The sequence below is a fragment of the Triticum aestivum genome, chromosome 5A, assembly GCF_018294505.1.
Source record: "Triticum aestivum cultivar Chinese Spring chromosome 5A, IWGSC CS RefSeq v2.1, whole genome shotgun sequence".
Taxonomy (NCBI): Eukaryota; Viridiplantae; Streptophyta; class Magnoliopsida; order Poales; family Poaceae; genus Triticum; species Triticum aestivum.
In genome coordinates, this window is record NC_057806.1 from 471530323 (window position 1) to 471602411 (window position 72089).

The following is a 72089-nucleotide window of genomic DNA, read 5'->3' on the forward strand; positions in this document are numbered from 1 at the left end:
GTATTTTTGTGGTATAGATTGGAAAATAAAGATTGCAAAATAAACAACGATAAAAATAGCAAGCAGATATGAAAATAATATGATGGAAGATAGACCCGGGGCCCATAGGTTTCACTAGTGGCTTCTCTCAAGATAGCAAATTCTACGGTGGGTGAACAAATTACTGTCGAGCAATTGATAGAAAAGCGCATAGTTATGAAAATATCTAGGCATGATCATGTATATAGGCATCACGTCCACGACAAGTAGACCGAAACGATTCTGCATCTACTACTATTACTCCACACATCGACCGCTATCCAGCATGCATCTAGAGTATTAAGTTCATAAGAACAGAGTAACGCATTAGGCAAGATGACATGATGTAGAGGGATAAACTCAAGCAATATGATATAAACCCCATCTTTTTATCCTTGATGGCAACAATACAATACGTGCCTTGCTGCCCTTGCTATCACTTGGAAATGACAACGCAATATTGAACCCACAGCTAAGCACTTATCCCATTGCAAGAAAGATCAATCTAGTAGGCCAAACCAAACTGATAATTCAAAGAGACTTGCAAAGATATTAAATCATGCATAAAAGATTTCAGAGAAGAATCAAATATTGTTCATAGATAATCTTGATCATAAACCCACAATTCAATGGATCTCGACAAACACACCGCAAAAGAATTACATCGAATAGATCTCCAAGAGAATTGAGGAGATCTTTGTATTGAGATCCAAAGACAGAGAAGAAGCCATCTAGTTAATAACTATGGACCCGAAGGTCTGTGGTAAACTACTCACACATCATCAGAGAGGCTATGGTGTTGATGTAGATGCCCTTCGTGATTGATTCCCCCTCTGGCGGAGCGCCAGGAAAGGCCCCAAGATGGGATCTCACGGGTACAGAAGGTTGCGGCGGTGGAAATAGGGTTTCGTGGTGCTCTTGGATGTTTTCGAGGTATATGGATATATATAGGAGGAAGAAGTAGGTCGGTGGAGATGCGAGGGGCCCACGAGGGTGGGGGGTGCGCCCTCCTGCCTCTTGGCCTCCTTGCTTCTTTCTTGACGTCCACTCCAAGTCTCCTGGATCATGTTTGTTCCAAAAATAACTCTCCCGAAGGTTTCATTCCGTTTGGATTCCCTTTGGCATTCTGATAACCCACAAGTATAGGGGATCACAACAGTTTTTGAGGGTAGAGTATTCAACCCAAATGTATTGATTCGACACAAGGGGAGCCAAAGAATATTCTCAAGTATTAGCAGCTGAGTTGTCAATTCAACCACACTTGGATAACTTAATATCTACAGCAAAGTATTTAGTAGCAAAGTAATATGATAGTAGTGGTAATGGTAGAAAAAGGTAATGATAACAAAAGTAATGTTTTTGGTATTTTGTAGTGATTGTAACAATAGCAACGGAAAAGAAAAAAAGCGAATAACAATATATGGAAAGCTCGTAGGCAATGGATCGGTGATAGAGAATTACGCCGGATGCGGTTCATCATGTAACAGTCATAACCTAGGGTGACACAGAACTAGCTCCAATTCATCAATGTAATGTAGGCATGTATTCTGAATATAGTCATACGTGCTTATGGAAAAGAACTTGCATGACATCTTTTGTCCTACCCTGCCGTGGTAGCGGGGTCCTAGCGGAAACTAAGGGATATTAAGGCCTCCTTTTAACAGAGTACCGGACCAAAGCATTAACACATAGTGAATACATGAACTCCTCAAACTACGGTCATCACCGGGAGTGGTCCCGATTATTGTCACTTCGGGTTGCCAGATCATAACACATAGTAGATGACTATAGACTTGCAAGATAGGATCAAGAACTCTCACATATTGATGAAAACATAATAGGTTCATATATGAAATCATGGCACTCGGGCCCTACTGACAAGCATTAAGCATAGCAAAGTCATAGCAACATCAATCTCAGAACATAGTGGATACTAGGGATCAAACCCTAACAAAACTAACTCGATTACATGATAAATCTCATCCAACCCATCACTGTCCAGGAAGCCTACGATGGAATTACTCACGCACGGCGGTGAGCATCATGAAATTGGTGATGGAGGATGGTTGATGATGACGACGGCGATGGGTTCCCCTCTCCGGAGCCCCGAACGGACTCCAGATCAGCCCTCCTGAGAGGTTTTAGGGCTTGTCGGCGGCTCCGTATCGTAAAACGCGATGAATCCTTCTCCTTGATTTTTTTCTCCCCGAAAGTGAATATATAGAGTTGGGGTTGAGGTCGGAGGAGCTCCAGGGGGCCCATGAGGTAGGGGGCGCGCCCAGGGGGGCAGGCGCGCCCCCACCCTCGTGCCTAGGGTGTGGGCCCCCTAGTCTTGATCTTTTGCTAGTATTTTTTTATTATTTCCAAAAAGACGCTCCATGGAGTTTCAGGTCATTCCGAGAACTTTTGTTTCTGCACATAAATAACACCATGGCAATTCTGCTGAAAACAACGTCAGTCCGGGTTAGTTCCATTCAAATCATGCAAGTTAGAGTCCAAAACAAGGGCAAAAGTGTTTGGAAAAGTAGATACGACGGAGACGTATCAACTCCCCCAAGCTTAAACCTTTGCTTGTCCTCAAGCAATTCAGTTGACAAACTGAAAGTGATAAAGAAAAACTTTTACAAACTCTGTTTTCTCTTGTTGTTGTAAATATGTAAAGCCAGCATTCAAGTTTTCAGCAAAAAGATTATGAACTAACCATATTCACAATAACACTTAGGTCTCATGTTTACTTATATCAATGGCATAATCAACTAGCGAGCAATAATAATAAATCGCGGATGACAACACTTTCTCAAAACAATCATAATATGACATAACTAGATGGTATCTCGCTAGCCCTTTCTGAGACCGCAAAACATAAATGCAGAGCACCTTTAAAGATCAAGGACAGACTAGACATTCTAATTCATGGTAAAAGAGATCCAGTCAAGTCATACTCAATGTAAACTAACAGTAATGAATGCAAATGACAACGGTGCTCTCCAACTGGTGCTTTTTAATAAGAGGATGATGACTCGACATAAAAGTAAATAGATAGGCCCTTCGCAGAGGGAAGCAGGGATTTGTAGAGGTGCCAGAGCTCGGTTTTGAAATAGAGGTGAATAATATTTTGAGAGGTATACTTTCATTGTCAACATAACAACCAAGAGATGGCGATATCTTCCATGCTACACACATTATAGGCGGTTCCCAAATAGAATGGTAAAGTTTATACTCCCCCTCCACCAACAAGCATCAATCCATGGCTTGCTTGAAACAACGAGTGCCTCCAACTAACAAGAGTCCCAGGGGGAGTTTTGTTTGCAACTATTTTGATTTGATTTGCATAAAGCATGGGACTGGGCATCCCAGTGACCAGCCATTTTCTCGTGAGTGAGGAGCAGAGTCCACTCCTCTTGAGAGTAACCTGCCTAACATGAAAGATACAAACATCCCTAGTTGATACATGAGCTATTCGAGCATACAAAACAGGATATTTATTTGAAGGTTTAGAGTTTGGCACATACAAATTTACTTGGAACGGCAGGTAGATACGTATATAGGTAGGTATGGTGGAATCATATGGAATAACTTTTGGGGTTTATGGGATTGGATGCACAAGCAGTATTCCCACTTAGTATAGGTGAAGGCTAGAAAGAGACTGGGAAGCGACCAGCTAGAGAGCGACAACAGTCATGAACATGCATTAAAATTAATCGACACCGAATGCAAGCATGTGTAGGATATAATGCACCATGAACATAAATATCGTAGAGGCTATGTTGATTTTGTTTCAACTACATGCGTGAACATGTGCCAAGTCAAGCCACTCGAATCGTTCAAAAGAGGATACCACCCTATCATACCACATCACAACCATTTTAATAGCATGTTGGCATGCAAGGTAAACCGTTATAAGCTTCTAGCTAATTAAGCATGGCATAAGAAACTATGATCTCTAGTTGTCATTGCAAACATGTTTATTCATAATAGGCTGAATCAGGAACGATGAATTAATCATATTTACAAAAACAAGAGAGGTCGAGTTCATACCAGGTTTTCTCATCTCAGTCAGTCCATCATATATCGTCAAAAATGCCTTTCACTTGCAAGACCGAACGATGTGGATAATAATAATAGTGCACGTGCATTGGACTAAGCTGGAATCTGCAAGCATTCAATAAACAGGAGAAGACAAGGCAATATGGGCTCTTTTGTCAGATCAACAATAATGCATATAAGAGCTACTTCAACAATTTAATTATGGTCTTCTCCTATCGACCCCCAAAGAAAAGAAAAGAAATAAAAACTATATACACGGGAAAGCTCCCAACAAGCAAAAAAGAAGAACAAGAAATCTTTTTGGGTTTTCTTTTTAATTACTACTACAAGCATGGAAAGTAAACTAATTAATAACTACAACTAATTTTTTTTGGTTTTTCTTAAGGTTTATTAAACACACAAGAAAAAGGAAATAAACTAGCATGGATATTACAATGAAAAAGTATGAGCACCGACATCTAGCAATGAATGTGTGAACATGAATGTAACATCGGTGGGAAATACGTACTCCCCCAAGCTTAGGCTTTTGGCCTAAGTTGATCTATGGCCACAGCTGGCCTGACGGATATCCATAGTAATAGTTGGGGTCGTACTGCGAAGAAGAAGACTCTGATTGCCATTGGTTGGCAATCATCTCTAGATCCCATTGGTAATTATACTGTCGTGGAGAATCAACTTGTGGTTCCAAGTCTGGCTCTGTGGCTGATGTAGGATTCCGGTAGGCGTGAATGTCCTCCGGCGAGACGAGGTACTGGCCTATAGATAAATCAAACGAGGAAGGAGCAGGCAAGGTGATAGTCTCAGAATGATGTTTATCAAAGAAAAATTTGTATTTAAGCTCCCCTTCCCTATTCTTTATAATAAAATCATGCGCCACCATACTCTTATAATCTAAATAAACAGTAGGCAGCAATTTTTCTTCTTTTTCATAGTGCCTAATGGGTATGTTATAATATGCAGCAAGGCGTGAAGCATAGATACCACCAAAGATGGGGCCCTTTGTACGGTTCAGACTTAACCATTTAGTAATAATACCGCCCATACTAATAGAGTCGTCATGGAATAAACCATGGAACAAAATAAAAATATCAGGAACACTGAGGTTTCCATAGTTTCCGCGCCCAATTAAGCAACGACTGGCAAATATTACAAAGTAGCGTAAAACAGGAAAATGTATGCTAGTGATTCTTGCATCGGAGACCTTCCTAGTTTCCCCTATAGTGATAGTGTCAATAAACCCATCCATGTCTTTATGATGTGGTTCCTCTAAGCTACCCTCGAAAGGTATTTTGCAAACCCTGCAAAATTCATATAGTGACATCTTCTTAACCACATCATATAAATAAAACTCTACTGAAGGAGGTGATTCCCTAGGATAATAGTAGAAGTTTTGCACAAAAGTATTGGTGAGTAAGAGATACTGTTCGCGTTGGTCGCGGAGGAAGTCGGTGAGGCCTGCATTCTTAGCCAATTCATAAAAATCCTCATAAATTCCGGTTGCTCTCAAGAAATCATCGGAGGGCCATTCACACGGCCTAACCTCCACGGTGCGAGGCAAATTATATTTGGGCTTCTTTGCTTCTTCATTTTGCTTTTCCTTTGAGCTTCGGCTCGATGAGCCCCTCAGAAATCTCTTCATTGTTCTCTGAAAAATTCTGAAATTTTTAGTAACTTCAAAATAAAAGTGAACCAAACTCAACAAAATTGATAGTAACTACTCCTACAAATACCTGGAACCATATAAATTGACATGCAAGCTCAAGAATAGGGTCACCTAAGCAGCAAAAATATGCAATGAATAAAGCACTAGAACAAAAACTAATTGGACCAATGGAGGAGTCACATACCAAGGAACAATCCCCCAAGCAGTTTTGTGAGAGGTGCTTTGAGCAAGGAGATCAAAAATGGTAGCAAAATGAGCTTGGACTCGGGTTTGAGCTGGATAATGGTGTTTGTGGGAGGAAGAAGGAGTGTGTGGGTGCAGGAATAAGTGGAGGAGGTCCACCGTGGGCCCACGAGGCAGGGGGGCGCGCCCAGGGGGGTAGGGCGCGCCCTCCACCCTCGTGGCCAGGTGGATGCCCCCCTGCTGTGTTCTCAGTGCCAAATATCCTCAAATATTCCAGGAAAAATCATATTTAAATTTCAGGGCATTTGGAGAACTCTTATTTTCGGGGTATTTTTATATTGCACAGATAATTCAGATAACAGACAGAAAATACTAATTTTATTTTATTTAATATAAATAACAGAAAGTAAAAGGAGGGTACAGAGAGTTGTGTTTTCTGAATTCATCCATCTCATGATCATCAAAAGGAATCCATTAACAAGGTTGATCAAGTCTTGTTAACAAACTCATTCCGAATAACATGGAACCGGAGAATTTTTGAATAACACTAGGTTACCTCAACGGGGATATGCACATCCCCAACAATAAGAATATCATATTTCTTCTTGACAGTAGGAAGAGGAAATTCAAAACCTCCAAAAATAATCGATGGAATTTTTTTCAATATAATTGATACTGTGGACTTGAGGTTGTTTCCTCAGAAAGCGTATCGTATGCTCATTACCATTAACATGAAAAGTGACATTTTCTTTGTTGCAATCAATAACAGCCCCTGCAGTATTCAAAAAGGGTCTTCGAAGAATAATGGACATACTATCATCCTCGGGAATATCAAGAATAACAAAGTTTGTTAAAATAGTAAGGTTTGCAACCACAACAGGCACATCCTCACAAATACCGACAGGTATAGTAGTTGATTTATCAGCCATTTGCAAAGATATTTCAGTAGGTGTCAACTTATTCAAATCAAGTCTACGATATAAGGCATAACACTAACACCGGCTCCAAGATCACATAAAGCAGTTTTAACATAGTTTCTTTTAATAGAGCATGGCATAGTGGGTAGTCCTTGATCTCCAAGTTTCTTTGGTATTCCACCCTTAAAAGTATAATTAGCAAGCATGGTGGAAATTTCAGCTTCCGGTATCTTTCTTTTATTAGTAACAATTTATTTCATGTACTTAGCATAAGGATTCATTTTAAGCATATCAGTTAATCGCATACGCAAAAAGATAGGTCTAATCATTTCAGCAAAGCGCTTAAAATCCTCATTATCCTTTTTCTTGGATGGTTTAGGAGGAAAAGGCATGGGTTTCTGAACCCATGGTTCTCTTTCTTTACCATGTTTCCTAGCAACAAAGTCTCTCTTATCATAGCGTTGCTTCTTTGATTGTGGGTTATCAAGATCAACAACAGGTTCAATTTCTATATCATTATCATTGCTAGGTTGAGCATCAACATGAACATTATCATTAACATTATCACTAGATTCCGGTTCATTACCAGATTGTGTTTCAGCATCAGAAATAAAAATATCATTTGGATTCTTAGGTGTTTCAGTAATAGGTTCACTAGAAGCATGCAAAGTCCTATCATTCTTCTTTTTCTTCCTTTTAGAAGGACTACGTGCATCTATATTATTTCTCTGAGAATCTTGCTCAATTCTCTTAGGGTGGCCTTCAGGATACAAAGGTTCCTGAGTCATTTTACCAGTTCTAGTAGCCACTCTAACAGCAAAATCATTATTCTTACTATTCAATTTGTTGAGCAAATCATTTTGAGCTTTAATTACTTGTTCTACTTGAGTGGTAAGAAGCATGTTTACTAATAAGTTTAAGTTCACCTTTAACATTAGCCATATAATCACCCAAGTGTTCAAGCATATCAGCACTATGTTTTAATTCTCTACCAAAATAAGCATTGAAGTATTCTTGCTTAACCATAAATTTATCAAACTCATCTAAGCATGGGCTAGCAAACTTAGTAAATGGGATTTCACCTTTATCATATCTATAGAGAGAATTTACCTTTACTACCTATGTCGGGTTATCAAGACCATGTATTTCTTCAATAGGAGATGGATTAAAATTATGCGTTTGTTCGACAGGCGGTAAATTAAGATCATGAATTTCTTCAATAGGAGGTAAATTCTCAACATCTTCAGCTTTAATACCCTTTTCTTTCATGGATTTCTTTGCCTCTTGCATATCTTCAGGACTGAGAAATAGAACACCTCTCTTCTTCGGAGTTGGTTTAGGAATAGGCTCAGGAGTTGGCTCAGGAACTGTCCAATTATTTTCATTAGTCAACATATTATTCAATAGAATTCCAGCTTCATCCGGTGTTCTTTCCCTGAAAACAGAACCAGCACAACTATCCAGGTAATCTCTGGAAGCATCGATTAGTCCATTATAAAAGATATCAAGTATTTCATTTTTCATAAGAGGATGATCAGGCAAAGCATTAAGTAATTGGAGAAGCCTCCCCCAAGCTTGTGGGAGACTCTCTTCTTCAATTTGCACAAAATTATATATATCCCTTAAAGCAGCTTGTTTCTTATGAGCAGGGAAATATTTACCAGAGAAGTAGTAAATCACATCCTGGGGATTACGCACACAACCAGGATCAAGAGAATTAAACCATATCTTAGCTTCACCCTTTAATGAGAATGGAAATATTTTTAGGATATAAAAGTAGCGAGTTCTCTCATCGTTAGTGAACAGGATAGCTATATCATTTAATTTAGTAAGATGTGCCACAATAGTTCTCAGATTCATAGCCATAAAAAGGATCAGATTCAACCAAAGTAATTACATCAGGATCAACAGAGAATTCATAATCCTTATCAGTAACACAGATAGGTGAAGTAGCAAAACTAGGGTCAGGTTTCATTCTAGCATTAAGGGATTGGTGCTTCCATTTAGCTAACAACCTCTTTAGATCATATCTATCACTGCAAGCAAGAATAGCTCTAGTAGATTCTTCATCCAGAACATAACCCTCAGGAACAACAGGCAATTCATATTTATTAGGGGGATAGTCTTCATCATCACTTTCATCAATATTATCAGTTTCAATAATTTCATTCTCTCTAGCCCTAGCAAGTTTTTCATCAAGAAATTCACCAAGTGGCATAGTAGTATCAAGCATAGAAGTAGTTTCATCATAAGTATCATGCACAGCAGAAGTGGCATCATCAATAACATGCGACATATCAGAATGAATAGCAGAAGCAGGTTTAGGTGTCGCAAGCTTACTCGAAACAGAAGGTGAATCAAGTGCAGAGCTAGATGGCAGTTCCTTACCTCCCCTCGTAGTTGAGGGATAAATCTTGGTTTTTGGATCTCTCAAGTTCTTCATAATGATAAGCAGATATAAATCCCAAGTGACTCAAAGAATAGAGCTATGCTCCCCGGCAACGGCGCTAGAAAATAGTCTTGATAACCCACAAGTATAGGGGATCGCAACAGTTTTCGAGGGTAGAGTATTCAACCCAAAATTATTGATTTGACACAAGGGGAGCCAAAGAATATTCTCAAGTATTAGCAGCTGAGTTGTCAATTCAACCACACCTGGATAACTTAATATCTGCAGCAAAGTATTTAGTAGCAAAGTAATATGATAGTAGTGGTAACGGTAGCAAAAGGTAATGGTAACAAAAGTAATGTTTTTGGTATTTTGTAGTGATTGTAACAATAGCAACGGAAAAGTAAATAAGCGAAGAACAATATATGGAAAGCTCGCAGGCAATGGATCGATGATAGAGAATTATGCCGGATGCGGTTCATCATGTAACAGTCATAACATAGGGTGACACAGAACTAGCTCCAATTCATCAATGTAATGTAGGTATGTATTCCGAATGTAGTCATACATGCTTATGGAAAAGAACTTGCATGACATCTTTTGTCCTACCCTCCCGTGGCAGCGGGGTCCTAGCAGAAACTAAGGGATATTAAGGCTTCCTTTTAATAGAGTACCAGACCAAAGCATTAGCACATAGTAAATACATGAACTCCTCAAACTACGGTCATCACCGGGAGTGGTCCCGATTATTGTCACTTCAGGGTTGCCGGATCATAACACATAGTAGGTGACTATAGACTTGCATGATAGGATCAACAACTCTCATATATTGATGAAAACATAATAGGTTCATATCTGAAATCATGGCACTCGGGCCCTAGTGACAAGCATTAAGCATAGCAAAGTCATAGCATCATCAATCTCAGAACATAGTGGATACTAGGGATCAAACCCTAACAAAACTAACTCAATTACATGATAAATCTCATCCAACCCATCACCGTCCAGCAAGCCTACGATGGAATTACTCACGCACGACGTTGAGCATCATGAAATTGGTGATGGAGGATGGTTGATGATGATGACGGCGACAGATTCCCCTCTCCGGAGCCCCGAACGGACTCCAGATCAGCCCTCCCGAGAGGTTTTAGGGCTTGGTGGTGGATCCGTATCGTAACACACGATGAATCCTTCTCCTTGATTTTTTTTCTCCTCGAAAGTGAATATATAGAGTTGGGGTTGAGGTTGGAGGAGCTCCAGGGGGCCCACGAGATAGGGGGGCGTGCCTGATGACCCACAAGTATAGGGGATCTATCGTAGTCCTTTCGATAAGTAAGAGTGTCGAACCCAACGAGGAGCTGAAGGAAATGATAAGCGGTTTTCAGCAAGGTATTCTCTGCAAGCACTGAAATTATAGGTAACAGATAGTTTTGTGATAAGATAATTGGTTACGAGCAACAAGTAATAAAAGTAAATAAAGTGTAGTAAGGTGGCCCAATCCTTTTTGTAGCAAAGGACAAGCCTGGACAAATTCTTATATAGAGAAAAGCGCTCCTGAGGACACATGGGAATATCGTCAAGCTAGTTTTCATCACGTTCATATGATTTGCGTTCGGTACTTTGATAATTTGGTATGTGGGTGGACCGGTGCTTGTGTGCTGTCCTTACTTGGACAAGCATCCCACTTATGATTAACCTCTATTGCAAGCATCCGCAACTACAACAAAAGTATTAAGGTAAACCTAACCATAGCATGAAACATGTGGATCCAAATCAGCCCCTTACGAAGCAACGCATAAACTAGGGTTTAAGCTTCTGTCACTCTAGCAACCCATCATCTACTTATTACTTCCCAATGCCTTCCTCTAGGCCCAAATAATGGTGAAGTGTCATGTAGTCGATATTCACATAACACCACTAGAGGAGAGACAACATACATCTCATCAAAATATCGAACGAATACCAAATTCACATGACTAATAATAGGAAGACTTCTCCCATGTGCTTAGCAACAAACGTAACTACTCACAAAGCATATTCATGTTCATAATCAGAGGGGTATTAATATGCATAAAGGATCTGAACATATGATCTTCCACCAAATAAACCAACTAGCATCAACTACAAGGAGTAATTAACACTACTAGCAACCCACAGGTACCAATCCCAGACTTAGAGACAAGAATTGGATACAAGAGATGAACTAGGATTTTGAGAGGAGATGGTGCTGGTGAAGATGTTGATGGAGATTACCCTCTCTCGATGAGAGGAGCGTTGGTGATGACGATGGAGATGATTTCCCCCTCCTGGAGGGAAGTTTCCTCGGTAGAACAGCTCCGCCAGAGCCCTGGATTGGTTCTGCCTCGTGGCGGCGAAGTCTCGTCCGGAAAGATGGCTTATGATTTTTTACTCATCGGCAGACTCCATATAGCAGAAGATGGACATCGGAGGGCCACCAGGGGGCCCACGAGGTTGGGGGACGCGCCCAGGGGGGTAGGGCGCGGCCCCACCCTCGTGGGCAGGGTGTGCCCCCCTGGTGAACTTCTTGCACTCAGTATTTTATATTTATTCTGAAAATGACTTCCGTGAAGTTTCAGGACTTTTAGAGCTGTGCAAAATAGGTCTCTAATATTTGCTCCTTTTCCAGCCCAGAATCCCAGCTGCAGGCATTCTCCCTCTTTATGTAAACCTTGTAAAATAAGAGAGAATAGGCATAAGTATTGTGACATAATGTGTAATAACAGCCCATAATGCAATAAATATCGATATAAAAGCATGATGCAAAATGGACGTATCAACTCCCCCAAGCTTAGACCTTGCTTGTCCTCAAGCGAAAGCCGAAATCGAAAAATATGTCCACATGTTTAGAGATAGAGGTGTCGATAAAAATAAAATATGGACATGAGGGCACCATGATCATTCTTAGAACAATAACTTATATAATTCTTGTCATATGATCTCTTATGCTAGAGTAACAATTCAATCACAATTTCAAGTATGAATCATAAACTTCATTGGAAACTAACAAACTATAATCTCAGTCATTGGAGCAATTGCTATCATAACATAGGAAAGAGTCAATATAAGAGCTTTTCAGCAAGTCCACATACTCAACTATCATATAGTCTTTCACAATTGCTAACACTCACGCAATACTTATGGGTATGGAGTTTTAATTGGACACAGAGAAAGATAGGGGCTTATAGTTTTGCCTCCCAATGTTTTCCTCAAGGGTAATGTCAACAATAATAGTTCATGAAAAATCACATCCAATTAGCCATATATACCAGGATCTTTCCAACATATTGTGCTTGCCAAAAGATAAAATGTAAAAAGGAAAGGTGAAGATCACCATGACTCTTATGTAAGGTAGGAGATAAAAGTAAAAGATAGGCCCTTCGCAGAGGGAAGCAGAGGTTGTCATGCGCTTTTATGGGTGGATGCACAAAATCTTAATACGAAAGAACGTCACTTTATATTGCCACTTGTGATATGGACCTTTATTATGCAGTCCGTCACTTTTATTTCTTCCATATCACATGATCGTATAAAGCTTATTTTCTCCCACACTAAAAGTCATACATATTTAGAGAGCAATTTTTATTGCTTGCACCGATGACAACTTGGAGGATCTTACTCAATCCATAGATAGGTATGGTGGAATCTCATGGCAAAACTGGGTTTAGGGATATTTGGAAGCACAAGTAGTATCTCTACTTGGTGCAAAGAATTGGCTAGCATGAGAGGGAAAGGCAATCTCAATCATGTTGGGTGATCCATGACAATATAATTTATCTCAGATGTAAGAAAACATAACCCATTACGTTGTCTTCCTTGTCCAACATCAACTCTTTAGCATGTCATATTTTAATGAGTGCTCACAATCATAAAAGATGTCCAAGATAGTGTATTTATATGTGAAGACCTATCTTTATTTATTACTTCCTATTAATTGCAACGATGACCAAAACTATGTTTGTCAACTCTCAACAACTTTTAATCATGATACTCTTTATATGTGAGATCATTACTCTCCATAAGATCCATATGATCTCTTTTATTTCTTTTTATTCTTTCTCTTTTATTTTATTCACTCAATATTATGGCAAAAAAATCAAGCCCTTGACTCAACACTAATCTTTATTATATATAGCTCACGGACTCGATTACATAGAAGGATCATAAAGAAAAACTCACAACTAGATCATACTAAAACTTTATTCTACTAGATCAAGATATTACCAAAAGGATCAAGCTAAGAAAAACGGTAAAGATAGCAGCGATGGTGATACGATACCGGGGCACCTCCCCCAAGCTTGGCAGTTGCCAGGGGGAGTGCCCATACCAGACACTCAATTCTTATTTGTTGGTGGACAGGGTGGAGTTGTTGATGATGTAGGCTTGTCGTCCTTCTTCCAAGGCATAGGCTCGCCATCATAGAAGGATGACCGAGTCTCCTGGATCCTCAAATCTGCAGCCAAACTCATCCTTTTGAATCTATATTCATACTCACAGTTTTGGTTTTGCAGTTCATAGGTTTGGGCTTGGAGGTGCTCGATCTTTTCGTGAAGCTTGAAGATGGTCTCCCCAATGTTCTTGGCATCCAGCTTGTGGTTGTTGGTGAACTCCGCGATCATCATATGGTTGGTGTCGAGTACGCGTTCCACCATCTCCTGGCACATGAAAACTTGTTGCTCCATTGCCTCGAGCCTTGTCTCCACGCTTCCGTTCCTCCTTGGTCCCTCAGCATCATGGATGTGCATCACCCCCTCACGCATCTCAATGGTTTGAGGGTGTTGGAGCACTTCTGCGAGGTAGGGGTTTATGACCTTCTCGAAAAACTTGTCCTTGGGGGCACTTGAAGACGACATGACGACTTAGATCTGTCAGAAAAACAGCTCGAAACAAAGACAAGAGATATTTGCGTGATATGGGAGTCAAAACCTCTGGGAGATTATATAATGAATTTTTACCGACCAAGACACGTAACGTGTAAGAAAACGGAGTCCGGAGAGCACACGAGGTGCCTACGAGGTAGGGGGCGCGCCTAGGGGGTAGGGCGCGCCCTCCACCCTCGTGGAGCCCTCGTGTCCTTCTCGGACTGCTTCTTATTTTTCTATTTTTTCTAATTATTCCAAAACGGAAGAAAATTGCCATTAGAACTATTTTGGAGTAGGTTTACTTACCGTACCACATACCTATTCCTTTTCGGAGTCTAAAACGTTTCGGAAAGTGTCCCTTATGTATTCCTCTGGGGTTACGGTTTCAATAACATTGGTTTCAACATTTATAGGATTACCTGAGATATAATGTTTAATTCTTTGACCGTTCACCACCTTCGGATTTTTGCCTTTGAAGTTGTTGATTTTTATGGCACCGGAACGATAGACCTCCTCGATAATGTAAGGACCTTCCCATTTAGAGAGAAGTTTTCCTGCAAAAAATCTTAAACGAGAGTTGTATAATAATACATAATCACCTAAATTAAACTCACACTTTTGTATTCTTTTGTCATGCCATCTTTTGACTTTTTCTTTAAACAACTTGGCATTTTCGTAGGCTTGGGTTCTCCATTCATCAAGTGAGGTAATGTCAAATAACCTCTTCTCACTGGCAAGTTTGAAATCATAGTTGAGCTCTTTAATAGCCCAATAAGCCTTATGTTCTAGTTCGAGAGGTAAGTGACATGCTTTTCTATAAACCATTTTATACGGAGACATACCCATAGGGTTTTTATATGCAGTTATATAGGCCCATAATGCACCATCAAGTTTCTTGGATCAATTCTTTCTTTTGCTCAATTCTACTTGACCACTAGACTGTGGGTGATAAGGAGATGCAATTATATGATTAACACCATATTTAGCAAGCATTTTACGGAAAGCACCGTGAATAAAATGTGAACCACCATCAGTCATTAAATATCTAAGGACTCCAAACCTCGGAAAATAACTTCTTTAAGCATCTTAATAGAAGTGTTATGATCAGCACTACTAGTTGGAATAGCTTCTACCCAATTAGTAACGTAATCAACAGCGACTAAAATATGTGTGTAACCATTAGAGGCAGGAAAAGGTCCCATATAATCGAAGCCCCAAACATCAAATGGTTTAATAACAAGTGAATAATTCATAGGCATTTCTTGACGTCTACTAATATTACTAATTCTTTGACATTCATCACAAGATAAAACAAACTTATGGGCATCCTTGAAGAGAGTAGGCCACTAAAAACCGGATTGCAATACCTTATGTGCAGTTCTATCTCCAGCGTGGTGTCCTCCATAAGCCTCGGAATGACACTTGCGCAGGATTTGTTCTTGTTCATGCTCATGTACACAATGTCTAATAACACCATCTACTCCTTTATAAAGATGTGGGTCATCCCAAAAGTAATGCCTAAAATCATAGAAGAACTTTTTCTTTTGTTGGCATTTGAAACTAGGTGGTATAAATTTAGCAACAATGAGCAGTATGATAAGCATTTATGACATTTAATTGTTCATCAGGAAAGCTATCATCAATAGGTTGTGGGTCATCAAGCACATTTTCTAACCTAGACAAGTTGTCTGCAACGGGGTTCTCAGCTCCCTTTCTATCAATAATATGCAAATCAAATTCTTGTATCAAGAGAACCCATCTAATAAGTCTAGGTTTAGCATCTTTATTTTCCATAAGATATTTAATAGCAGCATGATCAGTGTGAATAGTTACTTTAGAATCAACAATATAAGGTCTGAACTTATCACAAGCAAATACAACTACTATGAATTCTTTTTCAGTAGTAGCATAATTTCTCTAAGCATTGTCTAGAGTTTTACGAGCATATTTAATAACATTTAATTTCTTATCAACTCTTTGCCCTAGAACAACACCTACAGCATAATCACTAGCATCACACATAATTTGAAAAAGTAAATTCCAATCAGGTGGCTGAACAATAGGTGCAGAGATTAATACTTTCTTAAGTATTTCAAATGCTTCTATGCGATCATCATCAAAAAAAAATGGTATATCTTTTTGTAATAAATTAGTTAGAGGCCGAGAAATTTTTGAGAAGTCCTTAATGAACCTCCTATAAAAACCGGCATGACCAAGGAAACTTCTTATACCTTTGATGTCCTTGGGACATGGCATCTTTTCAATAGCATCAACTTTAGCTTTATCAACTTCAATACCTCTTTCAGAAACTTTATGCCCCAAGACAATACTTTCATTAACCATAAAGTGGCACTTCTCCCAATTCAAGACAAGGTTAGTTTCTTCACATCTCTGCAAAACTCGATCAAGGTTGCTTAAGAAATCATCAAAAGAGGATCCATAGACGGAGAAATCGTCCATGAAAACCTCACAAATCTTTTCACAAAAGTCAGAGAATATAGCCATCATGCATCTTTGGAAGGTGGCAGGTGCATTACATAGACCAAAAGGCATACGTCTATAAGCAAAAGTACTGAACGAGCAAGTAAAAGTGGTCTTAGATTGATCATCAGCTGACACAGGTATTTGAGAGAAACCAGAATAACCATCTAGAGAGCAAAAATGTGTATGTTTGGATAATATTTCTAGCATTTGATCAATAAAAGGTAAGGGGTAATGATCTTTTTTAGTAGCCTTATTTAATTTGCGGAAATCAATTACCATCCTATAACCTGTTATAATTCTTTGCGGAATCAATTCATCTTTATCATTAGGAACGATAGTAATACCTCCCTTTTTAGGGACACAATGGACATGACTTACCCACGGACTATCAGCAACGGGATAAATTATACCTGCCTCAAGGAGCTTTAGTATTTCCTTTCTTACCACCTCTTTCATCTTAGGATTCAGCCGTCGTTGGTGATCACGAACTGGTTTGGCATATTTCTCCAAATTTATTTTTTGTTGACATAGTGTGGGACTAATGCCCTTAAGATCATCGAGAGTATATCCAATAGCAGGGCGGTGCTTCTTCAGAGTTTTCAATAATCTCTCTTCTTCATGCTCTGAAAGGTTAGCACTAATAATAACAGGATATATCTTTTTCTCATCAAAATAAGCATATTTAAGAGTATCAGGTAACGGTTTGAGTTCAAACACAGGATCACCCTTGGGTGGAGGAGGATCCCCTAGGATTTCAACAGGAAAATTGTGTTTTAGGATGGGTTCCTGTTTAAATAATACTTCATCTATTTCCCTTCTTTCATTCATAAACATATCATTTTCATGGTCTAGCAAATATTGTTCTAAAGGATCACTAGGAGGTACGGCAATAGAAGCAAGACCAATAATTTCATGTTTACTAGGCAATTCCTCTTCACGGTGTTGTCTACGAAATTTAGAGAAATTAAATTCATGAGACATATCACCTAAACCAATAGTAACAACATCCTTTTTGCAATCTATCTTAGCATTAACTGTGTTCAAGAAGGGTCTACCAAAAATAATGGGACAAAAGCTATCTTGTGGGGAGCCAAGAACAAGAAAATCAGTAGGATATTTAGTTTTCCCACACAAGACTTCAACATCGCTAACAATTCCCATTGGTGAAATAGTATCTCTATTGGCAAGTTTAATTGTGACATCAATATCTTCTAACTCAGTGGGTGCAATGTCATGCATAATTTCTTTGTATAAGTCAAAAGGTATTGCTCTAGCACTAGCACCCATATCACATAAGCCATGATAGCAATGATCTCTTGTTTTAACAGAAATAACATGCATGCCTACCACAGGTCTATGTTTATCTTTAGCACAAGGTTTGGCAATTCTAGCGGTTTCATTACAGAAATGAGTAACATGCCCATCAATATTACCAGCCAAGAGATCTTTAACAATAGCAATATTAGGTTCAAGTTTAATTTGCTCAGGAGGTGTATAAGTTCTAATATTTCTTTTACGAACCACAGTTGAAGCTTTAGCATGATCCTTTATCCTAACAGGGAAAGGTGGTCTCTCAACATAAGAAATAGGCACAATAGAATCATTATAAGTGATAGTCTTTTCTTCAACTTTAATAGGTGCAGCTACTTTTACTTCTATGGGAGGATGATATTTAAACCACTTCTCCTTAGGGAGATCGATATGAGCAGCAAAAGATTCACAGGAAGAGGCTACTATCTCAGAGTGAAGTCCATATTTAGTGCTAAATTTACGGAAAACATCGGTATCCATAAAAGATTTAACACAATCATACTTAGGTGTCATACCTGACTCCTTACCTTCGTCGAGGTACCAATCTTCAGAGTTGCGCTTAATTCTTTCCAATAAATCCCATTTGAATTCAATAGTCTTCATCATAAAAGAGCCAGCACAAGAAGTATCGAGCATGGTGCGATTATTATCAGAAAGTCGAGCATAAAAATTTTGAATAATCATTTCTCTTGAGAGCTCGTGATTGGGGCATGAATATAACATTGATTTAAGCCTCCCCCAAACTTGAGCGATGCTTTATCCTTTGCGAGGCCAGAAATTATATATATAATTGCGATCACGATGAACAAGATGCATAGGATAAACTTCTGATGAAATTCCAATTTCAATCGCTTGTTGTTCCATGACCCCGTCTCATCACATAGCCTATACCATGTCAATGCATATCCCTTCAAAGATAAATGGAAGACCTTCTCCTTAATAACATCTCCGGACACACCTGCGAGCTTAAATAATCCCCATACTTCATCCACATATATTAGGTGCTCATCAGGATGCTTTGTTCCATCTCCTGCAAAAGGATTAGCTAGCAGTTTTTCTAACATACCCAAAGGAATTTCAAAGCAGACATTTTCATTTTCAGTAGGTTCACTAGGTTGAGGAGCAACTCTTTGCTCTACTGCTCGGGGTGAAGATACCCCGAACAAGCCCCTCAGAGAATTACTTTCCATAGTAACAAGTGACAGTAAATTTCAGCACACTATATAAATTTTTCTTTACCAAATTCCACCTACCAAAGGCGCTTCACTCCCCGGCAACAGCGCCAGAAAAGAGTTTTGATGACCCACAAGTATAGGGGATCTATCGTAGTCCTTTCAATAAGTAAGAGTGTCGAACCCAACTGTAACACCCCAAAAATTTAACCAGGTTTCAGTTATTAAAATTTTGCCAGGAATTAAAACTTTGAATTTCTGAGCTCCATTTTTTTAAAATCATTTCCTTCCCTGTGATGATGAGTTATTCCCAGAGAGAAAACTTTCCGAATATGTCATTGGACTTATTTAATCTGTCAAGAGAAACTTTCCCTTATTTAATATAACAAATTAAATAATTAAGTTGCTTGATCTTTACTTTCTTGGAAATGTTTTTTTTCAAGGTTATATGGCCATATTTGAACTATAACCATTGGATAAATTCACCTAAAATTCTAACCAAAAATTGGAGATGTCATGTGATGTTTTTATATCACTTTTATACAAAAATATCTTTTATTTATGTAATAAATTTGAGCTCTGCATCAATTTTTCCTTCTCTGGTCCAGAGTGCATTTTGCACTACAACCCTTTTAAATAATTCTTTCTAGCCTCCACCAAAATTATGGGATATTGGTAATAGCCTATGATTCAACTTTATGCAGAAACCTAGTGCTGTTCTTTGAAAAATTTGAGTGAATCAACCTCATCTTCATTCTGGACCAACTGGATGGTTTGTACAACAACCATATTTTTGCTTGCTCTTTAGCCCTTAATTCTTTCTCCTACTTATAGTCCTCCATGTTAAACCCTTAAGTCCAGGAGCATGCACCCTTTGGATCATTTTTGGTTCATGAAATAATGTCATTTATTTCCTGTCCAGAAATGTAGTTTTGCAAAACTTGCACTAGCAAGTTTCCCCTTTTGGCAAACTAACCTCACCACTCTCTCTTGCATCTAAAGAGACCCCAACCTGGAAGTTTTGGCTACCCCAGGAGATGCCTAGGTGCATGTGGCATTCTATCGAGCACCCTGTAGGCATGACCAGTTTTGACATGAGTTTTGGCATTGCACTGTGAGCTTGCACCTCTGATCAAACTAGCATGTCCACTAGACTCCCAGTTGCTCCTAACCTCGATCTGGTAAACCCCAACCTCACCTGCGACCTGTAGCATGCCGCGGCATTGTGTCGAGCATCTCCCGTGCGTGCACTGGACGCGCCCAGAGCGCGCGTATTGCACGATGCCGCGCCCGAGCCGACACGCTGGCCCCCCTGGCTTTGGCCCACACGGCAGCACCTCGCCACGCACTCCCCGCCTCGCAGCATCGCGCCAAGCCACCCTGGCACGCTACAGTGCCGCCGCCAGGGCATTCTTGGCGGCACACCGGCGTCCGCAGTGGCTCCAGCCACGGGCAACGCCGCCCAAGCCCCTCCCGCTCGCCACCTGGCCCGTGGAGCAGCGAGAGCTCATCCGCAGCCATGTCCACTAGCGCTTGTCGCCGCCACGATGCCCTGCAGCTACAGAAAGACGGTCGCCGACGAGCTCATCCGCGGCCACCGCTGAACCGCCTTGACTCGCCTATATAAGGAGCCCCGAGCTCATCTCCGCACACAGGCAGTCCCAAGCCACCTCCCGAGGACCCCCTTTGGCAGCCAATCGACCTGGGGAGGCCTCCTTCCTCATCTCCGGCGACTGCAGCCGCCGCCACTGCCCAGGCCCTGCCGGTGCCTCCAGAGCCTCCCCTTCTCCGTTCTCTTCGCCAGAAACCTCCTCATCCTCCCGTGAACCCTTCCCCCTACTTGATTTTGATCGGGAACCACCGCCGCCTCAAAACCACTTTACCACCGAAGCTTCCCTCCGCCGCGGAGCTCGCCGCCGGCGATTTCCTCCACCTCCGACGACCCTACGACTACCGGAGTGACCACCTCAGCCCCCTGAATCCGCTGGTGGCCTCAGATTTCCGAACGGAGCCACCGTTCGCCGGCGATGATCGCCGGAGCCCCGCTCCACTCGGGCAGAGGAGGGAGACGACGCGGGCGACTGGTCAAACCTGACCAGTGGGCCCGGCGGGCCCACCGTCAGAGACCCAGCGCCGGTCCACGTGGTTAAGTGGAGGCGTAAACGGCGCAAATACGTTTTTTCTGCACCGAAAGCATAAGCTCATTTGAAACGTTTTCCTTTTCCTGATTTTATTAAAAACAGATTTTGACCACAGCTTTGACTGTCTATAACTTTTTAAATATAACTCCAAATGAATTGATTCTTTTTCCTACCTCTCTCAAATTTCACCTAGTTTATTTTAAGATTTATTTGAAAGAACAACTTTTGGTGCTGTTTTTATCTTGTGTGTTAATTCTTTTATATTGCTAAAATAGGATTTTTGAAGAGAGGAGAAATGTTTCAAGTTTTGGAGTGCACCCTGCCTTTCCACACATTGAAGGCAAGCATTCTGAACCCCGGCTTAATAGTTTTGTGTGTTCGATGACACGTTCATAACATCACCTCACTTTGGAGAAACTTGTTATTTCATGTGATATGATCATATGCATGGGTGCATGTTATTGATTTCCATGCTGTTGGAAATGGACACACTTGTGATGATAATCACCCTCATGTGCCTTGCATGCATACCGGCATGAACCCGGGAAAACCTCTGCCTTGGGTAGGCATGAGTTTGTCGCCGGTCTCCGTCGGGACGGTCATGTCTGGTATGGCATGGCAAGGTGATATGAGCGGTGACTCTGTTGGTTGAAATATATTCGTCATGCTAATCATGCAGGGAATACTTAAACCTCCTGAGTCGACCGTAGATCGAGTCTTGTGCTAGTAACCCCCATACTTGTTTCGTACTACCACTCGTCTCTACAACAAGTAGAGTACGGTTCAGTAAGTTGTCAACCTCTTTCTAGCACACACCATACAAAGAGGCCATGGTGGAAGATACCGGTTGCAGCTGGTAGGCAGGCCACCTGGTCCGGGGGCATGGGTGTTTCCGGTTGGGACCGAGAGGGGAGGCCACCCCTTAGAGCGCGCGATATAAATTTGATCCCATGCTACGCGAGGTTGTAGCCTCCCCACTTAGAGTTTGCTTAACAGGTGTCGTGGGTGATTCCAGACACGTGTGAGTTAAGCTGGTGTGTGCAAGTTAGGTGTGTTTTCAACAAAAAGACCGTAGACGGAATTAGTCCCGATGGACTAAAGAAATCCGTTACTCGTGGGTAAAGAGTACACCCTCTGCAGAGATTAAACCTATTCGAATAGCCGTGTCCATGGTTAAGGATTACAGTCTGGGATGGGTCAAGTGTCGGTCTTAGTGTCGGTCTTCGGAGGTGAAACTGTTAACCAGAACTGGAACTACTACCTGTGACTTGTGATAATTATGATTATTATTATTGTTGACTAACCCGTGATATTATTGTTATTATCGAGTATCTCTGGGATGGTTCTACCTCCGGGATATTCACTATGATTGTTTATTTTAAAGCCCTTTGTGTGGTGTCGCTCAGACGCCCGACTGTGGCATTTCTTTTAAAGCCCTTTATGTGGTGTCGCTCAGACGCCCGACTGTGGCATTTCTTTTAAAGCCCTTTATGTGGTGTCGCTCAGACGCCCGACTGTGGCATTTCTTTTAAAGCCCTTTATGTGGTGTCGCTCAGACGCCCGACTGTGGCATTTCTTTTAAAGCCCTTTATGTGGTGTCGCTAAGACGCCCGACTGTGGCTTTGCTTGTTATTTATTTCATAAATTTTAATACTACTATGTTATTGCAATTTTATAGATAACTTGCTTGCACGCATCAGAGATTTATTTATCTTTTGTGACTGACTTCATGAGCATAAAATATTTTCAGCACATCATTGTTATATTATACCTGTGTTCATAATGTTTGCGAGTACATTCAAAGTACTCACTAGCTTGTCCCTGGCTATTGTCTTGGCCAGATTTTCTTGCACGAAGAGGAGCGACGCGATGACAGCCCTGGAACCTAAGTAATGGAGATAGTAGCCTCGTGAAGATAGGAGTTAACCTGGTCAGCTGTTCAAGTGGGAAATGGAGTCCCATAGACACTGATGTTTCACAACCCGCTTCCGCCATCAACCACTAGAAACCATTTGTTGTACTCACAGGCCAGAATGGCCTTGTACTACATATTTTGTTTTCTGCTTGGAATTTCTGTATCAAGTTGGAGCCTCATCAGCTAACAGTAATCCTGGGGCTGATGAGCACGACGGTCTTTTCTGGAAATTTATTACCGGAAAACCGGTCGTGACAGACTTGGTATCAGAGCCAGGCTGACCATTGGCTAATCCTATCTTAGCCAGGTCGAAAAACTTAGGCAAACCAACCCACTAGACCTTAGCCAAACCCCAGCCAAGCTTCTCGTGCAAGATAGCCACACAGTGACCCAACACCTTTTGGCAGTCAGTGCCCAACCTATCAACCTAACCTGTCGCTCATGCGCCAGTGACCGGCCCCTAAATAGTCCTTTCTCGCAAGCGTGCGAAGGAAGACTCCGTCCCCTTTTTCCTATAAAAAAGGGCACGCTAGCCCCAACCTAGCACAGCACAGCCTCGAACCCAGCCACAATGCCTGGACCCATAGTGCACAATGAGACCACAGCAACCAACCTTGGAGGCTTTGTGACCATACTCGCAAACCTCACCCGTCGTGCCTATGCGTTAGAAGAGCCCCCAGAATATGTTGTGTACCAAGGACCCATGAGCGGTGAGAGCCGTCAATTCTGGGCCACTGTGCACATTTACGGTAGGGGTCTAGCACCCGAGCGCCCCTACAGGTTCACCGGAAGAACAACTTCTTTTGAGCCACAAGCCATACAACTAGCTGCTCGAGAGGCTATAGTTCATCTCAGGCACTTGTCGCCCAGAGTTAACTGTCGCTCGTTCCACTACTACCCTAGACGTGAAGGGTATGGTAGACCACCCCAAGTTGCCAACGGAGATCACGAGACAGATCCTGCATTGTTGCACCTGGTGCGCTATGTAAGTGCACTAGAGGGACTGTGCGATCAAATCACTATTGATTTAATTGCAGCTCGTGGAGAGCTGGTTCGTCGAGCCCCGGCGAGAGTAGAAAACGAGCCCAACGTCGACAACCCAGTCGTGTTGTTTGGACAACCGATCGAGACCCCGAGATCAGCTCCAGCCATCAGCCGAGATGCTTTGATGACCCCAGAAGTGCTTCGTCGCCTTTTGGGAGCACACTCCAACGGGGTTGTGGCCAACAATCCCCGCGATGGTCATCATCACTACCCCGACCCTGCAGTTCCTCCACCATCTCTGACTAATCCCGGCAGTGAGACACGTGGAGAAGCCTCGACATCCACCAGGCACGTCCGTTTAGACATAAACGAGGTAGACTAAGCCGTACGAGTAGTACCGAGTCTCAGTGTATCCTCACTTTGTAATCATGCGACCGTGTATATTAACGCAGCCTATCGTTGTGCCTCTGTTTTAATAGTAGCCTTGCATATTTGGTCAGCACATAGTTGCATATTTTTCCGGGCACAACTACCAAAACCAACCCGACGACAACCACAGTAACACGTCTCTTTATGAGATATGTGTATCTCTGACACTGACCTAACCTTTGGAGCTAAGCTGGCAAATTTATTACCTTTCACCATGGTAAAACGAATCCGGCTCCATTGCTATATAAAGGCCACCTTGTGACCTTACCCAGCAACCCTAACCTTGTGCACCATACTCACAACATTTTCCTGTCATGCCGAGCCCCAGCATTCATCTGAGAACCCCAGATGCAACCACAGGTAGCTTTGTCAAAATATTGTGGGATTTTACCCGCAGTACCATGGGTTCTACCCAGCCACCTCAGTACGAGCTGTTCAAATCTAGAATCACCCCATCCACCTCGGAATATTGGGTAGCAGTACACATTCCTCCTATAGACCCCAACCAAGATCCAACGGAAGTTTCCTTCGTGGGGAAATCTATGCCAACCCCACACTTGGCCATAGAAGCTGCTGCGAAAGAAGCGATTGCTCACCTTCAATCCGCTGTACCCTATGCCCGCGAACGAGGATATTATTACTTCCCGAGCCGTGCAGCACCCGGAGGAGTGACGTCTTTTCCCGGTGGGCGTATTGAGAGAGACCCAGTTCTGGCCAACCTTATCCAGTACATCATCGCTCAAGAGCATTTGAACCAACGATTAATGGATTATCTCCAGGATCTCACTGATCTGAATCCTCAGATTGCCATCGGCAGACCACTGAGGCCCGACCCGGAGAGACGCATACATCGACTGGTCAATCCACTTCCTCCGATAGAAGAGGAGTGTATCCCTTTACCAGAGACATTTTATCAGGACCCCACCCAGTTACCGTTTTCATTTTAGACGTCACTACTGTATTTGTTTTTGCAGCATTTATATTTGCGTGTATCTTATGCATGGTCCCCCAAATTTGTGCGACGAGTCGAGTATTTAGTTTCTACTAGTATGAGTAATTTTTCTTCGTGATTAACTTGTGTAACCGCGAAAGATCCTAGTATGAGTTTTCTTTTTACTGAATTGCTGCATCATTTATCCCCTCACTACGTGGATTATTATTATTTTTATTCACGCAGCACCACGGCAGCAGTCTCACAACCGCTCGAACGCATATGGAACTTTTGTTTTTCACAACGGCTCTTAGCAAATCTCGAGGACGAGATTTTTCTTAAGGGGGGTAGTATTGTAACACCCCAAAAATTTAACCAGGTTTTAGTTATTAAAATTTTGCCAGGAATTAAAACTTTGAATTTCTGAGCTCCATTTTTTTAAATCATTTCCTTCCCTGTGATGATGAGTTTTTCCCAGAGAGAAAACTTTCCGAATATGTCATTGGACTTATTTAATCTGTCAAGAGAAACTTTCCCTTATTTAATATAACAAATTAAATAATTAAGTTGCTTGATCTTTACTTTCTTGGAAATGTTTTTTTTCAAGGTTATATGGCCATATTTGAACTATAACCATTGGATAATTCACCTAAAATTCTAACCAAAAATTGGAGATGTCATGTGATGTTTTTAAATCACTTTTATACAAAAATATCTTTTATTTATGTAATAAATTTGAGCTCTGCATCAATTTTTCCTTCTCTGGTCCAGAGTGCATTTTGCACTACAACCCTTTTAAATAATTCTTTCTAGCCTCCACCAAAATTATGGGATATTGGTAATAGCCTATGATTCAACTTTATGCAAAAACCTAGTGCTGTTCTTTGAAAAATTTGAGTGAATCAACCTCATCTTCATTCTGGACCAACTGGATGGTTTGTACAGTAACCATATTTTTGCTTGCTCTTTAGCCCTTAATTCTTTATCCTACTTATAGTCCTCCATGTTAAACCCTTAAGTCCAGGAGCATGCACCCTTTGGATCATTTTTGGTTCATGAAATAATGTCATTTATTTCCTGTCCAGAAATGTAGTTTTGCAAAACTTGCACTAGCAAGTTTCCCCTTTTGGCAAACTAACCTCACCACTCTCTCTTGCATCTAAAGAGACCCCAACCTGGATGTTTTGGCTACCCCAAGAGATGCCTAGGTGCATGTGGCATTCTATCAAGCACCCTGTAGGCATGACCAGTTTTGACATGAGTTTTGGCATTGCACTGTGAGCTTGCACCTCTGATCAAACTAGCATGTCCACTAGACTCCCAGTTGCTCCTAACCTCGATCTGGTAAACCCCAACCTCACCTGCAACCTGTAGCATGCCGCGGCATTGTGTCGAGCATCTCCCGTGCGTGCACTGGACGCGCCCAGAGCGCACGTATTGCACGATGCCGCGCCCGAGCCGACACGCTGGCCCCCTGGCTTTGGCCCACATGGCAGCACCTCGCCACCCACTCCCCGCCTCGCAGCATCGCGCCAAGCCACCCTGGCACGCTACAGCGCCGCCGCTAGGGCATTCTTGGCGGCACACCAGCGTCCGCAGTGGCTCCATCCACGGGCAGCACCGCCCAAGCCCCTCCCGCTCGCCACCTGGCCCCTGGAGCAGCGAGAGCTCATCCGCAGCCATGTCCACTAGCGCTCGTCGCCGCCACGATGCCCTGCAGCTACAGAAAGACGGTCGCCGACGAGCTCATCCGCGGCCGCCGCTGAACCGCCTCGACTCGCCTATATAAGGAGCCCCGAGCTCATCTCCGCATGCAGGCAGTCCCAAGCCACCTCCCGAGGACCCCCTTTGGCAGCCAATCGACCCGGGGAGGCCTCCTTCCTCATCTCCGGCGACTGCAGTCGCCGCCACTGCCCAGGCCCTGCCGGTGCCTCCAGAGCCTCTCCCTCTCTGTTCTCTTCGCCAGAAACCTCCTCATCCTCCCGTGAACCCTTCCCCCTACTCAATTTTGATCGAGAACCACCGCCGCCTCAAAACCACTTTACCATCGAAGCTTCCCTCCGCCGCGGAGCTCGCCGCCGGTGATTTCCTCCACCTCCGACGACCCTACGACTACCGGAGTGACCACCTCGGCCCCCTGAATCCGCTGGTGGCCTCAGATTTCCGAACGGAGCCACCGTTCGCCGGCGATGATCGCCGGAGCCCCGCTCCACTCGGGCAGAGGAGGGAGACGACGCGGGCGACTGGTCAAACCTGACCAGTGGGCCAGGCGGGCCCACCGTCAGAGACCCAGCGCCGGTCCACGTGGTTAAGTGGAGGCGTAAATGGCGCAAATACGTTTTTTCTGCACCGAAAGCGTAAGCTCGTTTGAAACGTTTTCCTTTTCCTGATTTTATTAAAAACAGATTTTGACCACAGCTTTGACTGTCTATAACTTTTTAAATATAACTCCAAATGAATTGATTCTTTTTCCCACCTCTCTCAAATTTCACCTAGTTTATTTTAAGATTTATTTGAAAAAAATTCAGAACAACTTTTGGTGCTGTTTTTATCTTGTGTGTTAATTCTTTTATATTGCTAAAATAGGATTTATGAAGAGAGGAGAAATGTTTCAAGTTTTGGAGTGCACCCTGCCTTTCCACACATTGAAGGCAAGCATTCTGAACCCTGGCTTAATATTTTTGTGTGTTCGATGACACGTTCATAACATCACCTCACTTTGGAGAAACTTGTTATTTCATGTGATATGATCATATGCATGGGTGCATGTTATTGATTTCCATGCTGTTGGAAATGGACACACTTGTGATGATAATCACCCTCATGTGCCTTGCATGCATACCGGCATGAACCCGGGAAAACCTCTGCCTTGGGTAGGCATGAGTTTGTCGCCGGTCTCCGTCGGGACGGTCATGTCTGGTATGGCATGGCAAGGTGATATGAGCGGTGACTCTGTTGGTTGAAATATATTCGTCATGCTAATCATGCAGGGAATACTTAAACCTCCTAAGTCGACCGTAGATCGAGTCTTGTGCCAGTAACCCCCATACTTGTTTCGTACTACCACTCGTCTCTACAGCAAGTAGAGTACGGTTCAGTAAGTTGTCAACCTCTTTCTAGCACACACCGTACAGAGAGGCCATGGTGGAAGATACCGGTTGTAGATGGTAGGCAGGCCACCTGGTCCGGGGGCATGGGTGTTTCCGGTTGGGACCGAGAGGGGAGGCCACCCCTTAGAGCGCGCGATATAAATTTGATCCCATGCTACGTGAGGTTGTAGCCTCCCCACTTAGAGTTTGCTTAACAGGTGTCGTGGGTGATTCCAGACACGTGTGAGTTAAGCTGGTGTGTGCAAGTTAGGTGTGTTTTCAACAAAAAGACCGTAGACGGAATTAGTCCCGATGGACTAAAGAAATCCGTTACTCGTGGGTAAAGAGTACACCCTCTGCAGAGATTAAACCTATTCGAATAGCCGTGTCCATGGTTAAGGATTACAGTCTGGGATGGGTCAAGTGTCGGTCTTAGTGTCGGTCTTCGGAGGTGAAACTGTTAACCAGAACTGGAACTACTACCTGTGACTTGTGATAATTATGATTATTATTATTGTTGACTAACCCGTGATATTATTGTTATTATCGAGTATCTCTGGGAAGGTTCTACCTCCGGGATATTCACTATGATTGTTTATTTTAAAGCCCTTTGTGTGGTGTCGCTCAGACGCCCGACTGTGGCATTTCTTTTAAAGCCCTTTATGTGGTGTCGCTCAGACGCCCGACTGTGGCATTTCTTTTAAAGCCCTTTATGTGGTGTCGCTCAGACGCCCGACTGTGGCATTTCTTTTAAAGCCCTTTATGTGGTGTCGCTCAGACGCCCGACTGTGGCATTTCTTTTAAAGCCCTTTATGTGGTGTCGCTCAGACGCCCGACTGTGGCATTTCTTTTAAAGCCCTTTATGTGGTGTCGCTAAGACGCCCGACTGTGGCTTTGCTTGTTATTTATTTCATAAATTTTAATACTACTATGTTATTGCAATTTTGTAGATAACTTGCTTGCACGCATCAGAGATTTATTTATCTTTTGTGACTGACGTCATGAGCATAAAATATTTTCAGCACATCATAGTTATATTATACCTGTGTTCATAATGTTTGCGAGTACATTCAAAGTACTCACTGGCTTGTCCCTGGCTATTGTCTTGGCCAGATTTTCTTGCACGAAGAGGAGCGACGCGATGACAGCCCCGGAACCTAAGTAATGGAGATAGCAGCCTCCGAAGATAGGAGTTAACCTGGTCAGCTGTTCCCGTGGGAAATGGAGTCCCATAGACACTAATGTTTCACAACCCGCTTCCGCCATCAACCACTAGAAACCATTTGTTGTACTCACAGGCCAGAATGGCCTTGTACTACATATTTTGTTTTCTGCTTGGAATTTCTGTATCAAGTTGGAGCCTCATCAGCTAACAGTAATCCTGGGGCTGATGAGCACGACGGTCTTTTCTAGAAATTTATTACCCGGAAAACCGGTTGTGACACCAACGAGGAGCAGAAGGAAATGATAAGCGGTTTTCAGCAAGGTATCCTCTGCAAGCACAGAAATTATAGGTAACACGTAGTTTTGTGATAAGATAATTGGTTACGAGCAACAAGTAACAAAAGTAAATAAAGTGCAGCAAGGTGGCCCAATCCTTTTTGTAGCAAAGGACAAGCCTGTACAAATTCTTATATAGAGAAAAGCGCTCCTGGGGACACATGGGAATATCGTCAAGCTAGTTTTCATCATGTTCATATGATTCGCGTTCAGTACTTTGATAATTTGGTATGTGGGTGGACCGGTGCTTGGGTGGTGTCCTTACTTGGACAAGCATCCCACTTATGATTAACCTCTATTGCAAGCATCCGCAACTACAACAAAAGTATTAAGGTAAACCTAACCATAGCATGAAACATGTGGATCCAAATCAGCCCCTTACGAGGCAACGCATAAACTAGGGTTTAAGCTTCTGTCACTCTAGCAACCCATCATCTACTTATTACTTCCCAGTGCCTTCCTCTAGGCCCAAATAATGGTGAAGTGTCATGTAGTCAACGTTCACATAAAACCACTAGAGGAGAGACAACATACATCTCATCAAAATATCGAACAAATACCAAATTCACATGACTACTAATAGCAAGACTTCTCCCATGTCCTCGGGAACAAACGTAACTACTCACAAAGCATATTCGTGTTCATAATTAGAGGGGTATTAATATGCATAAAGGATCTGAACATATGATCTTCCACCAAATAAACCAACTAGCATCAACTACAAGGAGTAATTAACACTACTAGCAACCCACAGGTACCAATCCCAGACTTAGAGACAAGAATTGGATACAAGAGATGAACTAGGGGTTTGAGAGGAGATGGTGCTGGTGAAGATGTTGATGGAGATTGCCCTCTCCCGATGAGAGGAGCGTTGGTGATGATGATGGCGATGATTTCCCCCTCCCGGAGGGAAGTTTCCCCCGCAGAACAGCTCCGCCAGAGCCCTAGATTGGTTCTGCCAAGGTTCCGCCTCTTGGCGGTGGAGTCTCGTCCGGAAAGATGGCTTATGGTTTTTTCCTCATCGAAAGACTCCATATAGAAGAAGATGGACATCGGAGGGTCACCAGGGGGCCCACGAGGTAGGGGGCGCGCCCAGGGGGTGGGCTGGAAAAGGAGCAAATATTAGAGACCTATTCTACACAGCTCCAAAAGTCCTGAAACTTCACGTAAGTCATTTTTAGAATATATAAAAAATACTGAGCACAAGAAGTTCACCAGGGGGGCCACACCCTACCCACGAGGGTGGGGGTGCGCCCAGGGGTAGGGCGCACCCCCACCCTCGTGGGTAGGGTGTGGCCCCCCTGGTGAACTTCTTGTGCTCAGTATTTTTTATATATTCTAAAAATGACTTACGTGAAGTTTCAGGACTTTTGGAGCTGTGTAGAATAGGTCTCTAATATTTGCTCCTTTTCCAGCCCAGAATCCCAGCTGTCGGCATTCTCCCTCTTTATGTAAACCTTGTAAAATAAGAGAGAATAGGCATAAGTATTGTGACATAATGTGTAATAACAGCCCATAATGCAATAAATATCGATATAAAAGCATGATGCAAAATGGACGTATCAGCGCCCAGGGGGGCAGGCGCGCCCCCACCCTCGTGGCTAGGGTGTGGTCCGCCTGGTCTTGATTTTTTGCCAGTATTTTTTATTATTTCCAAAAAGAGGCTCCATGGAGTTTCAGGTCATTCCGAGAACTTTTGTTTCTGCACATAAATAACATCATGGCAATTCTGCTGAAAACAGAGTCAGTCCGGGTTAGTTCCATTCAAATCCTGCAAGTTAGAGTCCAAAACAAGGGCAAAAGTGTTTGGAAAAGTAGATACGACGGAGACATATCATATTCCTTTTCCGTGAAACACTGAAATAGGCAAAAAATAACAATTTGCACTGGGCCGTTGGTTAGTAGGTTAGTCCCAAAAATAATATAAAAGAGTATATTAAAGACCATTAAACATCCAAAATAGATAATATAATAGCATGGAACAATCAAAAACTATAGATACGTTGGAGACGTATCAAGCATCCCCAAGCTTAATTTGTCAGCGTTCTGGGAACGGGGGTCCCTAGACTTGCCTGCCTGCGGCCTGCGGCGTGGCTCAAAAGGGGGCCCAGCGCGGCCCATCTTCATCAACACAGACCCAAGATCCTCGCGAGGGGCCAAGCCTCACGGGGCGGACGACACAGAGCTTCCTCAGGCACGGGCCTCATCAGGCTGGCTCGCGAGGAGGCGGAGAGATCAAGGCGGGGTACCTCACGAGTTGCCCGTGACGCAAGCCATGACGACCAAAGGCGCCAGGCGGGCGCCAGCCGCGCAGTGTCCTCCTTTCCTCTTTGGTGCAAAGGGAGCAAGCGCAGGTGAGAGCATCAAGCAAAGGCACCCGTTTCGGTGCAACAAGACCAAGACCAGTCCAACGGCAGGGAGGAAGTCATTGTGGAGCCCAAGCCAGCGTCACCACTAGAGCCTTTGGCAGGCGAGGACCAACTTTAGTCAGGATAAGTGTACCAGATGTTCCCCTTCAAAATGGCCAATTGTTGGCGCCCTTCCTGCTCAATATTTGGGAAGAGGCCCAGGGCCTTTGCCTATAAATAGGACTAGCCACCCCCAGGGTAGAGGGGCAATCAAGAAGGAAGAATCTAGAAGCCAAGAGAGAAACTAGCTAGGATCGGATCGAGTAGCATCACACACACAGAGAGAGAAGGGCAACTGAACTCCTCCTAGCAGTTCATCCCCCCTGCCAAGAACAGTCCCTCGCGAGGCTGTTCTTCCTTGTATTGCTCATCATCATCAGCCCAAGAGGCAATCCCCCACACAACACACTGGAGTAGGGTATTACACCACAACGGTGGCCCGAACCAGTATAAACCCTGTGTCTCTTGTGCCGTTCTTTCCATAGCTTAGATCTTAGCAAGGCGGAGGGGTGCAGGTAGGTAGACGGCGAAATCTCCACGCGCACCCCAGTGTTCGAACCTCAAGGGTCTGCCGGAACCCAAAATCCGACATTTGGCGCGCCAGGTAGGGGTGCGCCGGAATTCGTCTTCCACCACCCTGTTCTCCTCGACCATCGCGTCCATGTCTGACGCTCGTCGGGCCCGTGTCGAGCGCCGGGCCGCTCTCGCTTCCCGCGTCACCCAAACGGCTCCTGTCGGCGGGCGTACTCACCGTTCCCCGTCACCTGCCGTCAACGCCGCCACCGGCCCGGCGGGGAACGAGCAGCAAGTGTCATCTCAGCATCCGTCCGTGCGGCAAGACGGCCGCACTGCTACTCCCTTGCTCACCCCAGCTGGTTCTTTGTCCCGCGCGCTACGCGCACCCATGAAGGCTCGAGTTACGCTCATCGTGGCAAACGAGCTCCTGCGCTACCGTCCCATCGACGACGTCCACGAAGAATGGCTCGACCGCGTCGCCGAGCTCGTCTGCACCGTAGGGGGCTCTCCTGCGCCGTCCGTTCCGCTACACCGCACCCTGCCCCGCACGGGCGACGAAGCTTCGGGGGCGCCCCAGCCGCCTCCTCCTCAAGAAGGAGCCATGGCTCCAAGGCACGTGGCCCCTAGGCGGAACCCGCTCCATCAGGTGCCAGCGCGGCAAGAGCAGAGCTGCCAAGAAGTCCCTCGCCCGCAAGAAGCTGCCCGGGCGCTCCCTGCTCCAGCATGTCGCGACCATGCTCCTGCTCCCGCACGTCAAGACCCCGCGCTGCTCCCAGCTGCAGCGCGTGGGGACATGCAAGACCAAGCTCTCCGTCACCCAAGGCCTCCCGTGACCACAGCAGGCTGTCGTGCCTTCACCACCGAGCTACGCAGCGTCGCGTGGCCTGGCAAGTTCAAGCCAGACCTGCCTCCTCGTTACGACGGCACGGCCGACTCTGCGGAGTTCCTCCAGCTCTATGAGCTGGGCATCGAAGCTGCCAACAGAGACGAGATGGTCATGACGAACTGGTTTCCCATGGCGCTCAAGGACGGGGCCCGCACCTGGCTCCTGAACCTGGCTCCAGGCACTATCTCCTCCTGGGACGAGATGCGCACTGCTTCATCGCCAACTTCCAAGGTACTCGCGACCGGCCACCCGCCGTGAGCGACATGCGCCGCATCAAGCAACAACCCGGAGAGACCCTGGAGAAGTACATCCAGCGCTTTAACAACGCACGCCTCAAGATTCCCAAGGTGACCGAGGAGGCCATCATCTCAGCCTTCTCCGACGGCGTGCGCGATGTCAAGATGAAGGAGGAGCTGGCGATGCATGAAGACCTGTGCACTTCCTAGGAGTTGTTCAACTTGTTAACCAAGTGCGCCAGGGCTGAGGAAGGGCGTCTCTCCCTCCTCGAGCTGCCTGCCGCAGACCCAGAAGAGAAGAAGCCCAAGGCCAAGGATGTGAAGTGCAAGGGGGCTGCCGTGCTCGCGGCAGAACCAGACACCAAGCGCGGCAGAGATCAACCCAAATCTTCCAAGGACAGTCGGTACTGTGTGTACCACGACCTCCACACCCACAACACCAACAAATGTCAAGAGCTCCGAGCCGTGCGAGAAGGAAGGATCGGTCGTCGCCCCGACCATGGTGACCGGGGCTACGGTCGAGGAGGAGGAAGGAAAGCAGGACGCTGGGACGACCGCTGCCCGCGCCAAGGGTGGCGCGATCGACCTCGCGAGGATCACTGGCAAGACCCGCCTCGCGAGGGAGACTGGAGGGATCAGCCTTGCGAGGATCGCCCGCAAGGCAGCGCAGGCCTCCCTTCGCTGCCGCCGCAGCCAAGGAGAAACGAGGACCGCCATCAGGACGAGGGGGCTGGGGGCTTCTAGGAGCCGCGCGCGATCGCCTGCATCCTGGGCGGGGCTCAAGCCCCAGCCTCTCAACGCATCTTCAAGCAGTTCGCCCGCGAAGTGAATGCAGTCCTCCCCAAGCTCGAAGCCACGCGCCCTCTCAGGTGGTCGGCGTGCGCCATCACGTTCAGCTCAGCAGATCAGCTCAAGTGTGCGGCCATAGCCGGAGTCCTCCCGATGCTTTGTTCCCCAATCATCAGCAACGTGGTGGTCACCAGGATCCTCATCGATGGCGGGGCAGGGCTCAACGTCCTATCCATGGAAACATTCAACAATCTCCAAGTGCCCTACAACCAGCTTCAGCCAACCAAGCCTTTCTCTAGAGTCACCGATGGCTCCACGGTCCCGATTGGGCAGGTCCTCCTCCCTGTCACCTTCGGGGCACGCGACAACTACCGCACCGAGCTCATCGACTTCGACATCACTCACATTCGCCTGCTGTACAACGCCATCCTTGGGTACCCAGCGTTGGCCAAGTTCATGGTCGTAACTCACCACGGCTACAACGTCCTCAAGATGCCAGGAACTGGCAGAGTCATCACGGTGCCCTGTGAAGAGAAGGACGCGGTGTGTTCCCTGGAACAAGCCTTTCAGGCCGCATCACTGGAAGACCCGGATCACGGAAGCAGGAGGCTTGCCGAGACCGCCCCCAAGAAGAAGAAGACATCGTCCAGCCCGGCCCCTCAGGAGGCAGGCCCCTCAGGGCCCGCGCCTGCCTAGGGGGAACCTCCTTCCGTCGCATAGGAAAGCGCACCCGGCGCCCTCCTCAGACAGGGCTCGGGGGCTCTCCCCTGGAGGGCCACCGACCTGGCTAAGGTCACGAGGGAGGCGCTTGGGCACCACATGGAGGCATGTTTCGAAGCACGTTTCCCTCAAGGAGTAAGGCAAGGAGGGCCAGACCCTCAGGAGTTCGTCAGCAAGGCCATTCAGGAGCTACAGGAGTCAAGAGTCATGAAAGGCGGTCGCCGCCTGCCAGCTGTGGCTCCCCATCTAGGCGAGGATGGTGGGCTGCGCGTCTGCATCGACATACCAGGGCTCAATCGAGTCGCCTCTCTGGAGCGCCTCTGGCCCTCGCGAGTGGGGCGCTGCGAAGGTCCACCCCACAGCTATGTTCGCATGCCTTACGGCTTGCCGAACGCGGTTGCCGCGTACCAGTGCCTCATGAGGGGCATCATGGAGGCTCAAGAGGCCAAGCGTTCCGAAGCCCTGCCGGAGATGGAGATGGTCCGCGAGGAGCCACCAGCGCCTCCGGAGCCTCCCGAGGCCCTTGGGCCTGGGGGCTCGTGAGGATCGGCTTCCGCAGCCCACCAAGTCTGCTACTGTTGGGGAACGTCGCAGAAAACAAAAAATTTCCTACAGTTTCACCAAGATCCATCTATGAGTTCATCTAGCAACGAGTGATCGGATTGCATCTACATACCTTTGTGGATCACGCGCGGAAGCGTTCAAAGAACGGGGATGAGGAAGTCGTACACGACGTGATCCAAATCACCGGAGATCCTAGCGCCGAACGGACGGCACCTCCGCGTTCAACACGCGTACGGTCAGCATGACGTCTCCTCCTTCTTGATCCAGCAAGGGGGAAGGAGAGGTTGATGAAGATCCAGCAGCACGACGGCGTGGTGGTGTATGCAGGGGTCACCGCAGCAGGGCTTCACCGTTCTACTGCGAGAGGGAGAGGTGTAGCAGGGGAGAGGGAGGTGCCAAGAGTAAAGGGTGCGGCTGCCCCTCCCTCCCCCCTTTATATAGGCTCCCCAAGGGGGGGGGCGCCGGCCCTAGGAGATGGGTCTCCTAGGGGGGGCGGCGGCCAAGGGTGGAGTGGCCCCCAAGGCAAGTGGGGCGCCCCCCCACCCTAGGGTTTCCAACCCTTGGCGTAAGGGGTGAGCCAAGGGGGGCACACCAGCCCACTATGGGCTGGTTCCCCTCCCCACTTCATCCCATGGGGCCCTCCGAGATGGGTGGTCCCACCCGGTGGACCCCCGGGACCCATCCGGTGGTCCCGGTACAATACCGATGACCCCCGAAACTCTCCCGATGGCCGAAACTGCACTTCCTATATATAATTCTTCACCTCCGGGCCATTCCGGAACTCCTCGTGATGTCCGTGATCTCATCCGGGACTCCGAACAACTTTCGGGTTACTGCATATTCATATCTCTACAACCCTAGCGTCACTGAACCTTAAGTGTGTAGACCCTACGGGTTCAGGAGACATGTAGACATGACCGAGATGGCTCTCCGGTCAATAACCAACAGCGGGATCTGGATACCCATGTTGGCTCCCACATGCTCCTCGATGATCTCATCGGATGAACCACGATGTCGAGGATTCAAGCAACCCCGTATACAATTCCCTTTGTCAATTGGTACGTTACTTGCCCGAGATTCGATCGTCGGTATCCCAATACCTCGTTCAATCTCGTTACCGGCAAGTCACTTTACTCATACCGTAATGCATGATCCCGTGACCAGACACTTGGTCACTTTGAGCTCATTATGATTATGCATTACCGAGTGGGCCCAGAGATACCTCTCCGTCATACGGAGTGACAAATCCTAGTCTTGATCCGTGTCAACCCAACAGACACTTTCGGAGATACCCGTAGTATACCTTTATAGTCACCCAGTTACGTTGTGACGTTTGGTACACCCAAAGCACTCCTACGGTATCCGGGAGTTACACGATCTCATGGTCTAAGGAAAAGATACTTGACATTGGAAAAACTCTAGCAAACGAACTATACGATCTTGTGCTATGTTTAGGATTGGGTTTGTCCATCACATCATTCTCCTAATGATGTGATCTCGTTATCAATGACATCCAATGTCCATAGTCAGGAAACCATGACTATCTATTGATCAACGAGCTAGTCAACTAGAGGCTTACAAGGGACATGTTGGTGTCTATGTATTCACACATGTATTACAATTTCCGGATAACACAATTATAGCATGAATAAAATACAATTATCATGAACAGGGAAATATAATAATAATCCTTTTATTATTGCCTCTAGGGCATATTTCCAACAGTCTTCCACTTGCACTAGAGTCAATAATCTAGTTACATTGTGATGAAACAAACACCCATAGAGTTCTGGTGTTGATCATGTTTTGCCCTAGGGAGAGGTTTAGTCAACGGATCTGCGACATTCAGATCCATATGTACTTTACAAATTTCTATGTCTCCATCTTGAACATTTTCACGGATGGAGTTGAGGCGACGCTTGATGTGCCTAGTCTTCTTGTGAAACCTGGGCTCCTAGGCAAGTACAATAGCTCCAGTGTTGTCACAGAAGAGCTTGATCGGCCCCGACGCATTGGGTATGACTCCTAGGTCGGTGATGAACTCCTTCACCTAGATTGCTTCATGTGCTGCCTCCGAGGCCGCCATGTACTCCTCTTCACATGTAGATCCCGCCACGACGCTCTGCTTTCAACTGCACCAGCTTATTGCCCCACCATTCAAAATATACATGTATCCGGTTTGTGACTTAGAGTCATCGAGATCTGTGTCGAAGCTATCATCGACGTAACCCTTTACGACGAGCTCTTCGTCACATCCATAAATGAGAAACATTTCCTTAGTCCTTTTCAGGTACTTCAAGATATTCTTGACCGCTATCCAGTGTTCCTTGCCGGGATTACTTTGGTACCTACCTACCAAACTTACGGCAAGGTTTACATCAGGTCTGGTACACAGCATGGCATACATAATAGACCCTATGGCTGAGGCATAGGGGATGACACTCATCTCTTCTATATCTTCTGCCGTGGTCAGACATTGAGCTGAGCTCAATTTCACACCTTGCAACACAGGCAAGAACCCCTTCTTAGACTGATCCATATTGAACTTCTTCAATATCTTATCAAGGTATGTGCTTTGTGAAAGACCTATGAGGCGTCTTGATCTATCTCTATAGATCATGATGCCTAATATATAAGCACCTTCTCCAAGGTCCTTCATTGAAAAACTCTTATTCAAGTAGGCCTTAATGCTGTCCAAAAGTTCTATATCATTTCCCATCAAAAGTATGTCATCTACATATAATATGAGAAATGCTATAGAGCTCCCACTCACTTTCTTGTAAACGCAGGCTTCTCCATAAGTCTGCATAAACCCAAACGCTTTGATCATCTCATCAAAGCGAATGTTCCAACTCCGAGATGCTTGCACCAGCCTATAAATCGAGCGTTGGAGCTTGCACACCTTGTCAGCATTCTTAGGATCGACAAAACCTTCCGGCTTCATCATATACAATTATTCCTTAAGGAAACCATTAAGGAATGTCGTTTTGACGTCCATTTGCCATATCTCATAATCATAGTATGTGGCAATTGCTAACATAATTCGGGCGGACTTCAGCTTCGCTACGGGAGAGAAAGTCTCATCGTAGTCGACCCCTTGAACTTGCCGATAACCCTTAGCGACAAGTCGAGCTTTATAGATGGTAACATTACCATCCGCGTATGTCTTCTTCTTAAAGATCCATTTGTTTTCTATCGCTCGCTAATCATCGGGCAAGTCTGTCAAAGTCCATACTTTGTTTTCATACATGGATCCTATCTCGGATTGCATGGCTTCAAGCCATTTGTTGGAATCTGGGCCCACCATCGCTTCTTCATAGTTCGAAGGTTCACCGTTGTCTAACAACATGATTTCGAAGACAGGGTTGCCGTACCACTCTGGTGCGGAACGTGTCCTTGTGGACCTACGAAGTTTAGTAGCAACTTGATCTGAAGTTTCATGATCATCATCATTAACTTCCTCTCTAGTCGGTGCAGGCACCTCAGGAACATTTTCTTGAGTTGCACCACTTTCCGGTTCAAGAGGTAATACTTCATCAAGTTCTACTTTCCTCCCACTTACTTCTTTCGAGAGAAACTCTTTCTCTAGAAAGGTTCCATTCTTGGCAACAAATATCTTGCCTTAGGATCTGAGGTAGAAGGTATACCCAATAGTTTCTTTAGGGTATCCTATGAAGACGCATTTTTCCGACTTGGGTTCGAGCTTTTCAGGTTGAAGTTTCTTGACATAAGCATCGCATCCCCAAACTTTTAGAAACGACAGCTTAGGTTTCTTCCCAAACCATAATTCATACGGTGTCGTCTCAACGGATTTTGACGGAGCCCTATTTAAAGTGAATGCGGCAGTCTCTAAAGCATAGCCCCAAAATGATAGCGGTAAATCGGTAAGAGACATCATAGATTGCACCATATCTAATAGAGTGTGATTATGACGTTCGGACACACCATTACGTTGAGGTGTTCCAGGCGGCGTGAGTTGTGAAACTATTGCACATTTTCTTAAGTGTGTGCCAAATTCATGACTCAAGTATTCTCCTCCATGATCTGATCGCAGGAACTTGATTTTCCTATCACGTTGATTCTCAACCTCACTCTGAAATTCCTTGAACCTTTCAAAGGTCTCAGACTTGTGTTTCATTAAGTAGACATACCCATATCTACTCAAGTCATCAGTGAGGGTGAGAACATAACGATAACCACCGCGAGCCTCAACACTCATTGGACCGCACACATCAGTATGTATGATTTCCAATAAGTTGGTTGCTCGCTCCATTGTTCCTGAGAACAGAGTCTTGGTCATTTTACCCATGAGGCATGGTTCGCATGTGTCAAATGATTCGTAATCAAGAGACTCTAAAAGTCCATCTGCATGGAGCTTCTTCATGCGTTTGACACCTATGTGACCAAGGCGGCAGTGCCACAAGTATGTGGGACTATCATTATCAACCTTACATCTTTTGGTACTCACACTATGAATATGTGTAGCATTACGCTCGAGATTCATTAAGAATAAACCATTCACCATCGGAGCATGACCATAAAACATATCTCTCATATAAATAGAACAACCATTATTCTCGGATTTAAATGAGTAGCCATCTCGTATTAAATGAGATCCTGATACAATGTTCATGCTCAAACTTGGCACTAAATAACAATTAGTGAGGTTCAAAACTAATCCCGTAGGTAAATGTAGAGGTAGCGTGCCGACAGTGATCACATTGACCTTGGAACCATTCCCGACGCGCATCGTCACCTCGTCCTTCGCCAGTCTCCGCTTATTCCGCAGCTCCTGCTTTGAGTTACAAATGTGAGCAACTGCATTGGTATCAAATACCCAGGAGCTACTATGAGTACTGGTAAGGTACACATCAATTACATGTATATCACATATACCTTTCGTTTTGCCGGCCTTCTTGTCCGCTAAGTATTTGGGGCAGTTCCGCTTCCAGTGACCACTTTCCTTGCAATAAAAGCACTCAGTCTCGGGCTTGGGTCCATTCTTTGGCTTCTTGCCGGCGGCTTGCTTGCCGGGCGCGTCAACTCCCTTGCCGTCCTTCTTGAAGTTCTTCTTACCCTTGCCTTTCTTGAACTTAGTGGTTTTATTCACCATCAACACTTGATGTTCCTTTTTGACTTCTACCTCTGCTGATTTCAGCATTGCAAATACTTCAGGAATGGTCTTTTCCATCCCCTGCATATTGAAGTTCATCACAAAGCTCTTGTAGCTTGGTGGAAGCGACTGAAGGATTTTGTCAATGACTGCGTCATCCGGGAGATTAACTCCCAGCTGAGTCAAGTGGTTATGTAACCCAGACATAGTGAGTATGTGCTCACTGACAGAACTGTTTTCCTCCATCTTACAGCTAAAGAACTTGTCGGAGACTTCATATCTCTCGACCCGGGCATGAGCTTGAAAAACCATTTTTAGCTCTTCGAACATCTCATATGCTCCGTGTCTCTCAAAACGCTTTTGGAGCCCCAGCTCTAAGCTATAAAGCATGCCGCACTGAACGAGGGAGTAATCATCGGTACGTGTCTGCCAAGCGTTCATAATGTCTTGTTCTGCAGGGAGAGCAGGTGCTTCACCTAGCGATGCTTGTAGGACATAGTCTTTCTTGGCATCTATGAGGATGATCCTCAGGTTCCGGACCCAGTCTGTATAGTTGCTGCCATCGTCTTTCAGCTTGGTTTTCTCTAGGAACGCATTGAAGTTGAGGACAACGTTGGCCATTTGATCTACAATACATGTTGTAAAGATTTTAGACTAAGTTCATGATAATTAAGTTCATCTAATCAAATTATTCAATGAACTCACACTTAGATAGACATCCCTCCAGTCATCTAAGTATAACATGATCTGAGTTAACTAGGCCGTGTCCGATCATCACGTGAGACGGACTAGTCAACATCGGTGAACATCTTCATGTTGATCATATCTGCTATACGACTCATGCTCGACCTTTTGGTCTTCTGTGTTCCGAGGCCATGTCTGTACATGCTAGGCTCGTCAAGTCAACCTAAGTGTTTGCATGTGTAAATATGTCTTACACCCATTGTATGTGAACGTTGGAATCTATCACACCCGATCATCACGTGGTGCTTCGAAACAACAAACTATCGCAACGGTGCACAATTAGGGGGAACACTTTCTTGAAATTATTATGAGGGATCATCTTATTTACTACCGTCGTTCTAAGTAAAAAAGATGCAAAAACATGATAAACATCACATGCAATCAAATAATAATAGTGACATGATATGGCCAATATCATATAGCTCCTTTGATCTCCATCTTGGGGCTCCATGATAATCTTGTCACCGGCTTGACACCGTGATCTCCATCATCATGATCTCCATCATCGTGTCTCATGAAGTTGCTCGCCAACTATTACTTCTACTACTATGGCTAACACGTTTAGCAATAAAGTAAAGTAATTTACATGGCGTTTCTCAATGACACGCAGGTCATACAAAAAATAAAGACAACTCCTATGGCTCCTGCCAGTTGTCATACTCATCGACATGCAAGTCGTGATTCCTATTAAAATAGCATGAACATCTCATACATCACATATATATCATTCATCATTCATCACAACTTTGGTCATATCACATCACAAAACACTTGCTGCAAAAACAAGTTAGACGTCCTCTAATTGTTGTTGCAAGTTTTACGTGGCTGCAAGAGGGTTCTAGCAAGAACGTTTTCTTACCTACGTTAAAGCCACAACGTGATTTGCCAACTTCTATTTACCCTTTATAAGGACCCTTTTCATCAAATCCGCTCCAACTGAAGTGGGAGAGACAGACACCCGCCAGCCACCTTATGCAACTAGTGCATGTCAGTCGGTGAACCGGTCTCACGTAAGCGTACGTGTAAGGTTGGTCCGGGCCGCTTCATCCCACAATACCGTTGAAGCAAAATAAGACTAGTAATGGCAAGAAAGTTGACAACATCTACGCCCACAACAAATTGTGTTCTACTCGTGCAAAAAGAACTACGCATAAACCTGGCTCTGATACCACTATTGGGGAAAATTGCAGAAAACAAAAAAAATTCCTACGGTTTCACCAAGATCCATCTATGAGTTCATCTAGCAACGAGTGATCGAATTGCATCTACATACAATTGTAGATCACGCGCGGATGTCACGACCGGTTTTCCAATAAAAATGTTTATTGAGAAACCAATCTTTTGAGTCCAGTATGAGAAAAATCCTCCTTACCGGTAGACAAATTCTTGATACAATAAGCCAGTAGCACAAAATATATTACAGGGTCGAGCTACGGTTGCTCAACCAAATTATTACAAGCACGCCAATAATTATACATAATGGCGGATATGACACAGTGGTGTGGAGGCATACTACTGATTCGAGGATAGGGTGGTGGTGGAAAATCACATCGGGGAGTGAGATACATGACTCTAAAACTGGCATCTCATCGAGCGTCGAGGTGAGGCTCGATGAATTTATTTGGTAGCGGAAGCGGATATAATGCAGTTACCAAATCCAGGGTCGCACGAGACTGACTGGGATTCCTCTAGGCGTCGGACTCGCTATCAAATTCTTCATCCATGAGATCACCTTCGTCAGCATCTGGCCAAATCAACAAGCTAGGTGAGTACTTTGAAAGTACTCGCAAGACAGTTCGGATGTAAGATATAACAAATGCATGCATGGATGCGTCATGAGTATTTTTAACAGTGGCACATTAATTCGTAAAAACAAGACAGGTAAAAAGGGGGTCGGCGGTAGTCCGCTCGAAAACCCAACAAAATAACTGTAAACCCAATCGGGTGTCTGAAGCGACACCTCGATAGGAAGATAAATAAATAAAGCACGCCGCAGTCGGGCGTCTAGGCGACACCACATAAAGGGCTTTAAAAGAAATGCCACAGTTGGGCGTCTGAGCGACGCCACATAAAGGGCTTTAAGAGAAATGCCACAGTCGGGCGTCTGAGCGACGCCACATAAAGGGCTTTAAAAGAGATGCCACAGTCGGACGTCTGAGCGACATCGCAGAAAGGGCTTTCATTCACAAGTAAATAATACTCATAATCAATATTCAACTCATGAAAATAAACGGGTTAGTCCATCCACAGGAATAAACATTTCACCGGACTTAGCACTCATGTGATTCACCGGAGTCTCTGTTATCAAAACTGACATTTGTCAGCATAAGATAATACTGAACTTGGACATGGAATAGATGATTCAAAGGAATATATGACTCTGCAGAGTTTGAACAAAAATTTTTCCCACAGCCAACGGATTTCCGTGGTCACGAAGGACTAGTTCCGTTTACGGTATTTTGGAAGAAAACACAGCTAACCAGTACACACCCATCCTACCTCTCGATGCCAGGAATCACCCTAGACATCGTCCAAGAAAAACTTTTGAGATGGGGAGATCACAATCTCCAATAGCAAGGGATAAAATTTATATACGCGCGCTCTAAGGGGTGGCCCCCTCTTGGTCCCAACCGGAAACACCCATGCCCCCTGACCGGATGACTGGCTTTAATCCAGGGCCATGGAACCATCATCACGGCCTCTCCTTTTGGTGTGTACCAAGAAAGCGGTTTGCAACTTACTAAGCCATATTCCTTGCGGAAAACATGTGGTAGTACAGGGAAGGAAAGATGGAAGGAACTGGACCGATACGGGTTGACACTGAAGTCATATAGTCTGGCATAAGACTGGCATGCTACAACACTGCCACCTTACCCATCCTCATGCCAACACATGGCCATGCATACTCACATCCATCCACTTATGGATTTTCGAAACTCACTTGCCTCATCGTTGCATGTAACATGACATTCGTCGGTATGCTCATCAACATGCCATGAAACTACTTAATGCAAACATGCCAAAACAATCATCATATCAAAAGTTCAAACATGCTTGCCTGGTTCAGAGTAGTCGGAGCCTAGCTCGGTGAAGTTTGCGGTCCCGTCACCTCCTTCGGTATCTACGGTATAAAGAAAATATACGCGCTATCGTGAATACCGTGAGGTGCAAAAAATTTATTCCAAATATTTTTCAAATAAATATGATAAAAAACTAGACAAAAATTTGAAGAGGACAGAAAAAGAATCACTCAAAAATTCCTTTCTGTTAAAAAGTTATAAGGGTTTTAACCCAAGGATCCATTTGTAATGAAACAGAAAACTTCCAGGGGCTAACTTATAAAAACAGAGAACGATTCGATTGAAAATACGCCGGCCCAGAGGGGTGACGTACTTTGGCAGAAGACGCCTTCAGAAAACGGTTCGTTTAAAAAGAACTGAGAGGCTGACGGGTGGGTCCCACCCGTCTGGTTTGAATATTCAAACGGGGCGGCAGAGCTCGACAGTGCCCGAGAGCCGCGGTGGTCGCCGGCGGCGATCCACGGCGAGGCAGGGTGATCGGGGGTTACCTTCGTGATCAGTACACCCTTCCGCGTCTATGGGTGGTGGTGGTGGTCGCCGGCGAGTACCACGTCGACGGCGGCCCTTGCTTCGGCGGATGGTGGCTCGGGTGGAGATGGATCTCGTTGGGGAGAGCTGCGAAGGCCAAATTGGAGTGGGGGTTAGACTCTTGGGTGCTCGAGGAGGCTACTGACGAGGTTTGGGCGTCGGGGATGGCCTCACCAGAGTGAATCGAGTTGGTGGCCGAGGCGGAACGAGGCGGCCGGAGTTGGGGGAGGAGACCTCCTCGAGGTCCTCCTAGTAGCCTAGCGGGGCGTTGGTGAGGTGCAGTGGTGGTGCGTGCTCGAGGGTGAGCTCAAGGCCCCCTTTTATAGGCGATCCGAGGCGGTGGCCGTGAACAAATAAGTCCGGTGGTGGATACGGCGGCGCAGTGGCCGGACGGGGAGATTAGGGAGTTGGGCGTCATCGTGGAGGTCTACTGGTCCCATTTAGGTGCTAACCGCAGCGGGATTTGGTTGCTTAGGGGGAGCTTGACGGAACGGGGCGACGCGGGCCCGTCGGCGGCAGGGAGCGTGCTCTGTGCGTGCCGCGCCACAGCGACGGTGCTACATGCGTGCGCTGGCGAGGAAATGGCCAGGCGGAGCCACCAGGGGGTTTGGGCGACGCCGAACGGCGTTATGCCGCCGTCTGCTCCCTGTCGGCCGGTACGGTGGTTCACCGCCGCAAGACACGCCGGCGCAGGCGGGCCAGGGTGCCACCGATGCCAGGAACGTGCCAAGCGCGCGTGTGCGGCTTCGGACAAGCAAGCTAGGCCGTGAGCAACGTGCCAAGTGCACTGTGAGCATGTGACTGAATTCCTGACGAAGATCGACACTGAAACTCTGAACTTAACTGAAGATGAACAGAAACAGTGCATGCAAGGTGTTCGACAGAATGATCTAGGCATGTAGGGCTTTGTCCTTGAGCTGAAACTTGGTGGGATGGCCTCTCATTGCACCAGGAGGCTTCCTAAATTTTGGTAGAATTTTTGGAGAAGTGTAGATATGAATTTCACCAAATTTGGCAAATCTGGTCCAAACTTGCAGAGACTGAAATTTGAAAATTTTGAAAAGAAGAAGAGTGGATCAAGATGGTTCTAGGTTGTGGGTACTAAGGACTATCCAGGGGAGTTGGTTTGGGATAAAAACTCAAAGGCAATGAGGTACTTGCTTTGAAAATCACTCAGGCTCAAAATAATTGGCAGAAATGATTTGAGAGATAAAAATAATTGAAATAAAATCCAAAACTTGTTTGGACTTGTTGAGATAGATAATTTAGATTGTTCAAAGGTGGAGGGAGGGATTTTGAGAAGATTTACTATAAGAGACATGGTAAAACCATGGGTGGTTTTCAAGATAAGAAAAACCTCAAAATTCACAGAGTTCTTTTTATAAGAAAAAGAATAATTTCTAAAAATATACTTTGAGAAGGGAACCATCAGAGAAAGAGTTTTAAATGATCAAACACCATAGTTTGAAGAAGATACAAAAATAAAAATCCTTGCCAAAGAAGTTTTTAAGAGGAAGGTTTTCTGGAAAAAATTTAAATGGCCTCTATTCAAAAACCAACAAAGTTTTTGCTGAAAAACCAAATAAAACTTTTGGAGTGTCACAACACCTACCCCCTTAGGAAAAATCTCGTCCCCGAGATTTCAGCTGATCCTTAAATAAGTGTGGAAGCTCTGCCCGAAGGAAATCCTCCCTTTCCCAGGTTGCTTCACTTTTGGTGTGGTTGCTCCACTGAACTCTGAAAAACTTGATAGTTTTCTGTCGGGTCCTCCTTTCAGACTCCTCTAATATTTTTACTGGACGTTCCCGATAGGTGAGGTCTGGCTGCACGTCAATGTTCTCATGGGATACTTGCTTCTCTGGTTTGCTTACGCACTTCCTTAATTGCGAAATGTGGAACACGTCGTGGACATCGGATAATTCTTCGGGTAAGTCTAGCTGGTAGGCTACAGTGCCTCTTCGTGCCACTATGCAGAATGGTCCAATGAATCTTGGTGCTAACTTCCCCTTAATCTTAAACCGTTGCAGTCCCCTCATAGGTGATACTCGTAGGTACACAAATTCACCGGGTTCAAAATTGACCCCACGATGTTTCTGATCGTAATAACTTTTCTGTCGGCTCTGAGCTGTCTTAAGTCGGTCCCTGATTAGCTTGACCTTTTCCTCGGCTTCTTTGAGCATGTCTGGGCCGAAGATACGGCTGTCTCCGGTATCTGACCAATTTAGCGGGGTACGACATCTCCGTCCGTACAGAGCTTCAAATGGTGCCATTTGCAGGCTGGCCTGGTAACTGTTGTTGTATGCGAACTCGGCATATGGCAGGCTTTCTTCCCAACTGGCTCCATAGGTAAGGACACATGCTCTCAGCATGTCCTCTAAAACTTGGTTTACGCGTTCCATTTGTCCATCAGTCTGGGGGTGGTATGCTGTACTGAAGGCTAGTTGAGTTCCCAGAGCCTGTTGTAAATGATCCCAGAATCTTGAGACGAACTGAGTGCCTCTGTCGGATATTATAGTCTTCGGGACTCCATGCAGACAAACTATACGGGAGAGATAAATCCTGGCAAGCCTCTGAGTGTTGTAGGTTGTCTTTACTGGAATGAAATGTGCCACCTTGGTTAATCTATCGGTGATGACCCATATGGCATCATTCCCGTGTCGTGACCGAGGTAGTCCGACAATGAAATCCATCCCTATTTCATCCCATTTCCACTCAGGTATTTTGTTTGGTTGCAGTAGTCCGGCTGGTCTTTGATGCTCAACTTTTATGCGTTGACAAGAATCGCAACATGCAACGTATGTGGCTATGTCCCTCTTCATACCGTGCCACCAAAATCTTTCCTGAATCTCCTTATACATTTTGGTTCCTCCAGGGTGGATCGAATATGGGGCGGTGTGGGCTTCAGCTAGAATTTGCTGTTTGAGGTCCTCTATGTTTGGCACGCAGAGTCTATCTCTGTACCATAATATTCCTCCATCGTCTATGACGAACTCCGAGGCCTTGCCCATACTCACCTTTCTTTTAATTCCTTCAATGCTGGGTTGACCAGGCTGAGTTTCTTTAATTCTCTCCACAAGGTCGGGCTGTATTTCCAAGTTTGTTATGGTGCCTTCCGCGATCATTAACAAGTTGAGTTTGGCAAATTCTTGTTGGAATTCAGGTCTCAAGCTTTGCAGACTGTTTTCGTCGAAGCTGGGGTTTCGACTAAGAGCATCGGCCACTACATTTGCTTTTCCTGGATGATAGTGGATACCAACATCATAATCCTTTACCAATTCCAAACAGCGTCGTTGCCGCAAGTTTAGTTCCGGCTGTGTGAAAATATATTTGAGACTTTTATGGTCCGTGTATATTTCACATCGATTTCCAAGAAAGAAATGCCTCCATTCCTTGAGTGCATGAATGACTGCTGCCATTTCTAAGTCATGAGTGGGATAATTTTCCTCATGCTTGTGAAGTTGCCTTGAAGCGTATGCGACAACCTTGCCTTCTTGCATCAACACGCACCCGCGACCCTTTCTGGACGCGTCACAATACACTTCAAAATTCTTGTGTATGTCTGGCACAATTAATACCGGTGCTGTCGTTAATTTCCATTTTAGCTCTTGGAAATTTTTCTCGCAGGCTTCTGTCCATTCAAACTTCTTGTCTTTCTTGAGTAACTACGTCATAGGCTTGACTATGGTGGAGAATCCTTCAATAATATCCTGCCATTCCCAAGAAGCTTCGTATGTTCGTTACACTGGCTGGTGACTTCCAGCCAAGTACGGCCTTGACTTTCTCCGGGTCCACTGCGATACCGTCTTGGGTGAGCACGTGGCCTAGAAAGCCTACTTGTCTTAGCCAAAATTCACACTTGCTGAACTTGGCATACAATTGGTGTTTCCTGAGTTCTCCTAGCACAATCCTGAGATGTTTCGCGTGCACTTCTGGTGTCTTGGAGTATACCAGAATATCGTCGATGAATACCACAACGAACTTGTCCATAAACTTCATAAATACTTTGTTCATGAGGTGAACAAAATATGCGGGGGCGTTCGTTAATCCAAAAGGCATAACTGTGAACTCATATAGTCCTTATCTGGAGGTGAAGGCTGTTTTGGGGATATCTTCTGTTCGCACTTTTAATTGATGGTATCCTGACCTTAAGTCAATCTTTGAGAATACCTTGGCCTGAGCGAGCTTATCAAATAAATCATTTATCCGTGGCATCGGGTATTTGTTCTTGACTGTGACCATGTTAAGTGCTCGGTAGTCTAAGCACAATCTCAGTGTTCCATCCTTCTTTTTGGCAAATAAAATTGGTGATCCCCAAGGTGAGGAGCTGGCTCGAATGTATCCCTTGTCCAGCAATTCCTTTATTTGTTTCTTCAACTCAATCAACTCGGATGGTGCCATTCTGTATGGTTTCTTGTATATGGGGGTGGTTCCTGGGGCTAGCTCAATGCTGAATTCTATCTCTCGGTCTGGTGGCATGCCTGGTAGTTCTTCGAGAAATACGTCTAGAAATTCACACACTACTGGAACCTTGTTTAGCTCAGAAATGTACACCTTATTCAATCTCGGTTGCCGGGGTATTTTTCTTTCTTTGGCTGACACTCTTATTGTCTTCCCGTGGTGGTGTGTGAGAATTACGGTCCGGTTGAAACAGTCAATAAAACCTTTGTTGGTGGTTAACCAGTCCATCCCTAGGATGACATCCAGTCCTTTATTTTCCAGTACAATAAGATTGGCGTGAAACTTCAATCCTTCGAACTCAATAACCACATCTTGACAGTAACTCTGAGTAACTCGCTCAATCCCAGGGGACTTGATGATCATGGACTTTTCCAAGGGGAGTATCAAAAAATTATTTTGCAAAGCAAAACTTTCGAAACGAATGAGTGAGAAGCTCCAGAATCAAACAAAACCATGGCAGGTATTGTGTTGACAGGAAACGTACCGAGTACGATATCTGGGGCATTTTGTGCCTCCTCTTTGGTTACGTGGTTCAGATGACCCTTCTTGTGGTTGTTGTTGGGGTTGAAATTGTTTCGCTTGGGTGCTGAATTATTGCCACCGTTGTTTGGCTTCGGGGTCGAGTTCCTTGGCTTGGGGCACTGTTTGGCATAGTGCCCTTCTTCTCCACAAGTGTAGCAAGTAACGCCTGGGCGATATGTGAACTCCTTGTCCCTTGCATGGAAATTCTTGGTTGGGCGTGAGACGTTTGTCGTAGGTTTGTGTGTCCCACCTTTCTGAAAATCTGTCTTGCTTCGGTGGTTGCGTGCAAGAGTAGTCTGGTCTCTTTTTCGCTTGCGGAAATCCTCCAAGCTACATCTCTCATTTTCCAGAGTAATGGCTTTGTCCACTAGTGTCTTAAAATCTGGAAAAGTGTGCACGACCAGTTGGCATTTAAGCGTGGGCGCCAGACCGTCAAGGAATTTCTCCATCTTCTTGCTTTCAGTCATACGTTCTTCATTGGCGTAGCGAGACAATAGAGTAAATTGACCGTTGTATTCTGACACTGTCATGTTCCTTTGTTTGAGGTCATCGAACTCTCTCTTCTTGATTTTCATAATACTCTTAGGAATGTGTGCACCACGGAAACCTTCCTTGAAATCATCCCAGGTTATATCACTTTCGTTGGGGTGCATGTGCAGAAAATTCTCCCACCATGATGCAGCTGCTCCTGTGAGATAGAGCGGGGCATATAGTACCCTCTCGGGGTCTGAACATTTTGCAATAACTAATTTTCTCTCCATATCTCGAAGCCAATCCTCGGCTTCAGGAGGCTTGCCAGTATGAGAAAATGTGTGGGGACGTGTCTTCTGCAGCTCAGATAACTTGGAATGCTGCTGATACTGTCCATGGTGATTTCCCATGTTGATGACTTTGTTCATCATTTCCCGATGTTGTTGCTGACTCTGCTCATAAAGGCGACACATTTGTGAAAGTGCCGATTCACTGCCCTGTTGGCTTGACTGTCCCTGTGTGAACTTGTTGCTGGGTTGTGTATCATAATTTTCCTCTGGTGGAGTTGGCATGGAGCGAGTCCAAGGACGAGACATTTTTCACTCTGGGGATATATTTTGTAAAACCCATAAGAAAAGCGAGAAGGGTCGCAAAAACAATTCCATAAATGCACAAAGCTGGCAAATAAATTAAATAACCAAGCTTACTTAAGAAAAACAAATCGATTTGCGCGCGGAGAAGGACTGTTCATTACATATCTTACACGCGGGCGGTAATTATACAATACATCACTCAGGATATGCGTACATAATCCTGACATGTTATTTAGGCTAGTGCACTCCTCCAGATCCTACATGATGCGCAAACAAGCTACTCCTCACACCTATGTACATATAAACATATCGTACAAAGCGGTACATTGCATGGTGGCTAAGCGTACTCAGTCGGCGATGTTGATGATCTCCTTTGCCCTGCCGAGGGTGAGGCGTAGCGAGGCTGGGGACTCGACTTCCTCCTCGCTAATAAGCTCCATACGTGTAGTGTTGCGCCGAGTAGATGGAGCGGGTGCCAGGGGCGGAACAACACGAATTAGCTCTTATGCTAATAATCGATTAGCGATCGCACCTAGTGGCTTCTTACAGTCAGCCTGGCTCTGATACCAAGATTGTCACGACCGGTTTTCCAATAAAAATGTTTATTGAGAAACCAAACTTTTGAGTCCAGTATGAGAAAAATCCTCCTTACCGGTAGACAAATTCTTGATACAATAAGCCAGTAGCACAAAATATATTACAGGGTCGAGCTACGGTTGCTCAACCAAATTATTACAAGCACGCCAATAATTATACACAATGGCGGATATGACACAGTGGTGTGGAGACATACTACTGACTCGAGGATAGGGTGGTGGTGGAAAATCACAGCGGGGAGTGAGATACATGACTCTAAAACTGGCATCTCATCGAGCGTCGAGGTGAGGCTCGATGAATTTATTTGGTAGCGGAAGCGGATATAATGCAGTGACCAAATCCAGGGTCGCACGAGACTGACTGGGATTCCTCTAGGCGTCGGACTCGCTATCAAATTCTTCATCCATGAGATCGCCTTCGTCAGCATCTGGCCAAATCAACAAGCCATGTGAGTACTTTGAAAGTACTCGCAAGACAGCTCGGACGTAAGATATAACAAATGCATGCATTGATGCGTCATGAGTATTTTTAACAGTGACACATTAATTCGTAAAAACAAGACAGGTAAAAAGGCGGTCGGCGGTAGTCCACTCGAAAACCCAACAAAATAACTGTAAACCCAATCGGGTGTCTGAAGCGACACCTCGATAGGAAGATAAATAAATAAAGCACGCCGCAGTCGGGCGTCTAGGCGACACCACATAAAGGGCTTTAAAAGAAATGCCAAAGTCGGGCGTCTGAGCGACACCACATAAAGGGCTTTAAGATAAATGCCACAGTCGGGCGTCTGAGCGACGCCACATATAGGGCTTTAAAAGAGATGCCACAGTCGGACGTCTGAGCGACATCGCAGAAAGGGCTTTCATTCACAAGTAAATAATACTCATAATCAATATTCAACTCATGAAAATAAACGGGTTAGTCCATCCACATGAATAAACATTTAACCGGACTTAGCACTCATGTGATTCACCGGAGTCTCTGTCATCAAAACTGACATTTGTCAGGATAAGATAATACCGAACTTGGACATGGAATAGATGATTCAAAGGAATATATGACTCTACAGAGTATGTACAAAAAATTTTCCCACAGCCAACGGATTTCCGTAGTCACGAAGGACTAGTTCCGTTTACGGTATTTCGGAAGAAAACACAGCTAACCAGTACACACCCATCCTACCTCTCGATGCTAGGAATCACCCTAGACATCATCCAAGAAAAACTTTTGATATGGGGAGATCACAATCTCGAATAGCATGGGATCAAATTTATATACGCACGCTCTAAGGGGTGCCCCCCTCTCGGTCCCAACCGGAAACACCCATGCCCCCTGACCGGATGACTGGCTTTAATCCAGGGCCATGGAACCATCATCACGGCCTCTCCTTTTGGTGTGTACCAAGAAAGCGGTTTGCAACTTACTAAGCCATATTCCTTGCGGAAAACATGTGGTAGTACAGGGAAGGAAAGATGGAAGGAACTGGACCGATACGGGTTGACACTGAAGTCATATAGTCTGGCATAAGACTGGCATGCTACAACACTGCCATCTTACCCATCCTCATGCCAACACATGGCCATGCATACTCACATCCATCCACTTATGGATTTTCGAAACTCCCTTGCCTCATCGTTGCATGTAACATGACATTCATCGGTATGCTCATCAACATGCCATGAAACTACTTAATGCAAACATGCCAAAACAATCATCATATCAAAAGTTCAAACATGCTTGCCTGGTTCAGAGTAGTCGGAGCCTAGCTCGGTGAAGTTTGCGGTCCCGTCACCTCCTTCGGTATCTACGATATAAAGAAAATATACGCGCTATCGTGAATACCGTGAGGTGCACAAGAATTATTCCAAATATTTCTCAAATAAATATAATAAAAAACTAGACAAAAATTTGAAGAGGATAGAAAAAGAATCACTCAAAAATTCTTTTCTATTAAAAAGTTATAAGGGTTTTAACGCAAGGATCCATCTGTAATGAAACAGAAAACTTCCAGGGGCTAACTTATAAAAACAGAAAACGATTTGATTGAAAATACGCCGGCCCAGAGGGGTGACGTACTTTGGCAGAAGACGCCTTCAGAAAACGGTTTGTTTAAAAAGAACTGAGAGGCTGACGGGCGGGTCCCACCCGTCAAGTTTGAATATTCAAACGGGGCGGCAGAGCTCGACGGTGCCCGAGAGCCGCGGTGGTCGCCGGCGGCGATCCACGGCGAGGCAGGGTGATCGGGGGTTACCTTCGTGATCAGTACACCCTTCCGCGTCTGTGGGTGGTGGTGGTGGTCGCCGGCGAGTACCACGTCGACGGCGGCCCTTGCTCCGGCGGACGATGGCTCGGGTGGAGATGGATCTCGTCGGGGAGAGCTGCGAAGGCCAAATTGGAGTGGGGGTTAGACTCTTGGGTGCTCGAGGAGGCTACTGACGAGGTTTGGGCGTCAGGGATGGCCTCACCGGAGTGAATTGAGTTGGTGGCCGAGGCGGAACGAGGCGGCCGGAGTTGGGGGAGGAGACCTCCTCGAGGTCCTCCTAGTGGCCTGGTGGGGCGTTGGTGAGGTGCAGTGGTGGTGCGTGCTCGAGGGTGAGCTCGGGGTCCCCTTTTATAGGCGATTCGAGGCGGTGGCCGTGAACGGATAAGTCCGGTGGTGGATTACGGCGGCGCAGTGGCTGGACGGGGAGATTAGGGAGTTGGGCGTCATCGTGGAGGTCTACTGGTCCCATTTAGGTGCTAACCGCAGTGGGATTTGGTTGCTTAGGGGGAGCTCGACGGAACGGGGTGACACGGGCCCGTCGGTGGCAGGGAGCGTCCTCTGTGTGTGCTGCACCACGGCGATGGTGCTGCATGCGTGCACTGGCAAGGAAATGGCCACGCGGAGCCACCAGGGGGTTTGGGCGGTGCCGAACGGCGTTATGCCGCCGTTCTGCTCCCTGTCAGCTGCTTCGGTGGTTCGGCCGCCGCAAGACACGCCGGCGCAGGCGGGCCAGGGTGCCACCGACGCCAGGAACGTGCCAAGCGCGCGTGTGAGGCTCCGGACAAGCAAGCTAGGCCGTGAGCAACGTGCCAAGTGCACTGTGAGCATGTGACTGAATTCCTGACGAAGATCGACACTGAAACTCTGAACTTAACTGAAGATGAACAGAAACAGTGCATGCAAGGTGTTCGACAGAATGATCTAGGCATGTAGGGATTTTTCCTTGAGCTGAAACTTGGTGGGATGGCCTCTCATTGCACCAGGAGGCTGCCTGAATTTTGGTAGAATTTTTGGAGAAGTGTAGATATGAATTTCACCAAATTTGGCAAATCTGGTCCAAACTTGCAGAGACTGAAATTTGAAAAATTTGAAAAGAAGAAGAGTGGATCAAGATGGTTCTAGGTTGTGGGTACTAAGGACTATCCAGGGGAGTTGGTTTGGGATAAAAACTCAAAGGCAATGAGGTACTTGCTTTGAAAATCACTCAGGCTCAAAATAATTGGCAGAAATGATTTGAGAGATAAAAATAATTGAAATAAAATCCAAAACTTGTTTGGACTTGTTGAGACAGAGAATTTAGATTGTTCAAAGGTGGAGGGAGGGATTTTGAGAAGATTTACTATAAGAGACATGGTAAAACCATGGGTGGTTTTCAAGATAAGAAAAACCTCAAAATTCACAGAGTTCTTTTTATAAGAAAAAGAATAATTTCCAAAAATATACTTTGAGAAGGGAACTGTTGGTGTACTAGAGTAGGGGTACCCTAGTATCCCGAACTTGTGCACGGGCAGTTGCAGCATCCCGCGACAAGGCTTGCCGGGTGACCGCCAAGGTCCTCCGTGGTTCCTTTGGAGCCATTCAAGAACAAAGTATCCAAACCAAGACACCACAAGACCCCGGCAAGAGGAGCTTGCCGGGAAGGCCAACCAAGGCAAGGCGCTTAAGGAGACAAGACCCCGGCAAGAGGAGCTTGCCGGGAAGGCCACCCAAGGCATCTCAAGGAACTTGCCGCGGCGCGCCTCGCGTCCCGGCAAGGCCCGGTGAGCGACAAGCTCCCGGACGCGACAAGACAACGACCGCGGCAAGGCGCTTGCCGCGGCAAGCCACCACTCTGTGCCCGCGCTCCAGCACATCCACCAATGTGTCGCTCTGGGACCCTTCCAGGCGTGTGTGGTGGGAGGTTATGCAGCCAGCGGTGCGCAGTGGCAAGCGGCGCTGACAAGATTGCCATCGTGGCGAGCGGTGGCGTCCCTGACGGTCCCTTTTGCACTGTTTAGGCGACACAGACGGGCATTTAATGCCCTTGTCCCCTGCCGTCAGGGTTAGGTATGATACACTGTAGCAGGTAGCTGTACCTACCGTAGCACCTTTCCATTTTTACCCTTTGTCTCCGTTGCCACCTGTCGGTGTCCCCTTGAGCATATAAAAGGAGGCCCATGTGCAACGTAGAGGGGGGTTCGAAAAAAAGAGAACACTCAGGCTCGGTCTCATTAGCTGCTGGTGTGGACTGTAGCACTCCGCGCTCCCGAGCTAGAACTCAATACAAACCACAAAGCAGGAGTAGGGTTTTACGCATCCGTGCGGCCCGAACCTGGGTAAACTGCTCGTGTGCTTCGCCTCGATCCGCTCTTCGTGCGACCTCCGCCCCCGCCGAACCGAAAGGGACTCGGTCCGCCGGTCCCATAGGTGTTCATGGATTAGTCCCCCGACATCTTTGGCGCGCCAGGTACACAGGCTCCAACAGCCTTGGCTTGGCAGGCGTCATTCAAGAAAATTTCGCCTTACAGGGAAGCAAACAACAGAAAAGCTAAGTTGCCAAAGTTTGAACAATCAGATTTTTTAAAATTTTAAGTTATCTCCCTTGAACGACCGCACTTTGTATGGAAAACCTGTGCGCGGAGGAACCAACTCGTAGCTCGTTGCGCCCTTACTTTGTTTCGAGTCCGCTCAACAACTTAAGTGAGCTGCAACTAGTTGCGACAAGGTTTCTTATCGGTAGCGGCACCGCCAGCAGGCTGCTGACGTCCCGCACTCAGCGCTCGCGGCTCAGGTACCTGCACCGGCAAGTTCCCTAAAAGCGTAGGGCAAAAACATACAAAGGGAGGAATCAAGTAAAGGGAATAACATTGCAATCATTACCCAGAATAGAGTTATATTACAAAGATAGCTTCTCGCGGCTCTAACAGATTGTTTTCATAGCATGACAAACAGCGACAAGAAAAGAAGAAATGGCCGGCCTAATCTACGCGATCGCCCTCGATCCTCTTGATCCCGCCCACCTTGTCCACAATGGGTGCGACAAGGGCCTTGAGCGCCTCCAGATCGGCATCCGGCGGCAGGGTCTTGAGGACGTTGGTGAGGTTGAGGCCCGGATTGCGGAAGGGCACCTTCACCAACACTTTCTGAAGAGCTCCCGCGCAGATCTTGCATGACTCGTCGGCCAGGTGCTTTGGGATCCTCTCCCGGAGTCGCTGGAGGGCCGTCGCCATGCCCTTGAAGAACAAGACGAGCTTGGCGCTGGGTTGGAGGTTCTCGTCGGAGGGATACCCGAGATCCTCCATCCCCACTTGTGCCAACTCCCTGTCAATATCTGCGGCAGCGCTCACGAGGCTCTCCGTCCAGTGCTCCACATTTTCCCTGAAAGCATTCTGGGTGGCGGCAACACTCTCCAACAGCGCCTTGTCGGGCTTGATCTCTTCTTTCAAGGCCGTCTCCTGCTCCTTGGCGCCGTCCAGCATCTTGGTCAAAGTGGTCGGCTTCAACTCAAGATCCACGTTGGAGCCTTTGGCGGCGCTGAGCTCTTTGCCCTTCTCGGCAAGATCGGCCTCCAGCCGCACCACCTTCATCTCCAGCTCCTTCTTGGCGGCCTCGGCAACTGTGGCAGCATCCTCTGCTTGCTTAAGGGCTCCACCGAGTTTTTCCTCGCGCACGGCAAGCTCCTCCTCGTGGGCGTCAAGATTGACCTTCCGCTGCACCAGCTCGCCCTCCTCCACGGATAGCTTCATAGCGGCAAGTCACTGTTGCTCTTCGACTTCAGCCTTCTCGAGGAGGAAGGCCTTTTGCACTTCGGCGAGCTGCTCCCGCTCCTCCGCCAGGGACCGGAGGGCTTCCTGGTGGAAACCCCCGAGCTCTTCCGCGCGCTTCTCGATGTCTGCTCCCGCCTTCGCGACAAGCGCCTCGCGGGATTCTAGCTTGGCTTGCCGCGTGCGGTAGAGCGACAACAACTTCCGCAGCAGCCGCTCTTCCTCGGGCTCGTTGCTGCTGCTGCTCGGCGCGTCAACCAGCGTCAGCCCAGCGGAGGCAAGCACCTCCCCGTCGAAGATCTCTCCCTCAACCGGCACCCTGGAGCTCGATGCCCAGGGAAGGTTGATGAAGACGTCGTCGCCGGCCTTCAAGTAGACGCCTGGCAGGGGCACTTCGGAGCCTGGCGCTTCGACAGCGGCGGACGGGTCGGCGGTCGATGTAGCGCCTGGCGCTCCTGCGGCCTCAGGGCCGTCAGTGCGATCGCCAGACCCCTCGCCAGTTGCCGGGGCGGCCTCTGCGCCGGCGGGATCGTCAGCACCGGCCGCTTCTTCAGCGGCAACCTCGGTCTCCATCGGCTCCATAGCAGATGGGTCTGACAGCCGGGAAAGGGAGAAGAGTCAAGCAAAAACCCAAGAAGATCAAAAGAAGAAGAACCCAAGGAAAGTTTTGAAGCGAAAGGATTACCTGTGCCGGGTTCTCCAGTCGTGGTCTCCACCGTCGGGGGGCCGCTGGTGCTGTCCCTTGCCGGAGACTTCTCCCTTACCGGAAAGCCCTCCCTTGCCGGAGAGCTCTCCCTTGTCGGGGGATTCTCCCTTGGCTCCTGGTGGGGCTGCTCTGCTCCTACACAAACCAGCAGTAAGATATCAACAAAGGCAGAGTATCCATGCGCATCTCACAGCGGAAAGCAAACCATATACTTACGCTGGGGGCTGCTCTGGAGAAAAGTTGCCGGGTCCGGCAAGGTTGTCTCGGGTGCACCCCCTGCTGTCGCAGTAGGTTCGTCCTTGATGACAATCACCGGGACTTTGGCTCTCTTTGCTGCTCTCTGGGCCAGAGTCCTAAAAAGGAACAAGTTCAGAGTCAAGCAAATGAGATACAAGACAAACAGCAAGTATTGAAGAACTACAAGTACACCAAGGGAGTCTTACTCTTCTTCTTCTTCCTCGTCGGAGCTGAACGCGGAGAAGTCGAAGTCTGGCTCACGTCCGGCGCGAGGAAGCGGAGGAGTAGCTTCCCTTGGCCGCTTGGCGGGAGCAGTGGCGGCGGTCTGAGACGACCCCGCTCCGGCTGTCGCCGCGGCGTGAGAAGCGGCATGAGTAGAAGCGGTGGTCCGGGAGGGCCCCGCTCCAGTTGCCGTCGCAGCGTGAGGCGCTCCCGCGGTAACAGTGCTTGCCGCGGTGGAGCGTGTCACGCGGCGCCGCGACTGTTGCCTCGCCTGCCGCTTCGCTACGTCACCGACCTTGTGGAGACGCCTTCTTGGTGGGGATGGAGGCTTTCTTGCGGCGAGCTGTCTGAAGATGAGGAGGAAGACGAGTTGATCTCCAGCGAGCCGCTCGTATCCTTGGCGGGCTCGCTCGACTCGACGTTATGCCCGGCAAGCTCTTTCTCGCCGGCAGGCTCCCCTCGCTCAGCACGGCTTGCCGCCTCTGCTGCCCCTGCCTCCTCCACGGTGAATCCAAATTCGCCTGCGGCTGCGGCTACCGCTGCCTCTTCTAGCCTAGTGGTGATGAGTGCCATCTCCGCATCGGTGGTGTCGCGGGTGAGGCTATATTTCTCGTCGGAGCGGATCGGCACTTCTACCAAGTCATCAAAGAATTGTTGCACGATGTCGTCTGCAGGCTCTTGCCAAGTTGGGACAATTCCATGCGAGTCGCACAACGGCATCATTGCACGGATGCGGTCGAGCGCGGAGTTGTTGCACAGCGGAACGACCCCCCCCGGCAACCTGAAAACTTCGAGGTGTTGAAGGTCGTACTTGAACAGCTCCTGGAGCATCGCGTTGAGCTCCAGAACTGTGAAGTTGAAGTTGAGGCCCGGCCGCAGCCTCATGATATCTGCCGCATTCTTGAACTCCCAAGTGGGTCTCCCCCGTTCCTGCAGGGGGGCGATGCGGCAACGAAGAAAATCCACGCCAACAGTGCCTACAGTGAGCCCGGCAAGCCTGAGGCGTAGGATCCGGGTGACAGCAATCTTCAGCCTGTCGTCTTCCGGGGCCACGTCACTCCAATCGCTGCCGCGTGCTACTGGGGTTTGGCGCCGGGTGGTGAATGGCTGCGGGTTCTCCTCGTCAATCCAGCACCAGTCTGCTCTCCACTCCTCCCACTTGCCGCGGAATTCTCCCTCCAGATAAGTTTCCTTCTTGCCGGCCCTTGAGATCCAGGCGATTCCGCCGGATAAAGGCTCTCCTCTCTCTACTCGGGGTATAAAGAAGTGGCGAAAGAGGGCTACATTGGGATGGACTCCGACAAAGTTTTCGCAGAGATGTGCGAAAACCTCCATGGTCAGAACGGCATTGGGGGTGAAGTCGAGGAGATGGAACCCGTAGGTGTTCATGATATCGCAGAAGAATTCAGAGAAAGGCGGGAGAGCCCGCAGTAGAAGAACAAGGCGAAGAAAGGGTATCCGTTTGGGGCCTTCTTCCAAGCGGCGGCGGGAAGTACCTTCGTGCGCAGATGCGCTCGTGTCTCCGTCGACCAGAAGAGGTAGTAGTTCTCCCTCAGCTCCCTCGCGGCAAGCTTGGGGGGGAAGACTGCCCGCTCCTTTTGTAGCGCTGCAAGCCGCTGCCCCTCGGTCGACTTCACGACCTTCCCCTTGTCGGCTTTTGGGGCCATGGCGGAAGTGGTGGAGGAGGTCGACGGCGTTGGTGGTGCTGGTGGCGATGGGGGGAGCGCTGCTCTCTTTCGGCTTTGGGAAGACGAGGGAGCGGTGGAGATTTTTGAGATTGGAGCAGCAATGGGTGAATGGACGAACTACCCCTGTTTCCCCTGCTTATAAAGAGGGAGGGGGCGGACGTTCTGCATTTCCGAATAAAAAAACCACCCACGATCTCTCCCACGACGCCGCATTCAACGCGTGCCGTTCGGGGAGGGCACGGTGGATACGGAGAGGGATACGGCGTAACCTAGGCCGTGCGTGCCCGTGCCTTGTTTTGGGCCTGGCCCAACAGCGCTCGGCACCGTGTATGGCCCAGGCCCGGGGGCTCATGTCGGTGTACTAGAGTAGGGGTACCCTTGTATGCCGAACTTGTGCACGGGCAGTCGCAGCATCCCGCGGCAAGGCTTGCTAGGTGACCGCCAAGGTCCTCCGTGGTTCCTTTGGAGCCATTCAAGAACAAAGTATCCAAACCATGACACCACAAGACCCCGCCAAGAGGAGCTTGCCGGGAAGGCCAAGCAAGGCAAGGCGCTTAAGGAGACAAGACCCCGGCAAGAGGAGCATGCCGGGAAGGCCACCCAAGGCATCTCAAGGAACTTGCCGCGGCGCGCCTCGCGTCCCGGCAAGGCCCGGTGAGTGACAAGCTCCCGGACGCGACAAGACAACGACCGCGGCAAGGCGCTTGCCGCGGCAAGCCACCACTCTGTGCCCGCGCTCCAGCACATCCACCAACGTGTCGATCTGGGACCCTTCCAGGCGTGTGTGGCGGGAGGCTGTGTAGCCAGCGGTGCGCAGTGGCAAGCGGCGCTGACAAGATTGCCATCGTGGCGAGTGGTGGCATCCCTGACGGTCCCTTTTGCACTATTTAGGCGACACAGACGGGCATTTAATGCCCTTGTCCCCTGCCGTCAGGGTTAGGTATGATACACTGTAGCAGGTAGCTGTACCTACCGCAGCACCTTTCCATTTTTACCCTTTGTCTCCGTTGCCACCTCTCGGTGACCCCTTGAGCATATAAAAGGAGGCCCATGTGCAACGTAGAGGGGGGTTCGAAAAAAAGAGATCACGCAGGCTCGGTCTCGTTAGCCGCTGGTGTGTACTGTAGCACTCCGCGCTCCCGAGCTAGAACTCAATACAAACCACAAAGCAGGAGTAGGGTTTTACGCATCCGTGCGGCCCGAACCTGGGTAAACTGCTCGTGTGCTTCGCCTCGATCCGCTCTTCGTGCGACCTCCGCCCCCGCCGAACCGAAAGGGACTCGGTCCGCCGGTCCCATAGGTGTTCGTGGATTAGTCCCCCGATAGGAACCATCAGAGAAAGAGTTTTAAATGATCAAACACCATAGTTTGAAGAAGATACAAAAATAAAAATCCTTGCCAGAGAAGTTTTTAAGAGGAAGGTTTTCTGGAAAAAATTTAAATGGCCTGTTTTCAAAAATCAACAAAGTTTTTGCTGAAAAACCAAATAAAAATTTTGGAGTGTCACAGCGGAAGCGTTCAAAGAACGGGGATGAGGAAGTCGTACTCGACGTGATCCAAATCACTGGAGATCCTAGCGCCGAACGGACGGCACCTCCGCGTTCAACACACGTACGGTCAGCGTGACGTCTCCTCCTTCTTGATCCAGCAAGGGGGAAGGAGAGGTTGATGAAGATCCAGCAGCACGACGGCGTGGTGGTGGATGCAGGGGTCACCGCAGCAGGGCTTCGCCGTTCTACTGCGAGAGGGAGAGGTGTAGCAGGGGAGAGGGAGGCGCCAAGAGTCAAGGGTGCGGTTGCCCCTCCCTCCCCCCCACTTTATATTGGCTCCCCAAGGGGGGGCACCGGCCCTAGGAGATGGGATCTCCTAGGGGGCGGCGGCCAATGGTGGAGTGGCCCCCAAGGCAAGTGGGGCGCCCCCCACCCTAGGGTTTCCAACCCTAGGCGCAGGGGGTGGGCCAAGGGGGTGCACCAGCCCACTATGGGCTGGTTCCCCTCCCCACATCAGCCCATGGGGCCCTCCGGGATGGGTGGTCCCACCCGGTGGACCCCCGGGACCCATCCGGTGGTCCCGGTACAATACCGATGACCCCCGAAACTCTCCCGATGGCCGAAACTGCACTTCCTATATATAATTCTTCACCTCCGGACCATTTCGGAACTCCTTGTGACGTCCGGGATCTCATCCGGGACTCCGAACAACTTTCGGGTTACTGCATATTCATATCTCTACAACCCTAGCGTCACTGAACCTTAAGTGTGTAGACCCTATGGGTTCGGGAGACATGTAGACATGACCGAGATGGCTCTCCGGTCAATAACCAACAGCGGGATCTGGGTACCCATGTTGGCTCCCACATGCTCCTCGATGATCTCATCGGATGAACCACGATGTCGAGGATTCAAGCAACCCCGTATACAATTCCCTTTGTCAATTGGTACGTTACTTGCCCGAGATTTGATCGTCGGTATCCCAATACCTCGTTCAATCTCATTACCGGCAAGTCACTTTACTCGTACCGTAATGCATGATCCCATGACCAGACACTTGGTCACTGTGAGCTCATTATGATGATGCATTACCGAGTGGGCCCAGAGATACCTCTCCGTCATACGGAGTGACAAATCCCAGTCTTGATCCGTGTCAACCCAACAGACACTTTTGGAGATACCCGTAGTATACCTTTATAGTCACCTAGTTACGTTGTGACGTTTGGTACACCCAAAGCACTCCTACGGTATCCAGGAGTTACACGATCTCATGGTCTAAGGAAAAGATACTTGACATTGGAAAAACTCTAGCAAACGAACTATACGATCTTGTGATATGTTTAGGATTGGGTCTTGTCCATCACATCATTCTCCTAATGATGTGATCTCATTATCAATGACATCCAATGTCCATAGTCAGGAAACCATGACTATCTATTGATCAACGAGCTAGTCAACTAGAGGCTTACTAGGGACATGTTGGTGTCTATGTATTCACACATGTATTACGATTTTCGGATCACACAATTATAGCATGAATAAAAGACAATTATCATGAACAAGGAAATATAATAATAATCCTTTTATTATTGCCTCTAGGGCATATTTCCAACAGCTACGCCAACACTCCTTCGTCCTCAACATCATCAGGTGACATCTTTCAAGTTTCATTTCCAGCTGGGAGCGCCCCCCAGGGCTGCATTATTCCCAGGCCGCGTGGGTCCGTCCCTGCAGCATGTATCCCTTTTATTTCATGTTGTTAGCTTACCTTGTTGGGGGCGCCCCTCGGGCTGCATCATCCCCCAAGTCGCTCGGGCCAGACCCAGCAGCATGTATCCCTTTTGCGTTTATTTCCGGCTATGCGTTCGACCCACCATGCTTGATTATTTGATGCCTGTCCACGGCACCTCTTCTTCTCCATGCTGACCACTTGCACGTTAAAGGGGGGGTACCTGAGCATCGCGACTCAGGGCTCTTACTGGCTCTCCAGCCCTCACCCTCTGGCCTTGTCCACGGCATCGCGACCTGGCATACTGGCGACGGCTGAGACCAGCTCGAGGGCCGGGACCCGAGGATGTAGAGTGCCAGCATCTAACCAAATTTGCAGGGACACATCACAAGATAAGGCCCAGTGCCAGGCGCAACCCGCCTAGAGGTAGGGCCCCGTGAGTCCCGTGCTGGCTCACGGGTGCCCAGATACACCTCGGCAGGCCCTACCGTGCCAGCCACGTGTCAGTGCGGGGCTGTACACCCCCCGGGGGCTCCTCCCGGAGGGGAGCCCTCTCCCACGTATGAGTGGAAGCACCATGCTCCGCGCTGGCTGATGACACTGCCGAGGAGCGGCTATGCCCGTACACATACGGAAGCGCTATGCTCCACGCTGGTGATAAACAACTGAGGGCGGCCCCCGGGCCGCATCAACCTCAGGGAGCCCAGAGCTCAGTGTCTAGCCTCATCGTAACGCCTCCCCTCGGGAGTGCCGCGCGAGGGGGCTGGGCACGGGGGCTGCGCCTGGGTCACGCCCAGATGCACGCCACCCAGCTAGGCCCCCCCGGGCCTGGTTCGTCGCGCGTCTCTCCCCGAGCGGAGCCAAGGTACAAAGGTCGTTTGAGCGTCAAGGGGGACTCCTGAGCATCATGACTCAGGAGCCTAACTGGTCACGTAGCCCCTCACTCCTTAGTTCCGAAAGGCTAACGGCGGTTGAGGTATGCGCACGGCCGGGCTCTGCAGACGTAGAACGGTAGATCCACCCACATCAAACCTCCTACTTATTGTTCGTGCGCCAAGGGGGACTCCTGAGCATCGCAACTCAGGAGCCTAACTTGTCACGTAGCCCCTCACTCCTTGGTCCCGTCCTGGTTTCTGGTCGGGGCTAACAGCCGCTGAGGTATGCGCGGGGCCGGGCTCTGCCGGCGTAGAACATAAGCAAGTAGGAAGGAAAAGCGTAAATTTCAAGGAATTCAAAAGCAAATATTACAGTCCACACTATTATCTCAATGCCAAACGCAAGTTTAAACGCCTCCCCGAGGCATGATACATGTGCAGGAATTAAAGGCAGGACAGGAGCCACAACGGAGTCACTTGTCGGCGGTGGAACAGCGCGGAGTGGGTTCGCCTCTTGGAGCAGCGGGATCGGCAGCGCCTTGCTTCGGCTTGGTGCTGAAGGCCCAGAACTTCCCCAGCAGAGCCTCCGTGTGACCCTTCATGGCCTCGGCAGCGGCACCGGCACGCTCGCCGCTTACTGGCTCCAGCAGGCTGTCGAGGTCGACGCCGGGATCGTGAAGGTAGATGTGGGTGAGGACCCGCGTCACCGCTGCAGAAGACAGGACACGCGCCTCGGCCTCGGCCGTGGGGCCAAGGCCAAGGGCGACATCTTCAAGAGCGCGAACCAGGAAGGGAAGCAGCTTGGCGGGGCCGTCCTCAGCGCCAGCCAACGGGCTCTCCAGGCCGCTGTCGTAAAGCATCCTCAGCGAGGAGCGAGCCTTCGCCTCCATCTCCGCGAAGGCCACGCGGTCCTCGGCAAGAACCTGGGCCTTGTCGTCCAGCTCGACCTTCTTCGCCCCCAACTCCTGCTCCAGCGCGCCTAGGCGATCACGGCGCCTCCTGAGCTTGACCTCCCTCTCCTTGACGGCCGCCTCGCGAGCCTTCATGCCTTCTTCCTGCTCTTGGCGAAGGCGGGCCTCTTTCGTGAGCTGGTCCCGCAGGCCTTGCAGCTCATCCTCCAGCGCCTTGCAGTGACCATGGACGTCGACCACCTCCCCCAGGGCTGCGTCACGAGCATCCTTCGCCTCAAGGACGGCCTGCCTCTCCTCATCGCAAGCCGTCAAGGCCTGGACCAGCGCCGCACGAATCGAAGCGTCGGAGCGAATCCATCCTGAAGCCAGCTCCAAGCGCCCGACCACCAAGCGAGGGTAGGCTCCAAGAAGATCCTGCCACAGCCGGTCCAGCTTAGCAGCAGCACGATCCAGAACGGCAGGAGGAGTCGGAGAGACAGCAGTCGGTGGAGTAGGAGGATAAGGCGGCAGTGCGACCACAACATCCTGAGGCAGAGCCTGCTGCGCCCCAACGGCTGTAGTGGCGGCAGCAGGCAAAGGCACCTTGGGAGTCACTTGGGCCATGGGGGCTGAGCTCGCCCCAGCCGGCTCAGCCAGGCCTTGCAAGGACGACCGGGCAGGAGAAGCCCATGCGTCGCGGTCACCTTCCTTCGCGGGCAGAGGCGCTGCCACGGATGGAACCTCAGGAGCTCCCTTCGGCTTCTTTGCTGCAGGCGCCAGCCTGTCCAAGAGATGTGGACGTCAAGCCTCAGCAGCAGAACAAGAAATAAAGACAAGAATCAAGCGCTTACGGGTTGTCGCCAGTGAGCTCAGGCAGCCTCCAGCCAAATTTGAAGCCTGAAAGCAGGCTGGAAGGGTCAACCTTGGGAAGCTCGGGAGCGGAAGGCGCGTTTGCGGTCCGCCTCGGGGCCGGGGTAGACCCGCGGGAGATCAGCCCGGTGCTGTCCTTCTTCAGGATCGGGGGCAAGCTCCCGCCGCCCTGCTTGTCATCATCCTCGTCATCATCGCTCGGAGAGAGGCGGAGAGCGCGGGACCTGTGCCGAGGCAGGGGAGCCCTCGACTCTCCGTCAGTCGCCTCGGAGTCAGGCCCTTTTTCCCGCTCCCCTCCTTCCTCCTCTTCGCTGGAGTCGTCGGAGAACACGTCCACCGATTCCCCAGGAGTTTCCATGGGCACGGGCCCGTCCCCGTTGAAGACGGGCATGGACTCCACTACCTGCTCCCAGTCGTCGCGGAGGAACAAGGGCGTAGGAGCGCCCTCCAACCTCGCCACATCGCCCCGACCAGAGATTGGAGGACCGCAGCCAGATCTTCGGCGGCCAAGGCCGCGGGGCTCGGATGGGGCCTCCACATCGAAAGTGAGTATTGCCGAAGCGGAGCCAGCTGGTGCTCCAGGAATTCCCTCAGCAGCGACGCGCCGGTCAGCTTCGCCGTTGCCATGTTGGCGGGCCTCAGATTCGCGTCCATCTTCTCCAACACCAGCTTCGTGCGGGGGTCCGCGAGCTCCGCTCGACCCCAATCGCTGGAGCTCGTGGGTTGCTCCGTGGGCAAGATCAGCCGAGGGTGGATGCGCCCAGCATCTGCCAAGACCCACTTGCTCCTGAAGCCCTCAATCCTTTTCCCGGGGTTTGAAATGACAATGGCGCCACCGTACGGATGAAGCTCGTGCACGCGGAAGCAGGACCGCGAGAGGTCTGGAGGTAGAAGTAGTGGCGCAGCAAGGCCACTGAGGGCTACACCTCTACGTGAGCCTCGCAGTAATAGGCGAAGATTGCCAGGAGAAGGACGGAGTTGGGGTGGAGATGCAGAGCCTATAGCTTATAATGGCGGAGGACAAAGAAGAAGAACTCGGAGAAGGGAGGCACCAGGCCAGCAGCAATGGCGCTTACAAAGAACGGATAGAAGGTGCTCCCTTGGCCCTCAGGGGTGGCGGAGCCGGCCTTGACACCTTCGCCCCGTCGATGCCCTGCGCCGCCGCCATCTGGCGCAACCAGGCGAGGCTCGCCTCCGACACGTTCGGCGAGTCCAGGGTAGACGAGTACCAAGCTCCGGCCGGGGACTGACGAGGCGCCATGGCTTCCTAGGTCACGTGGTCGGAGTAGATCTGGAAATTTTGGAGGAAGGAAGGAGAGGCGCAAGAAAGGGGATCTGAGCAGCAACCGGAGAAAGTAAAAAAAGCAAAGCCTAGGCAGATGCCGCTCCCTTATCAACTCGCGCGGTTGCTGAGGCGCCCACGCCCAATCCACCGCCATGCGGCGCCCAAGGCCGCAGGCTGTTAGGGCCCGCGGCGCTTCGCTCTTGCCCTTTCGCCTCCCTGCACGGCCAAGTCTAGGCGTGCCTTGGGCCCGGGGGCTACTGTCGGCGTTCTGGGAACGGGGTTCCCCAGACTTGCCTGCCTGCGGCCTGCGGCGTGGCTCAAAAAGGGGCCCAGCGCGGCCCATCTTCATCAACACAGACCCAAGACCCTCGCGAGGGGCCAAGCCTCGCGGGGCGAACAACACGGAGCTTCCTCAGGCACGGCCTCATCAGGCTAGCTCGCAAGGTGGCGGAGAGATCAAGGCGGGGTACCTCACGAGGTGCCCGTGATGCAAGCCATGACGACCAAAGGCGTCAGGCAGGCGCCAGCCGCGCAGTGTCTTCCTTTCGTCTTTGGTGCAAAGGGAGCAAGCGTAGGCGATAGCATCAAGCAAAGGCACCCGTTTCGGTGCAACGAGACCAAGACCAGTCCAACGGCAGGGAGGAAGTCATTGTGGAGCCCAAGCCAGCGTCACCACCAGAGCCTTTGGTAGGCAAGGACCAACTTTAGTCAGGATAAGTGTACCAGATGTTCCCCTTCAAAATGGCCAATTGTTGGCGCCCTTCCCGCTCAATATTTGGGAAGAGGCCCAGGGACTTTGCCTATAAATAGGACTAGCCACCCCCAGGGTAGAGGGGAAATCAAGAAGGGAGAACATAGAAGCCAAGAGAGAAACTAGCTACGATCGGATCGAGTAGCATCACACACACACAGAGAGAGAGAGAGAGAAGGGCGACTGAACTCCTCCTAGCAGTTCATCCCCCAGCCAAGAACAGACCCTTGCGAGGCTGTTCTTCCTTGTATTGCTCATCATCATCAGCCCAAGAGGCAATCCCCCACACCACACACTGGAGTAGGGTATTACACCACAACGGTGGCCCGAACCAGTATAAACCATGTGTCTCTTGTGCTATTCTTTCCATAGCTTAGATCTTAGCGAGGCGGAGGGGTGCAGGTAGGTAGAAGGCGAAATCTCCGTGCGCACCCCAGTGTTCGAACCACAAGGGTCTGCCGGAACCCAAAATCCGACATAATTCCTGCTTGTCCTCGAGTAGGTAAATGATTAAACAGAATTTTTGATGTGGAATGCTACCTATTATAATTTTCAATGTAATTTTCTTTATTGTGGCATGAATGTTCAGATCCAAAAGATTCAAGACAAAAGTTTAATATTGACATAAAATAATAATACTTCAAGCATACTAACAAAGCAATCATCTCTTCTCAAAATAATATGGCCAAAGAAAGTTATCCCTACAAAATCATATAGTCTGGCTATGCTCTATCTTCATCACACAAAGTATTTAATCATGCACAACACCAATGACAAGCCAAGCAATTGTTTCATACTTTAGATGTTCTCAAACTTTTTCAATCTTCATGCAATATATGAGCGTGAGCCATGGACATAGCACTATAAGTGGAATAGAATGGTGGTTGTGGAGAAGACAAAAAGGAGAAGATAGTCTCACATCAACTAGGCATATCAACGGGCTATGGAGATGCCCATCAATAGATATCAATGTGAGTGAGTAGGGATTGCCATGCAACGGATGCGCTAGAGCTATAAGTGTATGAAAGCTCAACAAAAGAAACTAAGTGGGTGTGCATCCAACTTGCTTGCTCACGAAGACCTAGGGCATTTTGAGGAAGCCCATCATTGGAATATACAAGCCAAGTTCTATAATGTAAAATTCCCACTAGTATATGAAAGTGACAACATAGGAGACTCTCTATCATGAAGATCATGGTGCTACTTTGAAGCACAAGTGTGGTAAAAGGATAGTAACATTGTCCCTTCTCTCTTTTTCTCTCATTTTCCCCTTTTTTATTTTTCTATTTGGGCCTTTTCTATCTTTTTTAGGCCTCCTTTTCTTTTCTTTTTTTTATTTTTCATTTGGAGTCTCATCCCGACTTGTGGGGGAATCATAGTCTCCATCATCCTTTCCTCACTTGGGACAATGCTCTAATAATGATGATCATCACACTTTTATTTACATGCAACTCAAAAATTACAACTCGATACTAGAACAACATATGACTCTATGTAAATGCCTCCGACGGTGTACCGGGATATGCAATGAATCAAGAGTGACATGTATGAAAGAATTATAAAGGTGGCTTTGCCACAAATACGATGTCAACTACATGATCATGCAAAGCAATATGACAATGATGTAACGTGTCATAACAAATGGAATGGTGGTAAGTTGCATGGCAATATATGTCAGAATGGCGATGGAAATTCCATAATAGGTAGGTATAGTGGCTGTTTTGAGGAAGGTATATGGTGGGTGTATGATACCGGCGAAAGTTGCGCGGTATTAGAGAGGCTAGCGATGGTGGAAGGGTGAGAGTGCGTATAACCCATGAACTCAACATTAGTCATAAAGAACTCACAGACTTACAGAAAAAATCTATTAGTTATCAAAACAAAGTACTATACACATGCTCCTAGGGGGATAGATTGGTAGGAAAATACCATCGGTCGTCCCCGACTGCCACTCATAAGGAAGACAATCAATAAATAAATCATGCGCCGACTTCATCACATAATGGTACACCATACGTGCATGCTACGGGAATCACAAACTTTAGAACAAGTATTTCTCAAATTCACAACTACTCAACTAGCATGACTCTAATATCACCATCTTCATATCTCAAAACAATCATCAAGTATCAAAATTCTCATAGTATTTAGTGCACTTTTTATGATAGTTTTTATTATACCCATCTTGGATGCCTATCATATTAGGACTAATTTTATAGCCAAATAAAATTACCATGCTGTTCTAAAAGACTCTCAAAATAATATAAGTGAATCATGAGAGATCAATAATTTCTGTAAAATAAAACCACCACCGTGCTCTTAAAAAGGTATAAGTGAAGCACTAGAGCAAAATTATCTAGCTCAAAAAATATAAGTGAAGCACATAGAGTATTCTAATAAATTCCGATTTATGTGTGTCTCTCCAAAAGGTGTGTACAGCAAGGATGATTGTGGTAAACTAAAAAGCAAAGACTCAAATCATAAAAGACGCTCCAAGCAAAACACATATCATGTGGTGAATAGAAATATAGCCTCAAGTAAAGTTACCGATGGACGAAGACGAAAGAGGGGATGCCTTTCGGGGTATCCCCAAGCTTAGGATTTTGGTTGTCCTTGAATTTTACCTTGGGGTGCCTTGGGCATCCCCAAGTTTAGGCTCTTGCCACTCCTTATTCCAAAATCCATCAAGTCTTTACCCAAAACTTGAAAACTTCACAACACAAAACTCAACAGAAAATCTCATGAGCTCCGTTGGTATAAGAAAAGAAACCACCACTTCAAGGTACTGTAATGCACTCATTATTTATTTATATTGGTGTTAAACCTACTGTATTCCAACTTCTCTATGGTTCATACCCCCCGATAGTAGCCATAGGTTCATCAAAATAAGCAAACAACACACGAAAAACAAAATCTGTCAAAAACATAACAGTCTGTAGTAATCTGTAGGTTTAGAATACTTCTGTATACCCAAAAATTCTTAAATAAATTGGTGGACGTGAGGAATTTGTCTATTAATCATCTGCAAAAATAATCAACCTAATCTCACTCTGTAGTAAAAA